The sequence below is a fragment of the Myotis nattereri genome (genome assembly GCF_964212035.1).
Source record: "Myotis nattereri genome assembly, chromosome: 10".
In the NCBI taxonomy this organism is placed as follows: Eukaryota; Metazoa; Chordata; class Mammalia; order Chiroptera; family Vespertilionidae; genus Myotis; species Myotis nattereri.
The window spans coordinates 69,497,772-69,568,924 of NC_138085.1; the positions used below are offsets into that span (position 1 = coordinate 69,497,772).

The 71,153-nt window shown below is 47.7% G+C and overlaps 3 protein-coding genes across 3 annotated transcripts in view; 2 read left to right on the forward strand and 1 right to left on the reverse strand.

Moving 5' to 3' along the window:
- Positions 1-15,023, reverse strand: part of EHD3 (EH domain containing 3) — a 26,146-nt gene extending 11,123 nt beyond the window's left edge. Inside the window, exons 1-3 of the mRNA XM_081100920.1 lie at positions 14,285-15,023; positions 4,302-4,478; positions 317-414 (exon numbers count right to left, since the gene is read on the reverse strand). Of these exons, the coding sequence (XP_080957046.1) occupies positions 317-414; positions 4,302-4,478; positions 14,285-14,511 (502 nt within the window). The 5' untranslated portion in view covers positions 14,512-15,023. The remainder of the gene's footprint in view (positions 1-316; positions 415-4,301; positions 4,479-14,284) is intronic.
- A 15,019-nt stretch (positions 15,024-30,042) lies between these two features.
- Positions 30,043-47,602, forward strand: CAPN14 (calpain 14; the record flags this gene model as incomplete). The annotated part of the gene is made up of 13 exons (XM_081100792.1): positions 30,043-30,314; positions 31,623-31,692; positions 32,842-32,960; positions 33,097-33,233; positions 33,646-33,820; positions 34,632-34,694; positions 36,272-36,357; positions 37,552-37,626; positions 38,916-39,079; positions 40,355-40,524; positions 41,033-41,041; positions 44,225-44,282; positions 47,496-47,602. The coding sequence occupies exons 1-13, from the start codon at positions 30,090-30,092 to the stop codon at positions 47,600-47,602; spliced, it is 1,458 nt and encodes a 485-aa protein (XP_080956918.1). The 5' UTR covers positions 30,043-30,089.
- A 1,001-nt stretch (positions 47,603-48,603) lies between these two features.
- Positions 48,604-51,624, forward strand: LOC308525919 (calpain-14-like; the record flags this gene model as incomplete). Its single annotated transcript, XM_081100793.1, has 6 exons — positions 48,604-48,690; positions 48,864-48,932; positions 49,788-49,866; positions 50,474-50,590; positions 50,929-50,984; positions 51,499-51,624. The coding sequence occupies 6 exons, from the start codon at positions 48,604-48,606 to the stop codon at positions 51,622-51,624; spliced, it is 534 nt and encodes a 177-aa protein (XP_080956919.1).
- Between the last annotated feature and the right edge of the window lie 19,529 nt (positions 51,625-71,153).

A 71,153-nucleotide genomic window follows, 5' to 3' on the forward strand; every position in this document is an offset into this window, starting at 1 on the left:
AAACAACCTATCCGGTAGATAGAATTATTTCTCCCTACTTTACAGCTGAACCAACCAGAGCAAACAGACCTGCCCCAGTTCACGCCGCCAGGAGGTGGCAGAGGCAGGCTTGGAACCCTGGCAGTCTGGCTCGAGTTCCAGCTCCTAACCACTCTGGGGGCGGCTCCCTCATGAGCGGTTACCCCCTTTCTGTCTGGAGCGAGCAGTTTTCAAAGTGCTCTCACATCCCAGCTCCCATTCCCAGGCCGCCTCGCTCCTGGTATGGAAGCGAGAGAACATACCAGGAAGAACAGAGCACAGAGCCAGCCGACCCTACCTCGGCTGATCCTCTGCTTTTCCCCAGAGAGGATGCCCGGCGTGTCGATGATGCTGATGCTCTCCAGCACGGGGTTGGGCAGCTGGGCACACACGAACCTGCAAGGACGACAGGAGTCCGGGGTGAGCCACTGTCCTCTCATTGCCTCTCACTCACCCTTGTTTCAGCCGCATGCCCACCTTCCCTGCCCGGGGGCAGAGGTTCAGAAACCTGGCTGCCTTTCCCATGCAGACGCCCAGCTCCAGGTCAGACTTAGCCCCAATGCTGGGCCCAAGACCTGCATGCTGAGGAAGCTCCCGGGGGATCCTGGGCAGCCAGGGCCCTACACTGTGACCCCTGCTGTCAGGGACACCAAGATGTTCAGAACTTGAGCCCTGCTCCCAGGGAACCCAGTCTGGTGAGGAGACGAGGCATGCACGTGGCCAACCCAAGGGAGGCCAAGCGAAGGGTTGGGGAGATCCAAGGTGGAGAGATGGAGTCCAGGACAGATTCCTGGAGGAGGCGGCACTGGAACTGGCCTTGATGAAGGTGTCACACCACCCAGAAACATTTGTTTATGCCTCAAAGGGCCATCCAAATATCAATCTTTGCTATTAGGATAGCTGTCAAGCCTTATTCAAGGAAACATTTATAGTGTTACATCCTGGAGTCTCAACATACACGCTGGTAAACCTAACTTAGATCCTTCTTACTTCAGCCTTCTCTCTCATATGCCATTTTTGGTGGAAGCTAAAAAGGTGTCTAACTCTCCCACGTATATTATGTGATATGGCAGAGATGCAGGACACATGGGAAAAAAAGGGGGGGAGGGCTTCACAGAGGAGGCTGAACTTGAACTAAGACTTCAAAAGATAATCAGCATTTGCCAGGCAGATAAGAGTGCAGGCAGGACTCTGTGTGTGTGTGTGTGTGTGTGTGTGTGTGTGTGTGTGTGTGTGTGTATCAGTGGATGGGTAGTGGAGAGAAGACAGTACTCCAGACTGAGATAAGGGGTAACAGTGAAAGAGCAGTGTTATGGGTTGAATTTTGTCCCCCAAGGAAATCTGTTGAAGTCCTAACCCCCAGGGGGTCTAGAATGTGGCCTTATTTGGAATTGGGTCTCTGTAGATGTAACTAGTTAAGTGAGATCATATTAGAGTAGCATAGGCCCCTAATCCAATAAAACTGGTGTCCTTTTTAAAATTAAGTTAGGGTAACGCTGGTTAATAACATTATGTAAATCTCAGGTATAAAATTCTATAAAACAACACTCTATAAGATAAGAGAACACATGTGAAGACAGACATGCACAGAGGGAAGACGCAGAGGTTGGAATCATGCTTCTACTAACAGGAACACCTGGGCAACCAGGAGAGGGAAGAAGCAAGAGAGGATGCTCCTCTAGAATCTTCTGAGGGAGCATGGCCCTGCCATACCTTGGTTTCAGCTCTGGCCTCCAGAACTATGAGATAACACATTTCTGTTGCTTTAAGGCACCGAGTAGCAGCCCCAGGTAACTAATAGAAGTAGGTGCAAACGCAGCACAGAAATGAGAGAGAGTGTGCACCATTCCTGTGGGTACACATCACTGAGGCGAGGACAGGAAGGCTGGAGGGGCCAGAGATGAAGCTAGACAGGGAGGAGGCAGGAGGCCAGATCACAAAGGGCCTTACATTAAAATTTTGGATTTTATACTGAAGGCAGCAGAAACCCATTGGGATGCTTTAAGCCAAAGAATGACATGATCAGATATGATGGTTGTCAGCATGTCCAGTTCAGTTCCACAAATATTTATGGAGTGCCTGCTCCATGCCTGGCACTATCCCAGATAAGGGGGGTAGAACAGGAAGTGGCACAGCCCCTGTCCTGTCAAAGCCCATGTTGTCCATTACACCTGAGACCCAGCCACATTCTGCTCCTAGGGTTCTATGGCACACCCCAGTGTTCTGCAATACATCCCCCATCTTGCTGAAGCTAGTTTGAGCTGGGTTTCTGTCATTTGGTATTTGGGGCCAGGACTGTGGCTGAGGCTAAATCCAGGCCAAGCATATGGAGCAAGAAGGGCAGGGGGGTGATGATGGGCCAACTAAGGGTGACAGCAAGTCATCAGGGCCAGAGAAAAAGGGGACACAGAGGAGACTGGATGCAGAGGGCCTGGCCAGGGAGGCAGGAGGAGCGGGGATGGTGGTCAAGAGAGACAAATACCAAAGAGGTAATGTAAGGGTGGAAAGAGGCCCTGCTTATGATCACTAAGAGGTCACGGTGACCTTCACACAAGCAGCTGTGGTAGGGTGAAGCTACATTCCACAGGCTGGGGGACAGGAAGACACGAGGAGATGAAGCCAAGACACTTGGCTGTGAGAAGAGAGAGAGAGAGAGAGAGAGAGAGAGAGAGAGAGAGAGAGAGAGAGAGACCGACCTGCTGTAGGGTTTTCAAGAGGAGATTTTCGTGTGAAGGGAAGGAGCCAAGGCAGGGTGAAGTGGTCAGAAGGAGAAGCAGTCACTGATGGGGAGGGTCCCTGAGAAGATGTCCCGTAGCCCAGGGCGTGATGTGGCAGGAGTTAGACCTTGTGAGGACAAGAGAAGCCATCTACGCCCCGGGTGGAGGAAGTGAGGACAAAGGCAGATGAACTTGTTTATGGGTAGACTCAACAAACAACAAGATGGATCTGTGTACACATCACTGGTTCCCATTCTCTCTAGAAGGGAAGGGAGGCCAAATGCTATAAGAAGGAGGTGAGGTGATTGGAGAAGGGCCGGGATTTGATGAGGGACAAGGTGTAGGCTGCTGTAGGCTGGCTGAGGGGCACAGAGATGGGCACCCGAGGTCTGGGGTGCAGCCTCCTGTGAGTAGCTGCATTGAAGCTGCCCCCCTCTCCTGTTGCCCTTGCCATGGACATGCCTGGCAGATCCCCAGCCCATGGTCAGAAAAGCACGAAGCTTCTCCAGTTCTGGTCACAGGGCTCCTGCACTAAGCCACATTCTTTCATTCCCCTCTGGGTGGAATGTTGTTTGCCTGGAATGTTGGTTTTTTTTTGTTGTTGTTGTTTTTTTTGGTTTTTTTTATACTTTCAGTGTCACCTCGCTCATCTTTGACCACCCATGTCAAATGCCAACTTCCCACAAGACCATCTCAGTGCTCTTGCCTCGAAGGAGGGTATGAGTACTATCCTATTTCACAGACGAGAAAAGTGAGATACAGAGAAGTTAGGTAATTTGTCTGAGATCCACGGTGCTACTTGGTAGGATTTGAACCCAGGTCTGTCTGAAGCCAAAGCCTATAGCCTTTCCCTCTCCTCTAAATACCTCCAATTAGGGAAAGTAGTTAAAAAATTTCCAGTGCAATACTCATGCCAACATGTGGTGTGGGTTTATAGAAAAAGTGCAATCAGGGGATCAGGTTAAGCAGAGACAGGAAGACCTGGACCAGCCTACCAAGCATTCCCTAGAGCTTTTTCACTCAAATCATCACAACAACTCTGGTGTCTGTGGGCTTTTACCTGTGACCTGTCCAAGGCCACACAATGAGGTTAGGAGGAAAGTCAGTGCTCAAACTCAGGACTTCCACCTTAAATCCAGGGCTCGTTCCACCAAGGGAAAACAATGTCCAGGAACAGAGAAAAACCTTCCTCTGCCTCCTTCCACGTGGATGCACATCCCTTTGGCAGCACAGGCAAAGGCTGGGAGTGCTCTCTGCTCTTACTGGCAGGAGGTGCAGATATGGGGAGGGGGTGGGGTGTGTGTGTGTGTGTGTGTGTGTGTGTGTGATTCACCTTGCGGTACCCTTCCCTGCTCCTTGACCAGGAGGAGGCAGTCTATCGTTTGCAGCTCCCACATCCCTACTCTATAGGGACTGGCTCAGTTACATTCTGAGCAAGGAAGGAACAATCAAGAGAGCCTTTAGGTATGGGAAAGGCACCACGCCTCCCAAGACCCGGCCCTGTGCTTTCCCTTCTCATACTCCAAGAAGAAGAAAAGTCAGTGTGTATAGCCCCTCTGCACTCACCTGTTCAAGAAGGCATTGCCAAAGGCGTTGAGTTTCCGGAAGGGTTTCTTAGGATCCACCACCAGAGCGTTCCCAGGGATGACCCCCTCCACCTCACCCTGCATCACTGCAATGAAGGAGTCGGTGGTCGGCTCGGGCCCAATCCTCATGCCTGGAAAATCCTGTTCCAGCAGGTACCTGGCAGAGGGAGCACAGCCATAAAGCAGGGATGCTGCTGGTAGATCAACACTGAACATCTACCACCAGGCAGGACGGAAGGGCAACATCCAGAGCCACGAGATTTCTCGGCAGGGAGATGACTGCCGGGCAGGGTTTCAAAGACGTGGGGGAGGAGGTGGGATTACAACTGAACTTAAAATACCAAATCTGTTCTGGGTTCTTACCTTTTCCTCTCCCTGAGTCAGTAGGGAAAAAATGCAAGGTTTGGGCTCGGGGCTGGAGCACGGGCGGACAGTGATTGCTGCACAGAGCATGGCAGACTTTACAACTGAAGGTAACCTGCTGGCGGATCTGCATAAAGACTTGGTTAGAATTAGAGCATCCATGGACTCTGCCAGCTTTCCACGGGTCATTATTTATTTATCTGGTTAGTCAGTCCTTTAATAGAAAACTACCTCATACATGAGACAAAAATACAGCCAGTCTGCCTGACCGGCGTGGCTCAGCGCTTGAGCATCGACCTATGAACCAGGAGGTCGCTGTTCAATTCCTGGTTCAGGGCACATGCCCAGGTTACGGGCTCGATCCCCGGTGGGGGGGCGTGCAGGAGGAAGCCGATCAATGACTCTCTCTCATCATCGATGCTTCTCTCTCTCCCTCTCCTTTCCTCTCTGCAATCAGTAAAAATAAAAAAATACAGCCAGTGTGACAGCTACATTATGAAAAGTGGGTCTCCATTCCCTCTGGACTTTTGGTCCACTCTCTAGGTGCCAGGCCCCTTCCTTCGCTCTTCTCCTGGCCAGAGCAGTGACAGCCCAAGGCCATGCCCCTCTAAACAGCCCCCTTTAGAAGTCAAAAGCAAAGGTACACGATGAGCCAGAGAACGAAGAGCACAGCTCCTAAAGACAACCAAGTCCTTCAGAAGAAGCTCAGAACAGCTTTGGGCCCAAATAGCATGAGGCTGGATTCAGGGGAGGAGCCCAGAACTGCCTCTGGTTGGGACTGACCAGAGGAGAGTCCCAGGGGCATCTTCCAAGACCATGATGGACGAGGAGCTATGGGTGTATGACCAACAGACACAGACTCTGGGGGAGCCTTCACTGTGCTGAGAACCTCCTGAACTTCGAGGGCCCCCAGGAGAAGAGAGGTAGAACCAGAGACTGTTAGTTGGGAGGGGAACATGGAGACCTCCTGGACCAGTGGTCCTCACCCCGGCTTCACAGCTGAGCTACCTCGGAGCTCTAGCTAAGGTGCCTGGTCCCCACCCCCGGAGGTTCTAACCCGTTCACTCAGAGGTGGGGCCCTAGCCACTGGTGCTTTTAGGAGCTCCCCAGGCGACCCTAATGTGCAGCTGGGGTTGACAGCACTCCCATTTTACTGATAAGGCCACTGACACTCCATGGCATTTCCACATGCCAGGCATCACACCAATCATTTTGGGAACATTATCTCCTTTGGGTCTCACAGCAGCCCTCTAGGTAGGTATTGAAGAAATGGAGGCCTGGGAGGGGTATGCGACTTTCTCCAAGTTAAATAGCTAATAGTAAGAGCTGAAACCCAGACCGAAATCAACCTAACACCAAATCCTTTGCTCTTCAACTGCCTTCTACCCTGAGGAAGTCACTGCAGAGAGAGCTGATCCAGGCCCCACCGAAGGTCAGGCAGAGCTGGGACCAGAGGCCATGTCTCCACGGCCCAAGTGCTCTGCCCATCCCATGCCTCCCCAGGTGGGCCTGCAGCAGTGGTCCTGCTCTGCTCACAGGGTGGTGGCCAGGGAGACACGCTGGGGTTTCTTCCGGCTCATGGGTCCCCTACCAGTGCCTCCGAGAAGGGTTCGGAGCTGTTACATGACTCTGTGGTTCAGGCAGTTTAAGTTGGTTGCTATGGGTCCTCCCCAGGGAGCCAGCAGAGAAGCTGGTGCCCAGAAGGCTCCCCTTCCACCCGCTGCCGGCACACACCGGAGGGTTTAGGTGGCCTGGGGAAGCCCTTCGTCTCCCTCCAGCATCCCAGGCCGACAATCTGGGTGTGAAGCAGGATTTCCTCCATCAGAGGACCATTGTGAAATCTGGCACTGCGGCTATGAATGAGGAGACTTCCAACAGCTGCACACTGGGAGAGTGCTTCCTGCTTTCTCAATGTGCCTCCTCCTCCAGGCCCTCACAGGAGAGGCAGGGAATCTCAGCAGCCCGGGGCCAGCAGGCCTGGTTTTTGAACCAGGAGGGACATGCCTTTCAGAAGGCACTGGGCCTCTATGAACCTCAGTACCTCCCTCTATAACACGGGACGTAATAGTTCCAATGTATCAAGCACCTGTGATGTGCCAAGCACTGTTCTAGATTTTCTATGGATTATCTCATTTCATCTTTACATCTACTCTGAGGTGAGTACCATGACCCTCATGGTCACATAGGCCTAATAAGAAAGCCCACCCCATAGGGTGTTCTGAGGGTTAAACTAGTTACAGTCCTTCAGCACTTAACCCAGTGCCTGGCACCCAGATTTATCATTCCATTTTAAAGAGCGGGAGACAGAGGTTAGACAGTTTGCCTCAGGTCATGCCACCGGTAAATAGCTGAGCTCGGATTTGAACCTGTCACTTGGATTTGAGAATTTATGTTCCTAACCACCACCGTTACTATCTCCTTTCCTGCCATAGGTCTCCTCTTGACCAGGAAATGCAAAAAGGCTGAGCCCCACATGGGACTAGAATGAGGAAGGGGACAAGAAGGCCACGAAGGGATATGGCTTGGCAGGAGGCTGTCCAGGGCCCAGGCCATGGGAGAAAGGTAGGCTCTGGGTCCCACAAACCCAGCGATGTACTCACCTCCATACACGCCTGCCCTAGGGGTTCTCAGCGAGGCCTCCATGAGTGACGCATGGCAGGCAAAAGTTGTTGCTATCAAGTGACCAGAGCAGGCCCCAGGCCCCCTGGCTCTCAAAGGACATTCTTGGGACTTAAAAATAGTAAAGCCAGATTTCCCTGGGAAGACGTTTCATGAGAACCAACACCATGCCAGGGGAACCCCATCCATTCTGTCTGTGTGCCAGGAGCCCCTGCCCCGCGAGCACGTGGGTGAGAAGCCCTAAGCGGAGCCCAGTAGTGGGGTGGCAGGTGTGAGTTCTGAGGCAGGAGGGGGTGGTGGGTGACCAAAGACTCGAGGGAAAGCCGACATAGACAGAAGTGGGAAGAAGCAATTCTGAGGCAGCTTTGAGAACACTCAGACTGAACAGGGCCAAATGGCAGTGATGGAGGATCCTGCTGACCCAGGCGGCTCAGGTTCCATCCCTGGGAGACGTGCTGTGAGATCAGATGATCAAAGGGTGACTTCCCAGCACGACAGGGCCACTTCCCGGGATGAGCCGGAGCCCCGGCCTGAGTCTGTCTGAGCCAAACACAGGAGGCTGGGCCGGCTGTCCTGCCCTTGTGGCTAAACCCACATGAGCCCAAACTTGCTGACCACACAAGGGCCTGAAGGAACACAGCGTCCAGAAAAGTCACCAGCACATCCAGGGACACAGTGGGGCCGGGCAGAGAACCGGAGCTGGGTAAATTCTCAGGAACATTTGGGTATGGCTTGCAGCACCGAGAGCCCCCTTCACAAAGCCTCCACTGTGTCTGGAAAGGACAACCTATTGAGCGATCTCATCACTGCTGCTCTGTGGGAAGTGATACAAATCGCCTCTGTTGCCAGGCGCAACCATTCCCACGGCAGCAGACACAAAGCCAAGTGAATTCAAGCCTGGGTGGGAACGGCGGAGAGCAGGACGTGCAAGGGTAAGGAGGGGCTGCTGAGGGGCAGGTGCTGTTCTGGGACCTTTACCCAAATTATTCCACTGAATCGACCCTACAAGCACTGTGGGGTGGCAGCATTATTTCAGTTTTGCAGTGGAGTCAATTGAGATATAGGTTGCCCAAGTTCATGGCCAAAGGAAAATATTTAGCAATGGTAAGAGCTACGATGTTGGTGCGCTGTGCCCTCCCCCACCCCTTCCATGCCATCCCCCGCCATCGAATGAAAAACAAGTAAATACTAAAACCATAACATAGGTGGATGGAAGTCCTACACAAGGCTGATTTTTTTCTATGAGAACCACTTTTCTGTACGTTTTGATTCAGTAAATTATTTCATGGCATTTTCCTCATTTGTGTGTGTGTGTGTGTGTGTGTGTGTGTGTGTGTCTCCTGCTTGCCTGGCACTCTAAGCATGCGGTCTGCTTTAGTGGTGACCTAAGCACCCAGGGAGAGGCGTGGAGCCAAGACTCTTAACGCAGTCTGTGTCCAAAGTACCCCTCTCCAGAGCAGTGGGCCAGACCTGGGCTGGGCTGCCGCTGGGCCGGCACCAGGGCGGGAACAGAGGGACGGGCTCCGCAAACATGCTGCCGAGGGCTGGGCCCTCTGCCTCAGCTCAGCCCAGAAGGCACCTTCCTGGGTGGCTCCTCCATCATAGATAGGACCTTAGACACATCACCCAACAGCCCAGTGGCTCAGTTTCCCTGGTTTATAAAAAAGGGGATAATCCTTGGTTTCTCACTCGCCAAAGGGACGGCTTGAAGGTTTTGATAGGACACCCAGGAGTTTGGGAAAAACAAAGGCTACCCCAGACATTTGCTCACATTGCAAGAGACAATAATTAGAGGAAACAAATGCCTCATTGATGCCTCTAAGTACTCAGCGCATTTCCACAGCGTCTCCAAATCCAGTCCCGATGCCGCCTCGGCGAGGCCTTAACTGATTCATGCCGTCATCCCAACCCTGACTTACACTCTTCCCAGAAAATCACATAGCTGTTAATTTGCATATCTTTAGTAGACTCTGAAGGCACATATCACTTTCTGCCTTGTACCATAGGTGTTTGTGTTATAGATCTGAATCTTTGGTCTGTCTTACCTATGGACACAGACAATAGGATGGTGAAGGCCTGGGATGGGGTGGGAACCAGGTGGAAGGGGCAATGGGGGGAGAAAGGGGGCACATCTATAATACTCTCAAACATTTTAAAGATTTTTTAAAAAATTAAAACGAAAAATAAAATTAAACGGAGTCCCAACAATCATACTTGCCCTGTCAGCCTCAGGGGTTTTTAGGGAGACTGTAAAGCACCCCAGAGACACAAAATGAGGGAGTAGGTGGGGGAGACCCCTGATGGTGCAGTTGAGGTCTGAGTCAGCTCTGTGCTCCTCAGAGCAGAGCAGTCACCACTATCCCTGGGGCACAGCAGCCTTTGCCACTGGATGAGGTGACCCCAGCACAAAGACAGGTGGCCACACTGCCAAGCCTCCTGCTCCCCTCCCCTTGCCCACCCACTGCCCAGCACTGTGGCTCAGGCCCCTCTTCCAGCTCTTCCTGCACACCCCCCCTCCCATCCTGGCTGTGGGAGGGGCCAACAAGGGCTTCCCCCACCTCCTGAGGGCCAGCCTCTAAGCCGCTGGTTAGAGAATCTGCTAGAAGGAGGAGAGGGAATGATAAAGCCCCAAGCAGAGTGCCTGCAAAGGAATGAGCTACATTGGTCCTTTCCCCCTTCTAACCCAGAGCAACCCTCGCAGGCAGCTGTTACGATTCACACGATAGAGGTGAGGAAACAGGAGGGATCGATCTTGCTAACAAGGCCTCTTGTTGGCGTCCGCTGGAGCCCAGGTTCTGCTGAGCAGGCCGTGTTCTACCCATGGTCTGGCCTCCTTGCCAATGCTGACGGGGTGGAGCCCCTTCTCCAGGGTCCTCCTCCTCCCAGGCAGCGCTCCTCCTGATGCCGTCCACACACCTGACTTCCAAGACGGATCTTCAACGACCTGGGGCAGGCGGACCCTGCCTCGCTTAGGGCCCAGCAGATCCGAGCCCTGACAGGAAAAGGATGTCCACTGAGCTCAGGGTGGGCAGGACAGAGGTGTTGCAGGGACTGTGCCTGGTGGGATAGACCTGGCAGCGGTCAGTGGGTCTACCTGGAAGGGGGTGGGACGGTGATGCTATAATGTACTGGGTGAGGCCTAGGCGGTGGGGATGGAGCAGCCACAGGTAAAGGCTGAGTCACTTTTGAGGAGGATTCAAACATCCCCCTGAAGAAGTGGGAGAGGTTGAAAGGGTCAGTTAGCAGCTCCCACTGCGTGCTCATACTTCAGAGTCCAAGTCATGCTGTAGAAGGGCCACCTGAGCCTTGAGATCAGCCCAGACCTCCCTGTGCAGACACAGGCAGCTTGGCTCTGGGAGCCCTAGGCCTGACCCCCGACCCCCAATCCTCTATTTGGCCTCCCTTATGGCCCCTGAGAGCGCTGGGCTTTCCCGCAGCCCTTGGACCAGCCGGCTAGTCACCTCTGTGACCAGGGGGCCAGATGGGGCAAGGGAGGAGGGATTCGAGGCTGCCTGCCAGGGGAAGGAAGAGCAAAGGGAGAAAAACAGCAGAGGCAGGGAAAGGCTGCCAGGCCCGAGGGACACAGAGCTACTGTACTCCGAGGAGGCAGCCTGTGTTGGAGGGAGCAGCCACCAGGCCAATTTATTGTTTATTTTATTACTCTGGGTTGCCGGGCCATAGGCCAGAGAAGTTATTTCAGGCAGAGATCATAGCCCATTAATTAGTTGTTAGAAGAATGCCCTTTTCTGCGTGTTCTTCCTGAGAAAAGAAATAAACCCTGCGGCAAGTACATATAACTGAAAGCGGGTGGGCACTCCGGCGGCAAAGGCCCGGGGCTGGGAATGAAGAGGCAAGTCTCTATTCTGGAGAGAAAGGTCCCTCACAGGCTCAGCCTGGGATGGAGGGGAGAAGCGTGGTGTCCAAGGCAGGAAGCAGGGATGGGGAAGGACGGAGAGGCCAGGGCACCCTGAGAATCTACGCCCCGCGCACCTTCCTACCCCAGTGCAGCCTGGGAGAGGGGTGCTGTACCAACTTACCCTCTTGGAGAGCAATTCAGCAATAGGACTCTGAATAGCAAAATTGAAAGTAACAGAATAAGTAAATAAAATAAATAAACAGAAACAACGCTGCACAACCTTTGGCCTAGTGACTTCGCTTCTGGGAATCTCCGAGAAAACAGTCAGTGTGTGGAAAAATATTACCCACAACGATATTCAGAGTGATACTGCAATAGCAGAAAAATCAAAAACATCCTAAGACATTCAAAAGAAGTAGACTGGAGCCGTGAATAATTGCATACACATACAGCGAAATAGCACGAGGCTCTCAAAAAGAATGCTTACAAAGATTTTTAAACTTACATGAGAAAAGCTCGTGCCATAAGCAAAACAAATCAGAATACAAAATTACATTATGAGTGATCTTAACCGTGTGATAAAATAGCTAACCATACTGGAAATATGTATATATTTATATACACGTGAATGATATCTAAAATGGTTTCCCTGGAGTTGTGGGATTATGGGTGATCTTTCTTCTTCTTCCGTACATCCATTCTCTGCATTTTCCAATTTAAAGAAAATAACTGTTCAGTGGATTTAATGACAAGGAAGGAAAACATGCAATTTGGTTTGGGAAGGCGTCCCTGTGCTGTAAGCCCTCCTTCCTGCCCTGCTGGCCCACTCTCCCCCAAGGGGAGGCGGCTTTTGATGCATGAGCTAAATTCAGTTACTGACATGAGTGGGGAGAGAGAACTCTTGTACTTGGAGGATAAGAAAGCGGAGGGATCTGCCCCTCCCGGCCTTCCTGTTTCCCTCAGATAATGAATAATCTATGGTAGCTCGACCCTGCCACTTTCTTAGACCCAGTTAACAGCCAGCATGACTCAGGCAAAACCAGGAGAGAGTCTCAGACAGAGGCCCTTAAACCTATCTGCTGCTTAGAGATCCAGCACCCTAGGGACACCTGCCTTTCCCCACTTTCCCTCCCATTCTGCAAACATATACAGGGAACCTACCGTGGCGGAGACCCCAGGAGAGGCCCAGGAGCTAAGGCACGGCTGTGTGTGCTGCTGTTACGGGAAAGAGAAGCTCTAAAGAACCAAGGTGTGTCCAGAGGGCCAGAGAAAGCTCTGCAAAGGCAGGAGCCATCTATAAACGGCCAGGACTTCCCGTGGGGGCATAATACAGGCCAGAGAAAGGACACAGGTTAAAAGGAATTGTGCACAGAACCCAGGTACCTCTCGAGTGTTTTTGGCAGCAATGGGTATGTAATAAAGTAAAGGAAATGGGTTAGATCAAAACCCTCGCCCTGAAGTCTACGGTGGTCCTCGGGCCCGCAAGATTATGTATACATTTGTGATGTATGTGTATTTTTTTCTAAAGATAAGTGCAGCTTTCATCAGATTTTCAAAGGAGGAACTAACTTTTAAAAAGTCAAGAAGCAATGGGTTCAATTCATAGCGAAGGGTCCTTGTAGTTCCAACAATATAAGATCCAAAAGCCAACTGGCCCACCCACCTCTCCCCCTCCCCCACCTGGGTACCAAACTTGTTCAGAAATCACTCAGTCTCTCCAAGCTGCTGGGCCCAAGGCTATCCACCTACCCAAGGGCGAACTTGATCTGGTGGTCTATTCAGACACAACTTGTTAGTGTGGGGCACGCGCAGCTTACAGAAAGCGTGTGTTATGGAAGTTTACTGTTAAGAGAACATTTGTATCTGGAGAATCAGTAACCAGACTGTTCTCGTTGCTGCTTTTCTTGCCAATCAAAGACTAGAGCTGAATGTTGCAGGTGCTCAGTTAAGGAAACAAGAGCACCCGCTTTAAACCCGGCAGAGATGAGCACCGCTGACTTTCGGAGGCCACGGGACCCAGCGCTACGCTGTAGGAGCCTGCCTCTCAACACAGAGGACCAGAAACTCCAAGAGCGTGGCCAGGGCTGTAGATGAGGCCAAGGAAAATGGCTGGCCTTGAAGGATGTGGGGCCTGAGGACTGGAGAGAAGCCTGTTGTCTAAAGATAAGAAGGATTCTCATCCCTCTAGTGGCCCATATGCGGACCTCTCTGAATGCAAGGTGGACACGTTGACTTCTGGTGGATCTCTCCAGCCCAAGGACTCAGTAATTCAAGAGTATGGATGACTCACCCTCAAAGTCACAGGCATTTGGCCAAGCATCTCCTTCCATGGGTCCAGGACCAGCACCCTACCTTGGCCTCCCCCCAGGGAGATGCCTCTGGACAGTGCATCACCTCTCCATGCCTCAGTTACCTCACCCGCTAAGCTGGATGAGACAATCGTCAATATCCCTTCCTCCTCTAAAAGACTTTAATATTATTACCGAGCCATTAAGACCAAACAAGGGAAAAGATTTTCAAACACAACATGCTCTTTCTGGATACTGCTTCTGTCCAGTCTCCAAGAGATACATGTCGGAGCTCTGCTCCACGAAGGAAAACGATAAGAGGACAGGCGGTGCTGCGAGGCAGGGGAGCCACAGGGTCCCCAGCCCACCTCTTCAGATGTCACTGTAAAGCCCCTACGTGAATGGCTGAAGCCTTTAAAAGGCAAGGGAAATGGAAGTGGCCATAAAGGGCATGTCCCTAAAAAGTGAGGGTGTAAGATACTCCCACACGGGACTCTTGGGATAAGGGATTTCTCACTCGTGCCTCCTGGGCCTTGGTTTCACCATCCATAAAATGGGAAGAACAAGATGGCTCTGGTTTTTAACATTTCAAACTGACCGCTTGAGCCAGGGCTCTAAGTACAGTGGAGAGGCATGAGGTAGGATGGGGTGGGGGACCAGCAGTGAAATGGTGGGGTAGGCTTTGGACACATGTGCATGCAAAGATTTCTTCCGAGTCCTGGAGAGAAGACAGTGCTCAGCCTGGAGGGGGCACCAGGAGTGAATGGAAGGCCTAAGCGCTGGGGGCAGGGTGGGGCTGCCGGGGGTGGGGGGGTGGGGGGTCCTGGGCTGGCTCACCTGATGAAAGTGGTCTTCCCAGTGGAGTACTGGCCCACCAGTAAGACCATGGGCTTGTTGTCAAAATCGGCATCCTCCAGGGCGGGCGAGTGAAACTCGTGGAAGCGGTAATGCTCTTCCAGGGGCAGCAGCTTGCTCTTGTAGAGTTTCTTGAGCCCCTCGCTCACCGTCTGGAAGACCTCGGGGTCCTTCCTCCGGCGGTCGTCGGTACCCAGCCAGCTGAACATCGCGGCGGCTGCTCACCTCCTGCGCGCAGCCCAGCGGGAGGGCGCGGAGCCCCGCGTCCGGTGCCCTTGGCTCCTCGGGGGAAAATGCCTCGCAGGGCGGGCCCGCTGGGCTCGGAACCGCGCCGCCGCCTCACCCGAGCGCGGGGCTCAGCCGCACCATGACCGCGGCGCGCGGCTCGGAGGTCCCCGGAGCAACGCCGCGGGGCGGAGAACGCGCTCTTTCCAAGCTCCTGGGACCAAGCCCAGCGCCAGCTTCATCCAGCGACCAAGGCCGGAGGGCGGGAGGGAGAGAAGAAAGATCAGGGCTGGGCGGGAGGGTCGCGATCTTGGATATTAAAGTCAAACCTGTAATTGAACTGCCAGATCCCGGGGTCCGGGGTCTCCCCCCAGACCGCTCCTGCTCGGACCCGGGCGCAGCTAGGGGATGCTTCGGCTGCGCTCCTGCCCAGCCCAGTCGCTGGGGGGGGATGCGGCGGCGCTCCGGCCCGCGGTCAGCTCGGCGTCCGCAGCCCCAGGCGCCGGTTTAAATGCCAGCGGTGCAGGAAGCGGGCTCCCGGAGGAAGTCCCCGAGTACTGGCAAGGCCGGCCCGGCCGGCGGGTGCCGGCGAGGAGAAGCTGAGCTGGGCGCAGCCATGTTTGTGGGCAGATGCTCCGCTGGGGACCCGCGGCTGCTGCCTGGGAAGCCAGGGATGCTGAATCCTGTGGGAAGGCGCCGGTATTTCAGTCCAGGCCTCGGAGGGTTCATTTGGGAACAGCGCCCTCTCAGGGACAGCTGCGAAGACAGAGCTGACCTGCTCATCACTCTCCCTGCTTTGAAAAGGGCTTTCCTTAGGTACTGAGTTCCATTCCTTAAGAAGGCAGGTACCCTAGTAGGGAATATTTTTCTTGGAGCATGGAAAGAAGAGTCCAATACCAGGTTATGCAAAAGGACCCAAACTGTAGCTACCCAAAGTTTTTGCTAGGTCTAGTCTAGAATGAAGTCAAAACCATTCACATTCATTCATTCATTCATTCATTCATTCTAATAAAACGAGCTAAATCCCTGTCAGTACTGAGACGGTTGTATGGGCTCACCAATTTCGGTGACTGGATTCAAAGCTGACGAGCACGTACAGACTCTCCCTTCTGGGAGCTCCAGTCCCGGCAGGCTGTAGAGAGGAGAAATGAGCGGCGAGCCATGGGCTCACAGGAGGGAGGAGGTATTCCTTTTGTCTGGATCATTTGAGGAAGGCTTCACAGAAAGCATGACTGTGACCTGGATCTTAAATGATGAATCTGCAGAGAAGAGGGAAGACATCCAGCCAGCGTAAAGGGCATTTGCAAAGGCCTGGAAACACGGAAGAACTTGGTTTGGTGAAGGCAGAATAAACAGTTTTGCTAGAGTAGAGGGTGCAGGAGGGTGGAAGGTAGTATCTGAGGCCAGAAAGGCTTTGCTTGCCCGAACAGGAATCATACAGGGGATAAGGAACCCAAAATAATGTTTTTACTAATCATCGTTAACAGTAACTAAGTGCTCACCCTGTGCAGGGGCCTGGGCTAAGTTCTCAGTGAGCACTGTTGCATTGACTTCCATGGAAGCTCTGCGAGACAGATCATATTATCAAAGAGAAGGGAGGTGGGTGGGTGGGAACAGTTGTAGGCCAGGTGTAGGCAAAAGGAGTGACTTGTCTATAGAGCATTTCAATGCAATAATAAAAACAACGCGAAGTCAATCTGCTTTATATGAGCTCCATTCTCACCCTCCTCCATGCCAAGGCAGATGGCTCCCCCACGGTCCCCTTCACAGATGAAGAAACAGAGTAGGCTAATGGGCCAGGTGGGACTGCTAATGCTGGTAGCAGTGTGGGGGAGGGACTGGAGGAGCAAAGAGGCTGGAGGCCAAAAGACAGGCCAGGAAACTATTCAAAAATTTAGGAGACAGCAGTAATCGGGATTGGGGAAAAGGTCATATTCAAGAGATTTTTTTATGGTATAGAAATGACAGATCTTGGTAAGCAATAATAGAGAGGAAATGAGGATAGGTCGGAGTCTCAGATGATTCTGAATTTTCTACTGTAAGGGAGAGATGGTTGGAGACACTCTTCCACCAATAAGGGGAGTCAGGAGGAGAACAGATTTAGCTTTTAAAGATGATGTGTTCAGCCTGAAGCATGTGTGGTTGAGGTGCCTGTGGGAGCTCCAAGTGGAAGAGTAGACTTGGGGAAGCTGAAGGGATTTGGGCAGGAATTATCAGAGGTGGGTGCTAGCTAGAATCTCTTTAGTTACAGCTCAGATTTCCTGCTTCCTCCTTGAACCCCAGAGCTGATCATCTCCTTCTGAGCTCTCTGCACCTCTGAGTAAGAAACCACTTAGAGCCCTAGTCGGTTTGGTTCCGTGGATGGAGCATTTTCTGCGGACTGAAGGGTACCAAGTTTGATTCCATTCAAGGGCACATGCTCAAGTTGCAGGCTTGGTCCCCAGTAGGGGGCATGCAGGAAGTAGCCGTCAATGATTCTGTCTCATCATTGAGGTTTCTATCTCTTTCTCCCTTCCTTTAGGAAATCAATACATATATTTTAAAAAAGAAGCTACTTGGATTAATAACTTACCCTTGGTTTTATGTTAGCATTGGAATATAAGCATGAGATAACATTAAAAATATTTAATAACTCACATGGATAGGAATAGAACGATCATAACAGACACCTACCTTTCCAGTGGAACAGGGCTTGAGGCCCCAGCTGAGCTAGGTGTAGAAGTACAAAAGAGAGTGAAAACATATTGCAATGCATAAAACCAACAAAAGAGCTTCTAAAATATATAATTAATGCCTATACATTAATAAGAAAAAACATTCCAACAGAAAAAAATTCGGCAAAGACAAAAAAAAATGCTTATATAAAAGATGCTGCATGGATGTCCTATAAACATAAGAAAAGATATTAAACCTCATTACTAGTGTCTGGAACTAGGGAGGTGTGGGTCAGTCTGGAGGGAAAGTCCAGGATGGCCAAGGTACCAGATGGAAAGAAAGAGGGTTCCACTGTAGAAATGTTAGCTACATTCTACAGTAATATTTTAGTAACCAGTACAGCCATGATATTGTACACCACTGAACATCAGCCCTGAATATCTAATTTATTGAGGGCCTGTTGACACACCGAGCTCTCGATCCTGTGGAGTTGGAAATCTATCTTTTAAAAAAAGGAACCAAGTAATAACACAGCATTTCTGTATACTAGCAATAAAGAATTAGATAAATATTTAAATAATATTTTTTATTTTTCAATAATTGTTGACATAAAATATTATATTAGTTTTAGGTGTACAACCCAGTGATTAGACATGAATATCACTTACTGTAATCACCATGATAAATCTAGCACCGATCTGACACCATATATAATTATTACAATCTTGTTGACTATATATATTCCCTATGCAGTACTTTACATCCCCATGACTATTCTGTAACTACCAATTTATACTTCTTAATTCCTTCATGTTTTTCACTCCTTCCCCCAAGACCCTCCCCTCTGGCAACCGTCAAAATGCTCTCTGTATCTGCTTGATTGTTTATTTTGTTTTTTAGATTTCATATATAAATGAAATAATATGGTATTTTCTGTCTTATTTCACTCAGCACAAAACCTTCTACATCCATTCATGTAGTTGCAGATGACAATATTTCATTCATTTTTTAAAAATTTTGATGGCTGGATCATATTCCGTTGTATATATGCACCACTTCTTTATCCATTTATGAACACTGCTTTTGTATCTCGGCTTGTGAAGTAATGCTGCAATAAACATATGGATGTATATGTCTTTTTGATTTAGTGTTTTGAGTTTCTTCAGATAAATACACAGAAGTGGAATTGCTGGGTCCTTTGTTGTCTCTTGTTATAGCCTTTGTTTTAAAGTCTACTTTGTCTGCTCTCAGTATTGCTACTCAGCTTTTTTTTCTTCTCATTTCCATTTTCATGAAATATCTTTATTCATCCCTGTGTGTGTCTTTCAATCTGAAGTGAGTCTCTTGTAGACAGCATATGTATGGGTCTTGTTTTCTTATCCATTCAACCTCCATATGCCTTTTGGTTGGAGCATTTAATCCATTTCATTTAAAGTAATTGTTGATAGCTATGTATTCCACATATGAGTGAGATCATGTTCTTAAAAAATCAGGTGCCTATATTTGTATATGAGGCTTTCTGGTACCAAGAATTAACCAATCAGATGCAACCTTATTATGTGATGTGACCAATAAGATGCAAGTCTATTACATGACATATTTATGATTCAAGACAGGACATTCACACAGGACGAATTGTTGTGTTGATTGCTGTCATTGTTTTAATTTGAAAATCTAAGAGAAAAGAGGTCAGTGTCCCTGACTAAATAGTCAGGTAGTGCATGTTTTAAAAATTCTTGTGGCACAGCAGTTGAAAATTGCTTCCTTTACAGGATGGGACAGAATTCACATCTTAAAGAGACATGAGATCTAATATTCAGCAAACTCAATGTGAGTCAGCACTGAGATGTAGTTGCCCCAAATAATTATGAGGTACCAGCTGCATGAGGACAGCATGGGAAATGACGACTGTCAACGCTGGCTGAGAGCTTGTTATATGGGAGGCATTACGCTGGGTATCTCACATAGATTACTCATTTCATTTTCACAGCAACAGTGCAAAGTGCCATTATCCTCCCAGATAGAGAAACTGAAGCTTAGTAGCAAAAATGAGGCAGAGTGGGGGATGGATGACCATTTTTATGAAGTGTAAGGTCTTGTACTGATTCATATTCCCCAGATGTGGCTTGATGTGGCATTGGACAACAGTCATTATGTTGTGTTGCGAATAATTAAAGGAACTAAAATCTTCAAAGTTATATTTGAAGGGCTGTCACATGGAAGGGCGAAAACTATGGATATAGAATGAGCCAAAAGCAATCAATCTATTACTCACTCACCCTATATCTACTGTGACATTATCCATGTACAAGATTTCAATTACCATCCTCTGGTCCATAATCTTAAACCTTCCTGTCTTCGGGCTATCATTATAAAATAATCATTATTATTCTTTTAACAAAATGAGTATTGAGTGCTCATTATGTACCATCTACTGGACTAAATGTTTTGTATTCATTACAATAGTTGAACCCTTCCACTAATCTTGAGAAGTAGCTATGACTCCTATATTGTAGATATTAAAAAATGAGGGCCTTGGAGGTACATTAATGACTCAAGGCTCTCCAACAAGTACATGGTGAAGTTGGGTTCAAATCTCAGGTTTATCTGGCTCTAAAGGTAAGCTCTTTCTAGAACACAAACACACTCAATTCCAGAAAGGGCCAATCAAGGCAAAACCCACCGTGCACTTGGGAGGCCAGATATGGGGTCCTCTCAGTGACTAATGCTTTCAGAGCTGCTATTTCATTCCTGAGAGCCGAGATCCAAAAGCTTGTCAGACCTTATGCTTTCAGTTAAAGGGATATTCAATCTTTTACGTTTTTAAAGGCACTCACAGCCCTTCCACAGAACTGTAGCAAGAAAGCATGTTTCAGCATGAATCTGTCATCTTCCTGTTGAAAGCTTTAGCCCACACAACTTCTCATGAAAACCTGTTGTTATTTGGATATAGAGAAGTGCCTTATGTGAGGAGAATGCAAGGTGAGGATGGCTGGTAGATGTGATTGTTAATATGAGGGATTCCTTTGATTGTGACCTTGACAGAGATATCATGTTAGATGGTTTTGCATGAGTCAACTCAGGAACAGGAGCTATTACTGGAGTCAGCATCCTAAGCTGACTTAGGATGCTATTCAGATCCTTGCATGATCTTTGAGGTATCAGGCACCATGGCTTTCTTATTTTTGTACCCCTGGGATTATTCATGGTTTACTTACCACCAGAACTTCTTTCCTTTCTTTCTTTCCTTTTTTTTCTTTTTTGTTGGGACTTCTTTCCTAACAGAAATCTTGCCATCACCTCTTAGAAGGAAACAAGGAAACCACGCTGTTCTTCCCAGCAGTCACCTTTCCCTGTCACGAGTATCATGATGGCGAACTTTCTGCCAAGAAAGACAGGTCAGGTCACAAGGTAAACAAACCAACAAAAAAGCCAAAACAGACAGATAAATAGAGGTAGAACCGTAAGACACTCAGGGGAAAATGATGTCAGAGACAAAGGAAGGGTCAGGAAGAGGAATGGTGACAAATACATTTTGGAATCGCATATTGATTTGAACAAGTTTAATAATGCCAAGAACACAATTAAGAATAGAGGCCAAAAACAAGAGATGTACACTATGAGACTTTGAAAGGAAGAAAAAAAACCCACACGTCTAGACAACATGTTTATCTGTCAGGGAACCAGACTAGGAACTAAAAAAGAAACAAAAAAACCAAACCCTACTGTAGACCTTTTTTTGTTTTCTCACTTTGGACAGTCTTTGTGTGAGGGAATAGTCCGTAACTTCATAATTATGTGATTTCTGGGCATACCAGAAGGCTCATCCTGCCAGGAGGATCTCCCCCGCCCAACCCTGTGGCTTATTGTTAATCAATGAAATTCTATACTTCCAGGTCCATAGTTTGTAATTGAATCAATGGCATTTGACAATTAAACTGTTATTAATCTTTTCGTATATGCGGTGATCAGATACTTTCCAATGATCATGGGAGAAAGGAGGTTAAAATAAGGGGTGATGAGAGTGCCAGATTAATGGACATTTCATGTACCTGCTAGAGAAATACCGAAATGTGCCACTCCCCTAACTGACGAGTTATGCACCTGTGATGTGTAAGTGTGTCCCAGGGATTGCCTCAGCAGAACTCCAAGTGCTGTACAAACCTGCTCCCCTGGCCAAGAGACCAGAGAAGACAACAACCAGGAGGAAGGGTGATGGAGGGAGGCCCTGCTCTGCTTCCATTCAACTTTCTCCAACCAAGATTTAGGGAGCAAGTCTGGGGAAATATCCAGGACCCAATTTAAGTAGTTTATGAGCCCTTGACATCTGTTTCAATAAGTTTGCTCTTTACTTGTTTGTTTTCTATGACCAAGCAATTACCTTGCATCCTAACACCTCTACGGGCTCCTTTTCTATGAGGCTGAGGTCAGCCCTACCTCTTCCACTTTTCCAGGAATCCAGATATGTGGTTTTGGACCCTCTCTGATGCTGCCTGCATGCCTGCCTGAAGCTTGATCTTGGTGTATTTTCTGCATTTTTCACATTCATCCAGACCACCGTGTCCTGAGGCCTGCCCTGTGTTCATGATCGGTGTGGCTTCCACTGGATCCCTGAGCCCTTCTCAGATATAACATAGTGTGTCAATATGACTTCACTTGGGTTATGCGTTAGAAATAAATGTCCTTGAATTCTAATTAGCTCTCTGATAACAGGAAAACATTCTCCTGTGGAAAAAATATCTTCTTTGTTTATAGCTCCAAACTTCATAGTGAATTTCTTTCTTTTTTAAATATATTTTTATTGACTTCAGAGAGGAAGGGAGAGGGAGAGAGAGAGGTAGAAACATCAATGATGAGTGAGAATCATTGATTGGCTGCCTCCTGCATGCCCCCTTCTGGGGATCGAGCCCACAACCCAGGCATGCGCCCTTGACCCGAATCAAACTTGGGACCTTCAGTCCGCAGGCTGAAGCTTTATCCACTGAGCCAAACCAGCTAGGGCCATAGTGAATTTCTTAATGATTATTTTTCTCATAACACTGAGGAAATATTTTGAATATGAAGGAATTAATAGCTTAGGTCTTAGAATTTACTTTGGAACCTTGGAAGTGACTTTTATTATGAGCTAGCCCACAGAGCCTTTTTTTATTATCTTGGTTTGAGGATCAATTTTTAATGCTTGAAAGTTATATATGGAACCATCAATTTTTTTCTTTCATTCAGCTGAACTTGGTGTTATCCTTTCTCCCATTCACAAATCAAATCCCTTCTCTTTACCTTGTTGAATCCTAGTTTTGAAAACATACAGTCAACTGAACAAAAATCAAGTGGGGACAAAACATCAGAGAAGAGTAGAACCTGCCAATGGGTTTTATGAGCTTCGGTGCTGCCATAGCCACCAGGACTACAAATCCCTACCTATAGAGTGGCCAGAGGTAGCCCTTGCCAGAGCTATAATATCTAATGATTTTCTTGTTTAGTCTTGTATCTGCAAAACATGGAATCAATGCATGAAGTATTCAGAGCTTACCCACAGTATTTCAGTAGTTTTCCCCATTTACAGTTGGGTTGGACACATAACAGCTTTAGTTTATTTTTATTGTGAGTCTAATGAAATAACACAGAGGACCCATGTGAGCGTAAATGGACACTTGCGAGCAGTTATTACTTAATATACTGGGTCCCTAACGTATTTCTCAACTGGACTTTTTCACTTACTGTTTCACCGCCTGAAATTTCAATAATCAGGGATTCATTTGGGTGAGTCTTATTTTAAAAAGTGCAAATACTTATGCTAAGGTTAGGGATTTGTGAGCAAATCACACATCCTTGAGAATTAGTTCAAATTGCTTTTCAGTGCCCTGAGGAATGAGAATTGTGATTGGAGGAAAAGAAAGGAGATATTTAGTGAGTGACCTAGGTTTGTGGGGAGGGCAGGCTTAAGTAGGGCACTTGGACTCTGAAAGTTATGAACCAGGAAGTGGGACACTTGTCCATCCCAGAAGTGGGTCAAGAAGCCAGAAACAAACTGGACCTTCAAATGTTTGCTCAAGGCAGGTCCCAAACGGAGTCATAGAATGTCATAACAGAAAGCTGAAGATGACTAACTCTTTTTTGTTAAGGCATTACTGGCACAAGCTCTGTTTGGCAATTATTCTAAGGAAATCATTAGATTTGTATGATGCCATCACAAAGCCCCAGGTCTCCCCTCCCTTCCAGAGAACACACAGTAGGAAGGAACCAAAGCTCTGGAGGTGGGAACTCAGACTCTTGGCCAGGCCCTTGTGCAGAGAAGGACCATATATATAAGGGTAGTCTGGGGCAGTGTGCTTCTGACTGCATTGCGACTAGAGCCTGTCCAGTTGCTTAAAGAAACAAGATCACCTGTGCAGGTAAATTTCTTTAGCTCTGAGGGTGTGTCCAATGCAGCCCAGAGCTCCCAGGGGGCTCTGCAGAATCTGGGTTCAGGAGGTGAGAGAAAGGTAGTTGCTGCTCCTGGTTTGAACTTTGCAGGTCAGAGTACTTCTGGAAAGAGCCCTGGTATCTGGAGATGATACTTTTGTTCTCAGCTTCGCTATTGCTCACCAGTGTGATCTGAAGGGATGGACTTTAGGCCTTTGGGCTCAGTCTTCTCAGTAAACAAGGGAGGATGGTGGCGGTGGCCTAAGTGATTCTTGAGGCCCTGTCAGTTCTGATTTCTATTAAATGGTAATTTGTTGGAGTTACTGATACTGCCAGGTATTGTCATTTCCTAGAGCTCAGACCCTGCCAGGAGTCTTCTGAGCCTCCTCAATTTTGGAAGGGGTCTGGCAGTGGCCTGGGCCTTGTAGGATCCTAATATTCCAGGAGAAAGGTTGCTCTTTGAGTGTTAATGGGCAGTGAGGCTGGTTTGACTTCCTCTGTGAAATCAGATGTGAAGATGACAATGATGAGAAGTTGAGAGCGAAATGGTCCCTCACATAATACTTATCATTGTGGGGCTGGAGGCTGGAGGGGCCCTCGCTTAGATGAGAAAGCTAGAAATCACTCTGGTTTGAGCAGTTTGCTGGCCTCTGGGCAACTAAAATCACTAATTGAAGCTGCAGATGACGCTGGAGGAAGCAGTCTGCTCAGCTTAGAACCAATCCTCTCCTGGAGCTAGAGGGAGGCATTGTTTGTTTAGGTGGGATTCAGCCTAGATATATGTTCAACATTTCTGTTCCAGAAAAGTCAAATATAGTCAGATATGTGAGCTCGGGCTGGAACTGTATTCGTAGTTGAGCTAGTGGGTGGACCTAGGTATTGGGGTCTGGGGAGATCTCCCAGAATCAACAGAGTGAGAGTATCTTTGACTTTCCAGTCCACTCTAGAAAAGTCTAGAAAGGATTCTTGGATGGGTTGAGAACCAGCCATTCAACAGAGTGTGCACATGGCCATGAAGAGAAGAGGGCTCTCTCTAGAGTGAGAGTCCAGCTATTGGCCTGTGACTCTCGAAGGCAGAAATTCTAGTTCATCATGTACCTTTCCCTCTAGAGCAGCACCTGGCCCATGGGGAGCTCTCAACAAAGCCCTGTTCAAATGAACTGGATCTACCAGTTCCCTTCTAAACCTCTCTCCTGACCATCAAAACAATCAATAGAGAATAATAGAATTGATTTAACTGTTAGTGGTATAATCGGTTGTGTGATAAATCTGTCCACCCCAAGGGTCATCCTGAGCTGATTTCTAACACAGTTTTGCTTTTCTTTGAAAATTATGTAAAGAGAATCATAGAGTTTCTGTGTCTAGACTTTTTCACTCAGTACTATGTTTGTGAATTCCATCCATATTGTAGCATGTAGTTCTTGTTTATTCATTCTTGATGCTGTAGAGTATTCTATTGTGTGACTGTACCCCAATATATAATCCATGTTCATGGGCTGTGAGTAATTTTCAGTTTGGGGCTATTTTGAATAATGCTATTATAAATATTCTTGTACATGTCTTTTGGTGCATAAATTTAAGCATTTCTATTAGGTAATACCCAGTAATGAAATTATTATGTCATAGGGTATATATATATATATATATATATATATATATATATATTCAGATGTGATATATATATATATATATATATATATATATATATATATTTAGCTTTAATATTTACTACCAAATAGTTTTTCCTAAAAGATGTTTTTGATTGACTCACTTTTTGAAAAGTCTTGCCTGGGTTTCTAACTGCATAGGTTGATATCTTGGAGTAGCATAAATCATAGCCTAAGATGCAAAGCCATCCATTCCTCAAGTCCTGGACTGAGCTTTGGGGGTGGAGGGGGGTCAGTGGAGGGTGCACTGTTACCTCGCACCTTCTCCCTAGTTCACGCACTTGAACAAAGGGCAAGTGCTAAGTCATCACTGATTCAGGATTGCTCTTTCGTGGCAGCTGGGTTCTATCTCTCTGATTGTCACACAAGCTCAGAGGTCCTTGGAATACCTTTTTTGAGATGCAAACATCTGTATATCAGTAAGATACCTTGGCTGTGAGGAGAAAAGAAAGTGGGCTGGAGAGCCAGAGAAGGCTCTGGGGAGGAGAAATTTGAACTGAGCTCTGAAGGATGGATGTAATTCAAACCAGAGGGAGCAAGAAATGTCTTGTTTGTGTTGCAGGTAAAAGGGACCTCAGGTGAGAGCTGTAGGTTGTTTATACAGAAAGGGGCCAGAACACTGTGACCCTAACCATTTGGGTTTGAGGCCATGAGCTATGGGATCTGAGGGGACTGATGTGACAGAGCCACTCAGATGGTAAGTTCAGGAACAGGGGGAAAGCTCCCTCAGTCTGACTAGTAATGCAGCTCAATGTCTGACCCTTTAAGATGCAAATACTCCTGAAAAACAAGAGGAATGGATTTACATCTGTTTTAAAACTCTTTCCTATTCAAATGTGTTTTGAAATGTTTAGAAAGGAGAAAAATCAAAAGGGTTGGTCTTTTAAAAGTGTGGAAGATGATGGAGAAATAAAGGTAGGAAATGACCTAATTCTAGGGGGCTGGTGTCTCCTGGGTGGGGACGACTGTAAGACAGAAGCAGGCTTGAGGGGAAGGAGTGACCCCGCTGAGGTGCTGCTCGAGGAGCCAGTAAGAAAGAAAAGAAGAGGATATGCCTAAGAGAGGCCCAGGCTCACCTTGGTCATGCTCAGCCGGCCACGAGCCCACTGGGCCTGCACAGAGGTCTTCCCTGTACAGAGGGCACTGAATGCAGTGACCATCAGGTTCCTTCTAGCCTGATCTGAGGTTTACCTGCAAGGAGGGACGCCAGGTCTGGCTTCCACCCAAGGCCAAGTGAATGTTCCTAAGCTCAAGGCAAGCTGCCTCCACAAGGTGACAACTCAAGGTGCACACAGGCTCTGGGAGTGTCAAGGTGTATGCGCTTCTATAGAGATTTGTGGCTGCGCAGTGTCTCATGGAGTCGGATGGAGGATGGGGCAGTTAAGAGTGCGTAGGGAGCTCCCCCAGCCAAGGTTTTACATCTTCAAATATGCATGCAGTCAGCTCGGAGGATCCCCCAGCATCACCCGCCAAGGCAGGGGGCTTCCTGCCTCTTCTCTTCCCAGTCTATTCCCCAGGAACATGTTCTCTTTGGAGAGTCCCTCCTTGAAGGCTGACCTTGATTTTACTTTTTTCCTCAGGCTCTTTGCCTTGGACCCCACAGAACTTCCTCTCCCAGAAAGGAGCCCCAAAACAAGTCCGGACCAGAAGGGGGTCGGGATGTTAAGGAGGCCTCTGAACACAAGCCTCAACCTAAATCAATGCTCAGGGACACAATCAGAACAATAGAGAGCCGCCAAATGGTGGACATCTTTTATCTCATTTCAGCTTCGTGTCAGGAGGGGCGGGGAGGGCAGGCTTTATCATTCTTCACATTTCACAAATGACGAAACACCCATCTATTTATTTGTTCAGTCAGCCAGTCAGCAAACATTTATCAAGCATCTGTTTAATTCATGATACGGTGCCAGGCTCTGAGAATCCGGAAAAAAAATCAACGAAAAATATTCTTGCCTTCGGTAGCTCATGGTCGGGCCACATTCTTCATTGTTTCCTGAAAGGCAAATGTCTGTTCTAACAAATGAGGATCAGTGATTTGGGTCTTCTGTGAAAAATTAAATCAAATGTCGACAAATATTTAAATAGTAAAAGTTTTCAAGGTCCCTTTAAACCATTAATTTGGCAAAATCATTTCCTCTTTTATGAACCAGTATGGTCTGTACTTAGAGATGGGGGTGGGGGGAGGGGTGGTTCCTATTCATAATCGGCAGCCATGAAACCACTGAAAAGCTGCCCAGGAATGTCTGCTGTCATCACATCTAAAAAATGAAGGAGAGACTGTAGTAGAGAGAAAAAGCAGCCCCCACCTTCAAGACTATTTGTGACACAAAAATAACGTGGGAATGTGAAGCATCTGTAAAAAAAAACACACAATAAAAATCAATGAATCAATTAGAGATAAAATTCTGTTGCAATAAAATAAGTTCTTAATGATGGCTGCCGTTAACCACATTTTGTTTTGTGCATTCCTACCTAGAGCTTACCCCTGTGCCTAGATCCGTGCGACAGCCATCTACCTAAGTTAGAGAGTGCTTTTAGCAAACTGGTCTGTAAAGGGCCGGCCAGTAAATATTTAGGCTTATGGGCCATGACCTCTGTTGCATCTTCCCAACTTTGCTGCTGTGTATTGCAAAAGCAGCCATAGGTATCACATGAACAGGTAACTATGGCTGTGTTTCAATAGCATTTTATTTATGAAATCCAGGGGTGGGCCAGATTTGGCCCAGGGACCATAGTTTGCCAATTCTGCTTTAAAGTTTTTGCAAATCACTTTGTATTGTTATCTCCTTTGAGTCCTGAGAGTAGGCACAGTATGTGTCATCTTCATTTTACAGGTAAGGGAACCAGCATAGAGAGGGTAAAGGGCCTGCTTTACAGGTTTGCCAGGTAAAACGTGGCAAACCTGACCGTCTCCTGGGCTTCCTAGTTCTAACTCTAGCATTCCATGACCACCGAGCACCATCTATTACACAGAAGACGTGCCATCTGTAACCAAGATAAAGCAGGCAGGGCCCATCGTTAGTCTTGTTCTTTTGTTCCAACTGTCAAGAAGGTGGAATTGATCACATTTTCTATCCAATGCTTTTTATCATGCAGACAGAGCCATTGTGCTAGGAGTCTAGGTTTCTATTCCAGTTTCACCTCAGACAACTTAGTGGTGTGTGGCAGGATACTAGAATTCTCTGGAAACCAGCCATCCCTAGGAGAATGCTACATGTTCATAGACCCTGTGAGCAAGGACATGGTTTTCATCTTTTGTTTCCTTTCCACACTCTATCCTTATTAGGTGGACCAAGGGCCAGACGTATGTGTCTAGCATGGACACATAGTGGGTGCTCAGTAAATATCTGACTGAACCGAACATCAGGGCAAGGACTCAAGGCCGGGAACAGACTCAGGCGCCTTACCAGCTGGTTAGCACTCAAAGGCTTCCTCTGGATCATGAGTACCAGGGATACCCTCTTTTCACAGCATCCCAAAGCTCTCCCTGGCACCTAACACTGTACACAAGACAAGCATAGCCAATACAGAAAAAGTGAAGATTGAGTCTCTGCCCTGCTCTTTGCTCAGTGCAAATGGATCCTGATGGGAAGAACATGACCGAGGAGTCTTCACACCCTTGGGGGGCCAAGGAAAGAACTCTTCGGCACAGGCAGCATGCCTTTAGGCAACACACTCTAATATCTTGTGCCCCAGTTAGCTTTCCCCTGTTCATTTGCATAGTCTTATTTTATGGGCCTGCTCCAACACGGTTCACTTATAACAGTTCAAATGAATTTCCAAGTATGACCAAGAGCCATGTGGTCCTTCGTAGAGAGCGGTGGCCATCTGGGAGTGTGCCAATTTCACCCCCAGCTTGTAACATACAGAAGACTGGTAAGAACTATCAACTGTCCACACCTGGGTCTAGACCAGTGCTAGCGAACCTTTTGAGCTTGGCGTGTCAGCATTTCGAAAAACCCTAACGCTGGTGCTGTGTCACATATCGAAATTTTTTGGTATTTGCAACCGTAGTAAAACGAAGATTTATATTTTTGATATATTTTTTATATATTTAAATGCCATTTAACAAAGAAAAATCTACCAAAAAAATGAGTTTGCGTGTCACCTCTGACACGCGTGTCATAGGTTCGCCATCACTGGCCTAGACCCTCCTTAAGGTGACTTAGGAATACTTCTAAAAGGAAGATATGTGTGTGTGTGGCCTCATTCTGAAATTTGATCTTGTGATGAGCCCCACAAGGCACCAAGGCTTGTCATGAGATGCAGTAAGTTTACTTCTGTTGAATCTGATGTTTTTAAAATAAGGAGGGCTTATATACCTTTTATAAATTTAATTTTTCTATGAATTCATTTTCATTAAATTTATGTGACAAATTGGAAATAAAAGAACACAGGCCCTTCACTAGTGATAATTTGAGAAGCACTTTAGAGGGCAGTATTCTATGGGGTAAATTGTGAGTCAATAGACAGTCAGAATAAGGGGGACTCAGTGAAGGCCAGGCATACAAGGAAGGCTTCCTGGAGGAGGCGCTCAACATGGGGTTTGGAGGCTAAGCAAGATCTTGATAAGTGGATAGGACCGTTGGGTCACCCCTACAATGGATAGGAGTACGTCTTGGTACAGACATGCTTGCAGGCTGCTTCTAGTGCATCCACTTTTTGTTTCTTCCTCACAGGCTAATTTCTCTTTTTCTCATTCTCTCCATATTCCTCCTCCTCTCTGTGGGGATGACAAAGCATTAACAGGAAGTGAGTAAATGGAACATCTGCTTTCTGTTTCAGGAGCAACCGAGACCACCCAGGAAGACCCTTTAGGTTCCTATTCACACCTGGCTATGCCTCTGTGGTCATCTTTCCAAAGGATCTGGAAGCGAGGGCAGAAGGACTTGGTGGGGGCCTCTCCACAGCTCCCCAGACAGGATTATGAGGCGCTGCAGGAAAGGTGCCTGAGGGACGGCTGCCTCTTTGAAGACGACACCTTCCCAGCCACCCTGAGCTCCATCGGCAGTGGCCACCTGCTGCAGAAGCTGCCAGGGCACCTGCAGTGGAGGAGGCCGACGGTAAGGGCTGGGGAGGGGGCTGCCGAACAAACACACAAAATGTGTCAACTCAGACCTTCCTCCCGAGGGCTCAGGGCTTTCAGATACCCAGTCCTACAGTCTTGATCCCCATGAAACAGGAACTGGGTAAGTCCTCACACACCCATTTTCCAGGAAAAAACAGGAGTGATCTTGGGAGGGGTCTAAGATGTAGCTCCCCCTCAGGCCAGAAAAGGAAGAGCAACTGCAGCCAAATACAGTAAGGTACTGGTTAGCTTCCTCTGAGATGGCAAGGCATCCTGAGTCACAGCCAGTGCCATCTGCCAGAGTGACACATTTTAACATTTCACACGCCATTCCCCCCAAATCAGGCTCGTGAGATATGCAAATTAAAGCCCATGGACATGGACAATAGTGGGGTGAAGGCCTGGGGGGAGGGCCATGAGAGTGAGCAGGGTAGTCAATGGGGAGAAAAGGGAACATCTGTAATACTTTAAACAATAAAGATAAAATTAGAAAAGAAGAAAGAAGCAATTAATCACTACAAAAGTATTCTTCACTTTATAATCCATCAACAATTTCTTTACAAGGCAACTTTTCAATGTGTTCAAAGCAGTTAATCTCCCACAAACTTGATTTACATGTAAGTCCCAGAACACATTTAGTGAAATCAATTCTCCTCCTTTCTCTTCCCTAATCAGCCATCGCCATCAAGGCCAGACTTATTAAGTCCCTACTATGTGTAAGATTCCCAGTGCATCTCCCAGGGGGCAGTCATGATTCTACTTCTCCCAGAAAATCTTGGGAACTGCTGATAGAGAGTTTGTCATGCATCTGAGTGGGTTGTGCCCACAAAGACTGAGGGATTTAGTGCAGGTCCTGGAGCACTAAATCTCTCACCCCATCCCAGGCCACATCTCAGCACAGAAAGGCCACTATTTGGGGGGTTAGGGGCAGGAAGAAATAGGAAAATAAGAATGGGAAGACCTCTAGGAAAGCAGAATACCCCCTCTAAGAGGTACTCCCATTTTTAATAGAAACTCCAAGAAAAGGCATTTTCGGTACAAGTGCTATTTCTCAATATCCACACAGAGTTCTCCAGGACCTGAGTTACATGAGCTTTAAGAAGGAATAAGAGGTACAATGGACAGAATCTGAATGCCAGACTTTCTGGGACAGCCCTGAATATATATATATATATATATATATATATATATATATATATATATATATTCCATATTGATGTCTAGTTTGAGCATATGGGACCCAATGGTCACTGTGGCTCCAATAACCTTTTGGTCAGAAGGACAATTCCATCTGTCTCTGCAGGAACTGCACATCAACCCCCACTTCTATTCTGCTGAGGCCAAAAGGCTGGATCTGTGCCAGGGCTTGTTAGGTGAGTCTGCACAGCCTTGAAGACACACACATGGCAGTTGGGAGTCTGGCCTGGCTAAGGGGAAGAGGAGGATCAAGAGATTCCAATGGGGGAAATGGCCACCTGAACTCTACCTTGACATCTGTGTCCTTTGCTGGGAAAATGGTAACAACTGGTCCTACCAGGATGCATGGGGATGCCAAAACCTGCCTAATCATAGCCCTAGCTGGTTTGGCTCAGTGGCTAGAGTGTTGGCCTGCACACTGAAGGGTCCAGAGTTCAAGTCCCATCAAGGGCAAGTACCTTGGTTGCAGGCTTGATCCTCGGCCCTGGTAGGGGCGTGTGTGGGAGGCAGCCAGTAAGTGTCTCTCTCTCACATCGACGTTTCTCTCTCTGTCTCTCCCCTCCCTCCCACTCTCTAAAAATCAATGGAAAAAATATCATTGAATGAGGATTAAAACAACAACAACAACAACAACAAAAACCCAAACACACAAAAACCCTACCAGATGATAATCTTCATTACGAGTTTACAGGTCTAAAGTCTTATCTTGGGAAGATGTGCTCAGTCTACTTTAGTCCCTGCAATGATTCCTTCTTGGCACACCTGTCACTAGATGCCCCAGAATAGGGTCCAGGAAGACCTGTTCTGAAGCCAAGATTCTTTTTAGAGTAATAGAAACAACCCTTGGCCATGAGAGAAGGCACATATGTAGTGATACCCATGTTACAGACAGGGAAATGGAGTCCAGAGGGTTGAGGCTTTCCCAGAAGAATATAAATCAGTTACAGAGACAGGAATTTAGAACGTTTGGTTGTGCTTGGGTTCGTGTTCCTGAGGATGGAACATTTGAGAATCTAAAAGCTGGTCCAGGAACATGGCTCAATTTTTGTTGTCAAGGCTAAATTCCAGCCAATGTCCCCCACTGCACCACACTTTCTCAATCACCCTCTTCCTCCCCAGTATATAATTCCCTTCTAAGTTAGGCTACAAGTCCAGAAAGGATAGCAATTGGGACCAGGCATTTCTTGCATGTAATAAATCCTCAGTAGATTCATGCAGACACCTGTAGCATATACATGCATGTGCAGTACAACTATGCAGACACCTGGAGAGTGTGCATGCCTGTGCAGTGCATCTATGCAGATACTGTGTGCTGTCTGGCTTAGGTGACTGCTGGTTCTTGGCTGCTTTGCAAGCTCTGACTTTGCACCAGGACATCCTGAGCCAGGTCGTCCCCCTGAATCAGAGTTTCACCAAGAACTATGCTGGCATCTTTCAGTTCCGGGTGAGTGTCCTCCTGGTGCCCCAGTCCAGGGTGGGACATAGGAAAGAAGGTTCTTGGAAAAGTCGTGTCCTTGTCTCCTGGGCCGACCATGTTCCACCATAATCTTCCTTCACCAGTGGGCAGTCTCTCCTTCTAGTTCTGGCACTTTGGGAAGTGGGTTCCTGTGGTGATAGATGACCGACTACCCGTGAATGAAGCTGGCCAGCTGGTCTTTGTCTCTTCCACCTTCAAGAATTTGTTCTGGGGAGCGCTTCTGGAAAAGGCCTATGCTAAGTAAGACAACCATGAGAAATCTTTTCCCTTCCCTTCCTTTCCTTTGTCTTCCCTTCCCTTCCCCTCTCCCTCTCTCTGTCTCTCTCATCAATGTTGAGGGAAGGCAAGAGGAGACAGGTAACATTTATCAAGTGAGATACTTGACTCAGTGAATATATGTGACATATCCAGAGCCTTTTATGTAGGGGTCACCCCATCTGAACAAGTGTTCAGGAATTTGCCTTCACTAATGGATGGAGTTGCTCACAGGATAAGAACTCTGAGCATATATTTCCTCCTTTGCCCTGGGGTTGGGGGAAGGGTTAGCAGACACATGTCCAGGGAATAACCAAGCGAGGTTCCTTTGGACTATCCCAGGCTGCAGTATAAATGCCCCTTCCCTTCTCTGACTATGTTTTCTCCTCCCGGACAGGCTCTGTGGCTCCTATGAGGACTTGCAGCGTGGACAAGTGTCTGACGCCCTTTTGGACTTCACCGGTGGGGTGACAGTGACCATCAAACTGGCAGAAGCCCCTGGAAACCTCTGGGACATCCTGACCCAAGCCACCTATGGCAGAACCCTCATTGGCTGCCAGACCCACTCAGGGGTGAGACTGGGCTGTGAGCCAGCAGGGTGTCCTCCTTCTCTGCTGCCACCCTCTTCAGCCACCCATTGCTGTTCTCACCTCGGTGGGAGCCCCAAGACTTCCGCCAACTCCTGCACCTACTGTCCTGCTGTTCAACTTGAGCACCTCAGGGCAGGCAAGGCTACCATAGAGCACAGATAGTGTGCAGAGAAGGGAGCTGACAGTTAAGCTTCGACTACATGTGAGGTATTCTACTAGCACAGCTGGTTCTTACTGTCTAATTTAATAACCACCAAGAACATGGAAGTGGGGCAGGGATCCCTGGGTTTAGCTGTGCCTCCACCAGCGACCGTGTGTCACCTTACGCCAGTGGTTCTCAACCTTCTGGTCCTTTAGACACAGTTCCTCATGTTGTGACCCAACCACAAAATTATTTTCGTTGCTACTTCATAACTGTAATGTTGCTACTGTTATGAGTCGTAATGTAAATATCTGATATGCAGGATGGTCTTAGGCGACCCCTGTGAAAGGGTCGTTCGACTGCCAAAGGGGTCGCGACCCACAGGTTGAGAACCTCTGCCTTACGCACTAAGTTAGTGGCTCTGAATCTGAGCTCATCCTATGTAAAGTGGTTACAATCCCAAAAAGTGTGGTACCCTGACTTACAGGCTCGGACGAGATTGTGGGTCCTGAAGAGCTATGAAAACTGTAAGGTAACAGGACAGCGTGGGTCTCTCCCACCCCCTCCTCCCAACCCCTTGCTCTAGCCAAACAGGTCCCTGGGTAAGCCGTACCCAGCAGGACTGACGGTGCTCTCTTCTCTCTATAGAACGAGAGGGTGCTGGAGAACGGGCTAGTGGACGGTCATGCCTACACTGTCATAGGAATCAGGAAGGTGGGTAGAACCATGCACCCCACCCCCCGTTTCCCTTCAGCACCCCCTTCTCTCCTACGGCTTCTTACCAAAACCTGGGGTCATCTTATTATCTGTATCTAATCTGGGGTGAATTCTCTGGTGGGTCCTCCAGTGCCTGCTAAAGCCAATGGGATTCCCCATACCTCTGTACCTATTTTCTGGGGTCAAGTGGTAGGTCCAGCCTTTGCCACCATCACTGCACCATCCCAATCTCCCATTCCACAGGGAAGCCCCAGCCGGTTGGCCATCCACCCTGCTGTGCCTCACAACCCTCCTTGAACTTCACTTCGCTCCAGATTCCTGCTTCTTTCCTACTTGCTCCTTTTCAGCAGGCTCCCAGTTTCCTTCCATTGCTATCTACCTTTTAGTTCTACTAAGCATTGAAGGAGGAATCAGATAGGGACTCTGCATATAAAGAGCTTACAGTCAAGTATGGAGACAAACCATATCTGAAAATGTTAAGGAAGAACATGGAAACTGAGAGCAGAAAGCATAGGTGAAAGGCTTTAGGGGTGAAGAGCTAGGAGAGAAGACTTTCAAAGGCTTTCTAGAGGAAGTGACACTGAGTTGGTCCCAGAAAGATGGTGGATTTGTATGAGGAGCAAAGGGTATTCCTGGCCGAGGGAACAGCATGTGCAAAGTGTGGAGATAAGAAATCAGTAGGTTCAATCTTAAAGAACCTCTGATATTCTGTAGAAAGCCTCACTTACCAAAAGTCCCCCAATTCCCTTTAATTCTGTTTCAATTTCTCAAACTCAACTCATGCCTGAATTCTCTTCCTCCTAGATACCCACCAATTATTTGTGTGCGTGTGTACCAAGAACTTGACATTTATTTTCATTTTTATTTAGCAAAATTTATTTTTTGCTAACATTTGTATGTTTATTTTAATATTTTGGTTTTAGATTTATTTAACAATATTTGACAAAACTTAGCACTTACTATGTGCTAAATACTGTTCCAACTGCTTCACAAAGGTTAATTCACTCAATCTTCACAACAGCCCTGTGAGTAGGTGCGTTAGTGTCCCAGGGCTGCCATAACTAATTACCACAAAGAATACATTGCTGTTGTTGTAAGCCCCCCACTGGGGATTGAGCCCACAACCCGGGCATGTGCCCTCGACTGGAATCGAACCTGGGACCTTTCAGTTCTCAGGCCGATGATCTATCCACTGAGCCAACCTGGCTAGGGCAATGATTTAATACCAAGAATCTTAACTTAATTGCACTTGCAAAGGCCTTTTTTACATATAGGTCACATTGGTAGGTTCTGGATAGATACCTTTTTCGGGGGCCACCATTCAATCTTTTATAGCAGATGTGGCTCTTAGCTTCATTTTACAGATCAGGAAACAGCCATGGAGAGGTTAAGTAACTTACCCTATGCCTCATAGCCAGTAAGTAGCAGAGCCATTGTCTCCTCTGCCAACTCTCAGGGGCCTTTGACCTTCCATTTCAAAGTCTCCTGTGCAGGTGTGAATCTCACCCAGATATCTGTAGCACTTGCCCTTGGTGCTTGGCCCAGCCCACTAAACCACTTCTCATTTTGTGCAGGTGACCTGCCACCACAAGCCTGAATATCTAGTCAAGCTGAGGAACCCTTGGGGGAAGGTGGAATGGAAAGGAGACTGGAGTGACAGGTGAAGTTCTGAGATGGGCTAGGGGGGTGAGGAAGGGGTAGGTGACGCCTGCAGAGGAAGTTGCCATCTGCACACAAATTCCAAGGTGTTCTTCCATTGGATCAGAAAAGGTTTCAGATTGTGAAGGTCCATCTCTCACATTTATAAAAGGTTTAATGATATCTAGATTGCTTTCTCATTCTTATAGTAATTAAGGTGAAATGTTTATCAAGAACTGGCCAGCACTGTGCTAAGTCCTTTGAATTTTTATCTCATTTAATCCTCCAAATAATGCTATTATAAGGCAGGTGTTTTTAGCTGCATTTTACCGATGAAGGAACTGATGCTTAGACTAAGTGAATTATTTAAGGTCTCAGAGCATGACTCAACCAAGGTCTTTGCTGTCTAGCTCAGTGTTCTCCTGGCATGGTTCAATGCAATACTGGGCTTGCTGAGTCAGAGACGGACATATCCGAATTGGGCCCTACGTTCTGGTCCTATTTAGCGACCTTAGGTTGTTTCTGCCTAAAGACAACCCTACAAGGATGGGGGCTTTACAGACTACAGACTGGCTGTAGGGCACAGGCAGAAAGGGAGACCAGTGGTAAAGTCCTTCCCCCTCTTGCTATGAAGATTTTTAATCCCATCCAGTGTATATTTTCATTTGAGATATTGCATTTTCTAATTCTAGAGATTCCATTTGAGAATATCTCCCACTTCTCTCATCATTATGTCCATAGTTCCCATTATAACCTGGAAGATATGGAATGTGTTTTAATGACTTTATTTGCTAATTCCATCATCTCTCTCATTTCTAGGTCTGTTTGTTCTGTGTTATCCCTGGTCATGGATCACATTTTCTGCTTTTTTTATATGCCTATTAATTTTTTACTGGATGCTGGACATAGTACATTTAAGTTTCTGAGTGTTGAATTTTGTTGCATTCCTTTAAAGCAGTGGTTCTCAACCTTGGCTGCACATTAGAATCACCTGGGAATCTTTTTATAATCCCGATTTCCGGGCCTCATCCTCTGGAAATTCTGTTTCTTTGTTACTAATGTTGTGGCCCCATCCCATAACAAAGAAACAGAATGGCAGCATGAAGATGAGAATAAATGACAACCCTTCAGTAAATAGAACATTTACTGAAGAATGTCTCACATGTCCTCCAGAATCCTTTCGTTCCCCATGAAAACATTTCTTTTCTGTTTTCAGCTCAAGAACATGGGAACTACTGAGCCCCAAGGAGAAGATTGTGCTGCTGAGAAAGAAAGATGATGGAGAATTTTGGTATTTGACTCGAGGACCAGGGACAAATGCCCTGGCTGACATTTGGTGACCCATCCTGCAAATATTTGTGGGGCACCCCATGTATGCCAGGCATCTCCTATACTAGTGACGGCGAACCTTTTGAGCTCGGCGTGTCAGCATTTTGAAAAACCCTAACTTAACTCTGGTGCCATGTCACATATAGAAATTTTTTGATATTTGAAACCATAGTAAAACAAAGATTTGTATTTTTGATATTTATTTTATATATTTAAATGCCATTTAACAAAGAAAAATCAACCAAAAAAATGAGTGTCATAGGTTCACCATCACTGTCCTATCAGAGACTAAGGTCATTGTGGGGTTCACTGTCTAGCAGGGCAAACAGCCCCTGCAAACAAAGTCCCAGTCTCTGACAAGAGCAGTGACCACTGGCCCGGAGCTCAGCGGGTGCTCGGAGCAGGGTGTGGGGGTGGCCACCTCCTCCCCAACTTCCGCTCTGCTCTTGTGTCACTCAGTACACTCCATCCGAAGGTTGTGCCTTTCCTGGCCTAGAAAGGAAATGAGAAAGGAAGGGACTGCAAAGTCTTGCCAAACTATACGCCGCCTCATCTGTGCCCTCCAGAGCCAAATTGCACTACTCCCACGGACACCTCTTATTGTGAAGGGTCACCCAAACTCCCTGAGCTGATGCTGCTTCGGGATGTCTGACATGAGACCCTTCTGTTCCTCTTTGCCTTTGCTTTTCACCCTTACTATTAACATCCACTCTGTTCCCAGGAGTCCTCTTCTCCATTGCGCATCCTTTCCAGTTCTCTCTTTTGAAGTAGTCACTGAACTCAAGATCCCTGCAAATACTGTTATTTCCAATTCCAGACAAGTGAACTTAGCATCAGGTAGCTCAATTAGCATGCCTTGATTGCAAAGTCAGTGAGTAGGAACAACGATTTTTATCCATTAATGATTGAGAACAGGTTGCTGAACATTTATAAGTCAATTGACTGGTTATAAATGCCTCAATTCAGCTTTATCAGTGCAACCAGCAAAACAGCAACACTCCACTCTGGGAGCCGTCGTATGAGGCTGTTTCCAGCTACAGGAAGGGGTTTCTTAGTAGCTCCAGCAACCTGTGATGGACCCTCAACTAGTCTAGCCAGCCCCACTCCCTTGTCCAAGGCCTGCTGGGCTCTGCACAGGGGCGTGGAGGATGGGAGAGGGCTGGGATGCTGCTGCTTTGTTCCAGCCTCCCCGTTGGTCCTGATAATAGGCAACATCTCATGTATCTCTGTACGGTTCCCTCTCCTCTCCAGGATGACACTTCAGGACTTCAAGGCACACTTCAGGCTCCTGGTCATCTGTAAACTGACCCCAGGCCTGCTGAGTCATGACTTGGGCCAGACATGGTCATACACCTCTCAGGAGGGGAGATGGGAGAAGGGAACCACAGCTGGGGGCCCCATAAAGTTGCATCAAGGTGAGTGTGTGCACAGGAGCAGGCCAGGGCTCTTGGGTCTAAAGTGGTAGCTTTTCCAGGCAAGGGTGGGAGGCGGGCAGAGCCACTGTGGACATCTGTGCAGCTTGTGCTCTGCAGAGGGCTTCTGGTTGAGGCATGAGGGGTTCTGCTGGCCAAGATGACTGCTCTGGCCCTGGGCTGTGTCCCTGGGAAGATGGGGAACCTTTGATCCTAATTTGCACAAAGGCGTGGAAATCTCAGTCAAGCTGCCAGCCTGTAGGGGCTGCGTTTCCAGAGGGGCCTTTTCCTAATTAGTGCCAGGAGGCCACAGGCACACACGCATGGGAAAAGGGTGGGCTGTATCTTTTTTTTTTTTTTAAAGGGGAGAATGATGATTTTTATTTTTTAAAATATATTTTATTGATTTTTTTACAGAGAGGAAGGGAGAGGGACAGAGAGTCAGAAACATCGATGAGAGAGAAACATCGATCAGCTGCCTCTTGCACACTCCCTACTGGGGATGTGCCTGCAACCAAGGTACATGCCCTTGACTGCACTCGAACCTGGGACCCTTGAGTCCGCAGGCTGACGCTCTATCCACTGAGCCAAACCAGTTAGGGCAGGGTGGGCTGTATCTTGTTTTGGTTTTAGGACAAGGTGATTGATGGGTTGAAGTAACCACTCTTAACAGGACGGGTGGGACTAGTAACTATGTCATATGTATCTGGCCCACCTGACCTAGAACTTGGTAGGGATCAAGAATTTCTAGGTCCTCAATGACAGGAGACAAGCACATCTAAATTCTCAAAATGGAAGCTTTGGGGACCCATGTCCCTTTCTCCCCAACGGAGGTGGTGAGTGATCCCTTTGGAAGGAAGGACCTGTAGGGTATGACCTCAGTAGGCTGTGGTGGCCTGATCTGGTGTCCCCCTCCCACCAGAGTGGTCCCCAAGCTGAAGCTGCCCTCAAGCTAAGGCTTGGTTCCCTTAAAATGCAGATGCCCTGGGGGCCGTGGGCACTTCTCCCCAGTTAGTTGAAGAGTCACTTACTCAGGCAGCAGATGCTTATGGGTCAGGAAGCCTGCGCCTGGCACGGTGAGAGGAACTTTCAGCCCGTGTGTCTGCAGAAGAACTGGGTGGTAGAGGTGAGATGGGAGGGTGGAGAGAGCTGAGGCTGAGGAGACCCGTCTCTATCCAGATGAACCTCTGGGTGGGAATCCTGTGGCCATGCACCTCTCAGTGTTGGGGGAGCCACGTGCTGGCGGAGCTGAGGACTTGTCTCACTTGCTGTTTCCAGCCCGAGACACATTTTGGAGGAACCCGCAGTTCCTGCTGTCCGTCTGGAGGCCCCAGGAGGGCAGGATGTTCCCGATGCCCTGCAGCGTGTTGGTGTCCCTGCTCCAGAAGCCCAGGCACAGGCACCGCAACCGGAAGCCTCACCTCGCCATCGGCTTCTACCTCTTCAGGGTAGGTGGGATGCTGGGGCACGCGGCCTCGCGTGGGGTCTCCGGCGGTTGTCCTTTCTTTCTGCTTCCTGTCCTCCTCACCATTCGTGTCTGTCTACCCACAGACCTGGGTGCACATCCTGGCTCTGTCCCTTAGCAAGGACTATGTGATCCAGGACAAGCCATCTTCTTGCCCTGAGCATCAGTTTCTTCATCTGTAAAATGGGGACAATGGTATTTATGCAAAGAGCAGAATTAAAAGACCACGTGGCAGGGCTGCTCCTTGTGTCCGGCACATAGTTTACAATCGATACTGGTTTCCTTTTTCTCTCTGAAAAAGACAGGGTTGCCTTCCCGCAGCCTTTTCCAGAATTCCCGATGGGGGACTCAAATGTCATTGGAACAGAAGGTCTCGTGGGAGGGAAGGGGTCTCTGGCTAGAGTCTTCTTATCTATCAGCTTCCATTCGAGTCTGTGCTGGCGAAGAGCTGGATTCACTGACAAACGAGGTCTCCTTTGTTTGTTTTTCAGATGAACAGGGTGAGTTCCACACTTGACCAGCTGGCCCTGGTTTGGAGTGATGCCACCTGTGGCCCAGCCACTGTGAGGTTCGGTTTGACGGGAGCAGCCTTTTCCAAGGAGCTCTGAGAATGTCTGACAAGGATGGCAACTGCCTCTGTGTTGGGGTGGGGGAAGGTGGGGGGGGGGGCGGTAATGAGCTTCTGCTGTTCTTTCCTATCCAAGGGCCCCAAGAACTCCTTATGCCTCTACAGGGAGGTCTCTGAGCCTGGTGCAGAACCCATAAATCTTAGAATTTATTAAATCCCTACACAAATACCCAGGGCCAATATCGAAGACTGTCACAGCATAGGAAGGCTGATAAATCACAGCCTTGCCTGAGTTATGAAACCCACAGTAAAACAGATCTGTAACATATGAGACATGAGGAGACCATGCGGCCCACCTCCTTGGGGACAGGGGACAAAGGATTGGGAAAAGGGACAGAAATGTGAGCGGGGGACAACAACTCTGCATTTCAGGTGCAGTGACAGCCTAGCGGGCTCCGTGAAGGAGGCAGGGCCATCCCTCCCAGCCTCTGCAGGGTGGCAGCTATTATTTTAGTCCCCAGAGAACACAGGAGTGAAAAACGTAATTTTCTCAGACTGGACTAAACAATATAAAGGATTTTTATAAAGAAACCATTTTGCATTGGGTGTCTTGGGTCGGTTTTGTTTTTTTCCTCCTGTGGGAACACTGAGTGATCCCTAAGTTGCCTATTAATTTAAAAAGAAAAAACATGTTTCTATCAGGACTATTTCTAAACAGAATTTGGGTCAACGACAATAAAACTGTAAAGAGAACAAAACTGTGAGCCACTTAAAAACTTACTAAGGCAAGAAAAAAAGTAATAAATAAATGAAGGATAAGTAAGCAGTTGATTCTACCAAGAAAACTAAATGTAGGACAGCTAGTATGGCTAATTATAAAATTAAGTTCTGCGATTCCTAGCAGCCAAGGCTAAGATGGCAACAGGATGATTCTGTAGTTCTCATTGTCTGATAAAAGGAAGCGTATGTCATCAGGAGATACATTTGTTTCCCCAGCCCTGAGTGGAATCTGTGAAATACGTCTTTGCTTGGATGGATAGTGTCTTTGTTAACAGCTGTATATACACTGGCAAAAAGATCCCCATGTGGCCCTCTCTTCCTCCACAGCCCTGAGTGGGAGCAAAGGAAAGTGGGAGCAAGAAAGGAAAAATAGAGAAAAAGGGAGAAATAAAGGAGGGAGGATGGAGAAGAGCGAGAGAGAGGGAGAGAGAGAGAGAGAGAGAGAGAGAGAGAGAGAGAGAGAGAAGAGAATATGAATATAAGATAAAACAAAACACACATCCAGGCAATATCGGAACCTGATTCAGGTCTTGTGAGTTCCTATCTAGTCCTCCTTCCCCTTTAGGAGGCTGTTTTCCCTGAGATGATGTGGAAGTCCAGTGTATTTGTATATAGCTGTTATGATGGTGGGGAGATGGTAGGTGATGCATCTACGTCTGTGACCATAACCAACCTTGAACTTGCATCACATGCACGAATGCAGTCTCAGGAAGTATACAGAACATGGGCATTGGGACTGTTACCAGCTGGGTGGCTTTGGCCAGAAAGTGCAGGCGCAGTGACGTTGCTCACTTTATTTTGTGTAGGATGTTGTTTTCACTGTTATGGCAAATCGATTGGTAGGTGTTCATTCCGCCCCACAGAGGGTTCCAGCAAAGGTGCCCACTCCTAATACGTTCGGTCTTCATCTCCAAGCTCCTCACTCTTTCATCCCATCCTAGGCCAGTGTGGCTCAGTTGGTTGAGCGTTGTCCCATATACCAAGAGGTTGCTGGTTCTGTTCCCCAGTTGTAGGAGAAAATGGAATATAGCAGAGTCAGAACTCAGTAGTGGGGGTGGGGAGGCGGGGCAATGACAAGCCCTGGGGGCCTGAGGAGGGACATTAAGGGAAGCCCAGAGAGAAAGATCTCTTGGGTGGTCTTTTGGAAAGGGGCTGGGCCTGGTAAGAGGATCTTGTGAAGGTGGAGGGCCCAGGGCTACACACCTGATCTCCTTGAGTTTTCTCCCTGGGCTGATCCGGATCCAGAGGAAGCAGGAAGTGTGGAAGGCTCTAGAGGCCTGTCTGTCCCTAACCTGCAGGACACTAAATCTATTTGGAAATGGGGCGAGAAAGACATTGGACATCTGGGGTCTGACATCTGCACGATTTCATTAAAAATGGAAGAGCATGTTAGTAACACTGTGGCTTTAATTAATATCTTTCCTGCCCTCCTATCTTCTCTCACATTCATTCATGGTGCTTTGCCTAATGTAGCCAGAGGCGATATGTCAAAATTTAACATGTGTTGTTCATAAAAGTTTTTCTCTACACCAGGCGTTTCCAAATATTTTCTGCTGCTGCCCTTTTATGTAATGAAATCTCATCAAGAATACCAATATATCTAAAATGGATTAAAGTTGTATATTATTGCCTAGGCCAGTGTGGCTCAGTTGGTTGAGCGTTGTCCCATATACCAAGAGGTTGCTGGTTCTGTTCCCCAGTTGCGAAGCTTGGTCCCCAGTAGGGGGTGTGCAGAAGGCAGCCAACTGATGTTTCTCTCGCCCCCTCTCCCTTCCTCTCTCTCTAAAATCAATAAGAACATACTTTAAAAATTTTTTAAATTGTATACTATGAATATGTATCCATTTGATAAGTTTAAATTTGTGATCTTTGTATTTTGTTAACATAATTTCAAGTTAAATGTTAAAGTAAAGAATTGCTTCTGACGAATCTAAAATTAAAATACCTTGGCTGAAGATATTTTATTAGGAGTGAAATTTAAACCAAATTGTTTGCTCAGCTCATAAAGCATCTCTATAGAACCCAGATGGGAAGCCATTGCTCTCTTAGGCTATTTCTTAAGAGTCCTGCCCAGTTGGGGTGCTCTGGGCTTGGCACCCAGTTAAAAATGATTGTAAAAGTTCTTACGAAATTCCAGATTTAATTCCATGACTAGTCACATTCCTTATGTGCAACATCATGGTGTCACTTATCCTGCCCAGAAATGGCATCTGTGCCACTCTAAGCGGATGCTGGAGAGGATGTACTGAGCTCCACCCTGTGAGCTGGGCCCCTCTGCATCTAGCGAGCCTCCCATAATGACGATTTTTCTCCTGTCCCTCCGCTTTCATTCCAGTGTCCGGAAATAAATGCAGCTCAACTGCAGAGGATCCTGAACCAGCTGACCTGGTCAGGTGAGTACTTTGGGGTCGTGCATCCTGCAGGACTCAGGGACACCATTCTGAACTCTGGGTCTGTTCCCTCCCCACTGGTGGGATGTGGGAACTGCTGTGTGCGGGTCCCCTGAGCAGCTGGGTCTTACACCAGGGTGGGTGCTGTGGTCTGAGAGAGCAGTAAATGAATTTATGCAGCTTGGAAACTAGTTTTCTTTTTTGTTTGTTTTGCTGAGTGTGAGTGAGGAGACAGATGGTAGTGAAAATGAAGATGTCTGCTGTGCTCCTAGTTTGAGAAGAATAGCTGAGTACTTCCTTCTTGGCATATAAATTCCACATGGAAAAACTATAACCACTTCCTCAACAGGGAAAATAAATATTAAATATTGACTAGTCCACTAGGGAGCGCTCTGATGAATTCATATTTAAGTGGATCAACCTGTAACAATCTGGAAGGAGGGAGCACATCACCTTGGAGGGCTATAAATGGGTGGTGAGGAGGCTGTTAGATGAAGCCTGGGATACATCATTAGGAAAGCTTAAAGTTCACATAAAAACAATTTATAAGTATAGCTTGAGTGAGACTAACATGAATTCTCCAGGAAGGAAAATAAACTTCAAAATGAAAAAAGGAAGCCAAAAAATTAAAAGTTATTTTCTACCTCGCATATGTGATTGCTTCTTCTTTATATGAAAACAAGACTTCAAACCCAAACAAGTTACAGGCCAGGGTATTGTATAACTCAGGGCTTGAAATAACTTCCAGATGGTTTCTCAAAGTGTACTTAGGGTACAAGAGCCAGGAGAGACGCTAGAAATGATAGGATACAAGAGTTCTCCCTCTCCTCCACTTGGAAAAAAAAATTCCAGGGAAATTACCTAGAACAGTGGTTCTCAACCTTCCTAATGCTGCAACCCTTTAATACAGTTCCTCATGGTGTGGTGACCCCCAACCATAAAATTATTTTTGTTGCTACTTCATAACTGTAATTTTGCTACTGTTATGAATCATAATGTAAATATCTGATATGCGGGATGTATTTAGGCGACCCCTGTGAAAGGGTCGTTTGACCCCCAAAGGGGTTGCAGCCCACAGGTTGAGAATCACTGATCTAGAAGAATGCACTTTAAAAATGATTCAAATGTTGCCGTAGCTGGTTTGGCTCAGTGGATAGAGTGTTGGCCTGCGGACTGAAGGGTCCCAGGTTCAATTCTGGTCAAGGGCGCATGCCTGAGTTGCGAGCTCGATCCCCAAGAAGGGGTGTGCAGGAGGCAGCCGATCAATGATTCTCTCTCATCTTTGATGTTTCTATCTTTCTCTCCCTCTTCCTTCCTCTCTGAAATCAATTATTTTAAAAAATGGTTCAAATGCCTTGATCACAAGTATGCAAATTGATTTTCCAAGGGATATACAGACAGATTGCTTCCATTCATTCCTCTGAGAGGGTTCTGGTTTGATAGGTCAGGGAACTACTGTGAACTTCAGTGGAGAATTTGGTAAAGTCTCACCCAATAAAGGATGACATGTGGCTTTGAAAGGAGCAATATGAGATGTATTCACAAGTTTTATCACCATTCCCCAAAGTTATCTATAATAATAAAAGCATAATATGCTAATTAGACCGGATGGCCAAACAGTGGAAAGACTGTCTGGACAACCTTCTGGACGAAGCCGGGGCTGCGAGGGCTGAGGCAGGCAGCCACCAGGGCTACGAGGGCTGAGACCCTTGCACGAATTTTGTGCATCAGGCCTCTAGTATAAATATAAAACCAGAGGGATCATTCTCTGTTACAGCTGAGTATCTAGATGTTTAGAGGAAAGTCTTTGGATTCTGTCCCTCCCCTCCCCCTCGACCCCCTCCCCTCCACCCCCCACTTTCACTTCCTCAACTTTTATCAGTGGTTGGGAAGCAGACGTGAAAGGCAGGTGGACCAGATGTGCAGATGGCACAGTGCTGGGAGGAATTATTATCTTAGACAGCAGAACTGAAATTCAGAACATTCACTACAAGCTGTGCCCAAACCCAAAAGATGAAATGAAGTCAGGATGATCATTCAAAATGACCATTTTGTTAGTTTTAAAAAAATGTTTGCACACATTCCTCACAGAAGAGACCTCATTTTGTGGCAATTGATGGGAACGATATCTGGCTAATTTAGGTGACCTCGAGCTTAACATGAGCTGATAGTTTTAAATTGTTGCTATTAAATGTGCTAATTCAGAGTTAGGCTGTACCTAATGGAAGCATTAGATTTGTGTGTTTGAAATTGTGCTCCAAGAAATATTAGAAACCAAGAGGTTTTAGTAAGTGTTCCATGAAATAGAAGGGATTAGGTTCTGTGGTCAATTACACTTAGGAAATTCTGTGTCAATCAAAATTTCAGTGTTGGCCCCTCAGTTCGTATCATGTACTAAGGTGTCTGGTGAATGGAGAAAAGCACCTATTTCAAATTTGTTTGAACTCAAAGCTCTTTATGTGCAGAAAATCTTCCTTGGAAACATAATTTGGAAAATGCAGACTGAAAAATTTGCAAGTGAAAGACCCATTTTCATATATACTCTACTTAACCAAGTTGCATCTGAAGGATGCGATCCAGGCTTGGTACTTTAGAGAGATGCTGGCCTTTTCTGAGGAAAGGCCTCCATTCACTAGGTCTTGAAGAAGGTGATGAGAGTTTAGAAACCATATGGTCTGGGGAACCGTTGGAGAAATGTTGAAAGGAGACAAATACCCATTTATATTTCCTGGAGGCAGAATGAGGACTAGTGAATGGAATTTATAGGAGCTTCCTTTGGAATTAACTTAGGAGGTGTCTCCTGAATGGAACTAGCCATCCATAAGAGCACCTATAATTGACTGACCATCGTCAAGACATCTGAGGAAAGCATCCCTAATTTAGGTGGGAGCTTGAACAAGTTGATCTCTCAGATCTCTCTCTATAGCTCTCTGATGCTGGCCCTTGCTGGATACATGGGGTGAGTTCTTCTGCCCCACTGTGTAAGCAACGCCAGGCTACGATTGGGGTTCTCCACAGGAATTTAATGCAACTTGAGTGCAGAGATCACCATCAAGATTCCCCTCTCTCCATGGCTCTCTGTCTTTTCCCTTCTCACATAAATGATGGTTACTGGAACCTGTGGCTGGCCTAGGCAGCACTGTTTGGTCCCATTAGAAAAGGGCCATGTCGTGCCATCCTGGGCCAGCCCCCACGTGCTCTTCCTGTTCCTTCCAGGTCTGGGGAGCGCACAGCCCCTCTTCAGCCTCGATGCCTGCCAGGGTATCCTGGCCCTACTGGATGTATCCTTTCTGATCTGTGGGAAGATGCATGCTGCTGGTTGAGAGCTCTACCCTGACTTTCTAAAGCCAGACTGCCTGGGTGTAAATCCCAACCCCAGTGTGTACCAGCTGGGTCATCTTGGGCAAGTCACTCAGCCTCATGGTGCCTGCAGGTCCACATCTACAGCCTGAGATGAATTCAAGCCTGGTTGCTGGATCAGTGTGAGAATGCAAATGGGACAAGCTATGTAAAGTGCTTGGGGCAGGTCTGTCCTCAGAAAAGTGATCAATATAAACTATTGATAACAATAGACGGATAGTGCTGATGAGGCAGCTGCAGGGTGGTGGTTAGTTTCTAGATTTACAGTGTTGGCCCCTCAGTATCCTAAGTTCAGGATCCAAGTTCAGGATCCTAAGTTTTCTGTTTGGTGACTAGGCAGGGGCTGCCCCATTTACAGGTCAGGAACATGGAGCTCAGGAAGTTCAACAACTTGCTGGAACGCCTTTCCTGGTTCTCAGCCCTGCGGTTTCCTAACAAACCTTCTGCCTATCTAAGTGGACGCTTTGATTAAAAAGATAGGCACATAGGATGGATGTGTGTGTGGGTGGTGGTGGGGGGGAGACATTGCAAATACAAAACACAGTCTCTTCAGAAACTTTGCAGAGGGCGTGGACAGCATGGGATGGAGGTCAAGTGTCCTAGCATTGGAACAGGTCCCAGCCTTGCCTCCAGCTGCATGAACTTGGATGCAATCAGACGCTCTGAGCCCTCATTTCATCATCCATAATGGGCCAGCTGACACCTGTCTCACCTACCAGTTGAAAAAGGAGTCACACCGATAAAGGAGCCTGTCTCCCTAATGCAAGGGTATCAGGACACAATTACATGGCCAACCACTAAGCTGTTAACTTTTCATAAAATGACTGAGTATAAGAAGCATCCTGAACCACCTAATTCCTTCCATAACTTGCTTTTAGCAATAATGAAAAAATGTTACTGTGTGCTTTTTAAATTTAAATCACCTCAAATTGGCCAAGTCAAAATATCCTGCTTCACTAACTACATGGTAGCTGTTGTCATTGCCACCGTTGCCACCACCATCAGCACTTCTCCCCATGCTGCTGTGTTTCAGCTCCTTCTGTCCTTCCTAGCAAGGGCCAGGAGCCCTGGGCTGGACTCTCTGGCAAGGGGAGGCCACTACAGATAGCTGACCTTGAACGGGGCTGTCCATACATTGCACACTGCTGTGCAGAGGGCCAATCCCTGCTTCTAGAGGCATAGGTGAAACTCCCCTTGCAGCTTTGACCTTAACCCTGCTACCAGCTTAATGCATCAGGCACCGTGAGCATCCAGGAATTCAGGGACCTGTGGAAGCAGCTGATGCTCTATCAGGTAGGAACACATCTTGACCACACCTCCTGGCAGGATGCTGCAGAAAAGGCAATCCTGCAAAGTCTATAACAGGGGTGGGCAAACTTTTTGACTCGAGGGCCACAATGGGTTCTTAAACTGGACCGGAGGGACGGAACAAAAGCATGGATGGAGTGTTTGTGTGAACTAATATAAATTCAAAGTAAACATCATTACAGAAAAGGGTATGTTTTTTTTTAGTTTTTTTTTTTTTTTTAGTTTTATTCATTTCAAACGGGCCAGATCCGGCCCACGGGCCGTAGTTTGCCCACGGCTGGTCTATAAGGTACTTACTTCTCTCCCTTTCAGCCCTTTACACCCAACTCTCACCCGATCTTCTTGACTCTGTCTCCAGTGAGACCTCCTTCTCTCCCTGGCAATCACAGAGAGCCTATGGCACTAGTGCCCTGACTCTCTAAAGCCCACATGAGGTCATATCACTTCCCATGGCCCTCAGAGGAAGTCCACACTCCTTAGCGTGCCATCAAAGTCCTTCATAAACTGGCTCCTTTCTACTTTTCCAATCATTGCTCACAACTCTCCCCCTTGTCTCCTGAGTCATAAAATCGGAAGACCCTCGAAGTTTGGATACTGGGCTGATATTTAAACACCTTTACACATACCCAGACTGTCTATCCCCCATGACCAAAAGACCGCTCCCTTTCTCAGAGCCTTAAGAAGAGATGGGAGAGGTGGTGGGATCCTGGATCAACCCTCCACCGTGTTCTATCCTGGCAGCAGGCCCTGCCGATGGAGCCTACATTCCCAACTGTGGGCAGGGGGGCTCTCGGGTGATCTTGGAAATGCCTGGCTCCCTTAACGTTTGGGTCTTCGTAGGCGGTTTTCCACAAGCAAGACAGTAACCGGTCAGGATGCCTGAACTGGTCCCAGCTGCGGGCTGCCATGAAGGATGCAGGTAGGCCTGAGGGCACCTGGTGCTGGAGGGCACACACAGGTGGGGTGGGGGGAGTACATGGCATTCTGGAATAATTCTAATGCACAGTTACTCCCTGAGTTCAGAGATCCAAACACGTGGACCTACTAACAGCAGAAACATTTATTACCATCACTATGATCACGGCTAACAATTATTGAGGGGTGCCCATCCACACTCTCATTTAATCTTCAACAATGCCCTGTTCTCCCCCCACTTTACAGAGGAAAAACAGTGAAGCTTAGGGAAGTTAGGTAGCCTGGGGTTTAACTCTAAGACCACTAGGCACCAGAGCAGAGGGTCTTGACCCTGACAGACTGCCCCCCGCCCTGAAGGCCAGGGACCCTCTGGATGAAAAGATCCTCATGCTGGTTGCCCAAGGGGAGCAGAAATGGGGAGTGGAGATGAAATAAAATGAATGCACTAAATAATGAAACAATTCACTATGAAGCCCATAAAGGAAGATCCCCATGCTTTCTGGATTCAGGGCCCAGGAGAGAAGGGACCATTTAAATAAAGAGTCTCAAATGGGAGGGGAGCTGGATGTGAGGTCCCCGGCACCGAGGGCAGGAGTCCGTGTTCACTGCAGGAATTGTGCTCAGCGATGACATCTGCCTGCTGATGCTTATCCGCTATGGCGGCCCCAAGCTCCAGATGGACTTTGTCAGCTTCGTCCTCTTGATGCTGCGAGCGGAGAAGACTGAGAGTGAGTTGCTGGGAAGCAGGGAGGGCGGGGCTTCCTCTGCACTGCTCCTGGATTGCCCCCCTGCCCCCAGTTCAGGCAGGATCCCGGGAGAACAGCTGCTAGTGCAGAAATGGCAGGAACGCTGGCTATGTGCCTGCGAGCCCCGGCTGCATCTACCCACACTCACGTGCTCCCTGCCTTCTCCAGAGGCAGAGGTTTGAGGCAGCTCACTTATAATAAGTGTGGCCACATGTGGCTCCACAATTGGGTTCCCAGGTGAGAGGACCTATGGGGGGGGAACGAGTTCATAATATTTTCAAAACATATTAGCTGTGTTTCTTTTGTCTGCATTTTCACAGGTGTCTTCCAAAACTTAACCCAAGATGGCAAAGGGATATACCTCCAGAAGCCAGAGGTAAGACTTTCTTCATGGGGTTGAATCACATCATCTAAGGTAGAAAGGCCACTGTAGGGCCAGGCTCCTGTGAAGGAAAAAGGTTTGGGGTAGGGGAGGGGGAGCTTTATTCTACTGAGTTCAGGATGTGGCACTGAATTCACTTCGTTCATTCATTCATTCATTCATCAGATATGTACTGAACACCCACTCTGTGCTTCACACATATGAAGGGAACAAGAGACTGACTCAGTGTACCCAATGACTATGATCATGATCATGCCATGTGACCAATCCATACAACTTTAGTGGTGATGACAGCACGTATTTAGCTCCCCAGTTCCATGCTGGGAGTCAGTGGGACTCAGCTGTCTGGCTAGTGATTGTGGGTGAGCCGGGGGCTTTTCTGGCACCTTTGCTGAGGAAGGCTTGCCTTTTTCAGGACAATGACAGTAGCAAAAGTGAGTGAGTTGAAATATGCAAGGTCTCCACACCTGGGGACAATGTGCCTTGCAACTCATTCTGTTGTCCAAAGCAAGTCACGTGGCCAAGCCCGCTTCCAAAAGATGGGGAACTGGCCTTCTCCTCTGTCATGGGAGGAACTTCAAAGTCACTTGCAGAGGGCATGGACCCAGAGGGTGAAGACCTGGGCCAGCAATGAGCTTGAGCACAGACAGTCATAGGAGAGATGGTGTAGGTAGCATGTTACACAAAGGCCTTTCAGGCAGAGGTGGCACTGAAGTTGAAACCTGGCTCTTTCTCAAAGATGAGAAAGCCAGGCAGCCAGAGTGGAGAGCAGGAAAGGCCCAGGCCAGAAGGAACAGCAAGTACAATCCTGGCTAGAGTGTAGAGCACGAGGAACCTGTGAGTCTGGAACGATCAGGACATACAAGCCAGAAGCAAACCTCATTCCAGGAGTTGGTTTAGCCTTCCCCATATGGGAAGAGATTCTAACTTAGTCTCTGAGCCTTTAGTCTCGAATCTTATACAGTGCTTTGCACATAGTAGGTACTTGACAAATGTTTGTTGAGTGAATGAGGTGATATGCTGAGGAGAAGACACATCTGTGCCAGACACTGATTGTCTTCCTTGATCATTCAAACTGCGTGGGTTTATTGAGCACCAGCTATGTGCCAGCTGTGGGGATAGGTGGTGTTTGCTGCACAGACATTGCAGTCTGGAGTCTGCTCTTTCTTTCTAAAATATATCCTCTGTTTGGGCTGCTTAGGAAGGGCCTACTAAAAGCTGGGGTTTCTTCTTTGACCTCAAATGTCCAGTTTGTGGAATATCTTTTCAGGATATAGGGACCCTCAGCATGCGTTTCCCCTCAATCACTCCCATATTCAAGTGTGAAGGTGGGATTCAGCTGAGGGGCAATGGTTAGACTCCTAGGAGCCCGTCCCCACCTAAGCTCTGCAAGGTCACCTCCTGATCCCAAGCAGTGCTTCCACAGTGCAGGCTCTGAGCTGGGAGAACGGGACAGCATGAACGGGCCATTGAAACAGCCCACAGCCTGAGCAGACTAGCAATGCAAGGTGCTACAGTGAAAGGAAGACTGGACGGAGACCTGGTTGAACTCCCAGCACCCTTGTAACTAGCAAATCATGTTAACTCTCTGGGCCTCTGCTTCCCTGTGTGAGTAAGGAGTGGGCGAGGCTAGGTGCTCCCTAAGAACCTCTCTGGCTCTGCCCATTTCTGGTTTCATGAGGAGGAGATCCTCAGGGCCATCCAAGGAGTCCTCCAGGGAGTGGCAGCCAGCTGATTGGAATTTCACTCTGGGGTTTTCTTTGACATCATTGGTAACTTGCTTCACCATCATCATCATCACCAGCAGCAGCATTATCATCCGGATGTAATTGGCCTGCAGAGTGGTTTCTCCAGAAGTCCCCTCTATGTGAATTAGAGGCGCCATTCATCACACCTACATAAAGCTGTCAGACAAATGGGCCTATAAATGTAAACATGTAGAATGTGCTCTAATGGATTTCTGCTACCCGGTCGGTCCACACACCTGCACACACAGCTGTCGCGAGCATGCCAAATTGAGTTCATCGGGGTGGGATGCGGGAGGGGGGCGGGGAAGGCATTGTGAACTGAATACAGAATCAGCCTGTATCTCGGCTGTCATCATTCACAGGCACCATGAGAAGTCAAGGTTGATTATGTTTCAGGTTGATTTATACTTATTACCAGATGGTGTGGTCCCTCTGGCTAAACCATTCATTAATGTCCTGTCTCCACGGCTTCTCACGAGTGAGGGGGAAGGAAGCCCAAGTTCTATGTCAGGCTGAGAAACGAAGCACCTTGAACGGAAGGTCAGAGGCCGGGTTGCACTGAACATAATTTGCTTTCCCATCATGTCCAGTGGCAGATGATGACTCTGTACTGCTGAGAAGGCTGGAGCGTCCCCTGCCCTCACTGAGGACTCTCCACGTGGCCCACGGGAGACAACACCGATGCTCTACTCGCTTTCTGTTCTTCCGGACCATGGCTCCATGGCGAAGACTTCTCTTCTGTAGATCTCCCCTTCGGATGGCCAGGGTGCAGAAAGGGAAGGGAGGTAGCAAAGACTGCCTTGGACTTGTAAAGACCAGCTCTTGTTTCCTATGGCTCCAACCTTGTCACATGCAGAGATGTTACCTGATGTGGCCTAAGCAACGTGACTCCAGAGTTGGTGTCTTAACCTCTACACAATACTGCCCCCGTGGCTGTCCAATTTAAATGACCTTAGAAGTGTCATCACATTTGGGGTAATAGTCTAGGTTTCAAGATCTGAAGAGCAAATGCTATGTCCTTAGACAAACTGTACCAGCATTTACAGATTGGTGGAGGCACGGGCTAACGTTTCAACTGTTTGGGTATGGGATGGGGATATGTTGAGCTTTCAAGAACACAGAAAATAACCAGATTGGCAGGGTCCAGGTGGAATGGGCTGGCTCTGGAATCTCAGGTCACTGGGTGGTCTTCTGACAATATCTCCAGATGACTGGATTTGGGGGTAGCAGGGAAAGACCGGGGATTTAAAACACCTGAATTCTCAAGGGTCTTCCTGTATGTGACAGGTGTCAGTCTGTTTACCTGACCTCTGGACTATCAGATCCATTTCAAATAAGTCCAGAAATCCTTCGTGTAGCTACTTCAACGAAGAACACAAATCTATGCCACACCATAGGGTTAATCAGCGGGTGGCTGATGTATCTGATTTTTTAAACTACAGAGACACCTTACTTTCATAGCATCCCTACCAATCCAGAACCCCAGTGGAAAACCAGATCAAAGGCCATTTCCCAAAGCCCATGCATTTTACTCATAGGTGAGCACCTCCCAGCCATTCTTTAAATTTTCTTAGCCTACAAACTATCCTAACAAACATGGCTATCTGGTTCCCAAGTCCTTAGCAGACTAAAGGAAAAGGCTGAAGAATGGGATAAAATGTGTCCATTGGCAGAACTAAAGCAAATTTCATAGCCTGGTAGATGGCCACTGTAGGAGAAGGAGGGAGCACGTTCCAGACCTGGCTAAGGAGATAGAAAAGTATTTTGTTTAGAGAAATCTTTCTTTCTTCCAAATGATAAAATGCAAAATGGTTTGCCATCAAGTGTCAGATACATGAGATATTACTGATTTTATAAATGATAATCATGTATAGTCTTTAAAAGATTCTTATGCCCATTTATTTATTGGTGTCTCTGTTTTTAGATTCTGCCATTGTAAATGGTTGTTTTCATTAAATAGTTACTACTTCGATCCATGAAGGCAATCTTGGATTTTTTGGGGGGTGGGAGTATTGGAGAGGTGGGAACATTAGCCCATTCATGATACTTGGACTACAGTGTGGTGGTTTTGCTAGGTGCAGATGGAATCTGTATCCAAATCTGACTTCTTGGTGGTCTGAACTGCCCTCCTGTGCCACTCGTGTGGCACCCTGAGTCTATGCATCACTGTGGCAACTCAGGAACCTCCACCCACGATTCCCTCCAACACTCTTTACACTGAGTCCTGGTGAGCAGGGGCAAAGCCATTCCCCACCCAAATATACCTTTCCCATCTTTGTCACTCCAAGGCATGGCCGGGGGGCTTGGGGCAGGGGGAGGCGGGCAAGAAAATTCCTGGGACAGGATAGAAGGGTAGAAGGGTCAGGGTCAGGATGAAGTCGTGCTTAAGGTCTGAGTGCTGGACATCAGCAATTCCCGGAAGTGGAAAGCCAAGTTTATCATGACCAAGACAAGTGGGAAGTGCGCATGCCAGAAGCCCAGTGAAGGAGGAGCGAGGATCAGCCCTCAGGCACCGACACAAGCGAGGTCAGGGTGTCCAGGAGGCTGGGTTGACCACAGTCCAGCCCAACAGGCAGAGCACAGCAGGGCGAGCTCTGTCCTAGGCTTTCCAAAGCTCAGGGGGAAAGAATCCTCAGAGGGGCTAAAATACCTGTCCTTCCTTCAGCCCGGTTTTAATGTTTTTCTTCTTCTTCCCTGTTTTGTATAAAAAGTCAGTCACCAAAAGAGAACCTTCCAGATTCTAGGTGGGGCCCGGGGCAGGGCAGTCAGCCGCTGACTGCCAATGGCCCCACTTTCCTGCCGCTGTCACGCTGGGTTAGAGAAATGATTTTAGCCTCCGGGGTATTCAATCCGATGTTTCCCCAACGAAATAGATGTGTTTATATTTATAATTGGAAAAAGGAGGGAGTGAGTTTGGGGAGTTATGGGCAGGTAACCACGGGCCAGCTCAGCCTGGCTTGCAGCAACCGTGTGTCCAGCTCCGTGAGCTCTGGGAAGATGGCCCTCAGGGTCTCTGGCCCAGGCCTGAGTTACCACCTCTTTTCCAGGGTCCAGAGGACAGAGGGGTTACAAAACCCAACAGGAATGAAAGCGAGGAGAGTTGGGAAGGAACATCCTAGCCGTGTGACATTGGACCGCAGTTTACCCATTTGTAAAATGGAGCCCACATCACTGGGTCACTGTGAAGGTTAAATAATGCCAACACATTGCAGGCACTCAGTTGGGCAGCGTAGTATTTTTTAAACAACTCTTCTTACTTACTTTGGTTTTAAAGAGTACGGTCACTCCTAGGAAATGCATTTCTGGAACACACATGGTTTCATACTCTGTTTTTTTGTTTTTTGAATTGACTTTTTTTTTTTCTTTATTGATTAAGGCATTACATATGTGTCCTTATCCCCCATTGCCTCCCTCTCCCCGCCGCCACTCATGCCCTCACCCCCTGATGTCTGTGTCCATCGGTTATGCTTACTAGTATACGCATGCATACAAGTCCTTTGGTTGATCTCTCCCCTTTACCCCCACCCTCCCCTACCTTCCCTCTGAGGTTTGAGCATCCGATCGATGCTTCTCTGTCTCTGGATCTGTTTTTGTTCATCAGTTTATCTTGTTCATTATATTCCACAAATGAGTGAGATCATGTGATATTTATCTTTCTCTGACTGGCTTATTTCGCTTAGCATCATGCTCTCCAGTTCCATCCATGCTGTTGCAAATGGTAGCAGTTACTTCCTTTTTACAGCAGCGCAGTCATACTCCGTTTTGACTTCCCTCTTCTTCCTACACGTCTCCTCTCTGAACGAGCCACTCCTTGAAGTGTGACCCCAGGAGAGCTGTCCTGGTCTCCAGGGTCAGGGACCCAGCTCCAGGGACCTCTGAGAAACTGACCATCTTGTTAATAAAGCTCCTCTTCAGTCAAACAGACAAGGGACCTTGCCCTTTGCTCACTCGAACCTCAGAAGCAGCAGAAGGTTTACTCATCAGAGCCCCAGGGTGGTCGTGAGGGTGAATAGTGAGGACAGTACTGCCCTCACAAGGGGAGCATCAGATGACAACACAGCATTTCATTCTGGCATTTGGCAGTGTACTCAATGAGTGCACCTTCCTTTCGGTATTTGTGGCATGTGCTGAGGCTGTGCCACCACCAGGTGGTGCTCTGGCCCCACAGAAGGGCTCCTCCCAGGGGGCTGGGCTCAGGATGACAGCTTCAGCCCCCAGGCTGGTGAACCTGGGCTGATTGGTGTCCTGCCAGCCCCACTCAGCTCAAAGGCCAGCTTCAGCCCCACACAGACTCACTTTCCTTGCCTCTTTTATTCTGCTTAGTTTTAAATTGATGCGCTGTTCTTTATATTATGCAGTGTATTTGTTTCTAAAGCCCCGTTTTGAATGCACCTCCTTGAGGGATACATCTGCACCCAGCCCACTCACTCTTGTACCCCAGCGCCTAGCTTAGCGCCTCACTCACAGATGGGATTTATTGAATGAATGAACGGTGAAGCCTGTCATTTGAAAAGTCAGTATCTGTTTGCGTTGCTAAGTGAAAGCATTACAGAGACATGGGACTTCCCGTTACAAACAAATCATCTGACGTTGCAGAAGCCACGGTTTCCCCATGAAACCACCACTGGAAAGCTCACCAGACTCTCTCTGAATGGGCTTCCTATCCTGACATTCCAGGGACCTGGGCATCATTTTCTCCGACAGAGTCAGGATTCTTTCTCCCAGAAGGATTAACCAGTTGGATCAAGATGTTGCTTTCAGGTTGTGACAGTGAAAGCTCTGTGAGCAGTGGCGGGTGGCTCATCCTGGGGCAGACCCAGACCGAGGTGGGGGCTGTTTGTTAAGTCCTCGTGCCCCTCCTGAGCCTCAGCGTGCACAGCTCCTCCTGCTTGTACAAGACAATGAGGCACAGCTCCTGCTTGTACAAGACAATGAGGCACAGCTCCTCCTGCTTGTACAAGACAATGAGGCACAGCTCCTCCTGCCTGTATAAGACCATGAGGCCGGTCTGCAGCCCCATGAGGCAGCAGGTGGTGGAAGGAGCAGGCCTCGCCTTGCCAGGGAGCCTGGGTGTTTTCCCTTCTCCTGAAAAGCTGTTCATGGGCTCTCAGATCAGTTCCCTCACTTCTCAACTCAACTATTTAAGAAGGTTATGTGTGCAGTGGAGGAGATTGGACTGTAGAACTTATAAATCTGTCTCTGGCTGGAGATCAATTTGCCAGGAACACCGCGTGGCCTTAAAAAAAAAAAAAAGAAGCCTGCTTGAGTCCATTTAGGAGTGTAAGTCACCGTTGGCAAGTCTCCAATGTGCATGTCTGTGGTCCAGAGGACACTGTGCGGATCACGTGTGATCACACGCAAGCCGCTCCGCGCAGAGCCAGCTCCGCTGCGGCCTCTGTTCCCTGGGACGGCCGTGCGGACCCCCAGGAGGCCCACGCTGCACGGCCTGGACCTCCATCGGCGGAGAAGCAGGTGGCGTCCGAACCAGAGCCAACCAGAGGCCATAGGGCTCTGTTGCCTGAAACCCACGTTTCACTTCTGTTTGGAAAACATCTATTTTAGGGCTTTGGTACAAAGGACTCATTTCCCAGACTCATTTTCATTCTGGCTGAATAAAATGATCAAAATGATCATTGTCTTTGTTTTGACTTCCCATTGGCCACACACCAAGTCTCCCCCCAGGGGGCGCTTCACCGCGCTTGGCATTCCGCTCGCCCAGCGCAGACCGATTTGTTCAACAGCAGTAACGGGAGAGGCCGCCCGCCGAGGCCTCACCGCCGCGGGCAGTAGCACGTGCTCCGGCGGAGCCCGAGGACTGGGCTGTGGGCCCCCAGACCACCTTTCCACTCTGTCACCCTCGGTAGGTATTGCGCACCCTCGAGGACCTGGGCCCGGTTCAGGCCCCGCTACAAGGCTGGCCTGTGAGCTGAGCCTCCCTCCCGTGTCTGTGACCGGGGTTCCCTGGGTGCAGTTCTGGGTGACACAGAACATTCTTTTCCTGGTCTCTGGCTGCTTTGAGAAGGGAGAAGTCAGAGGTTGTTAGAGGGGCCTTAGCCTTGGTGGTGGGGGTGGGGTGGGGGTGGGGAGTGGGGAGTGTTCAGCTGAAAGGATCTGGTGTCCCTGGGTCTCACACGGGTCTCCCCTGAAACCACCGCTGCCTCTGCTGGTGGATGAGCTTCTGGAGGGAGCGAGCTGCAGGGAGGCCTTCTGGGGACTCCATTAGGTGGTGAACATGCAGTGAGGTTTGAAGGTTTTGCCTAGAAATGGTCCTATGAGATTGTTCAGGCCGGCTCATTGCAGCATATCCTTTCTCTGTAGAATGTGTGCGTGTGTGCACGTGTCTCTGTGTGTGTGCGTGTGCGTGTGTGTGTGTGTGTGTGTGTGTGTGTGTCCGACACCCAGCCTTCCAGCGTGCGGGTTTCTTCAGGTCAGCTGTGCCGGGCAGTGAGGCGATGTCTGAATTCTGCAAGTTCTGCTGTGAGAGCTGCGGGTTTTAATAGGGTGAACCTGATCCAGGGGTGGCAGGCAAAATGGGAAACACATTTGACCGGAAGCTGGATGCCTTGAGCTTCCGGCCCCTCTGCCACCCACTGGCAATGTGATTGTGCGGCCGTGGGAAAGTCAGTGAACCTCTCCCCGTGTCGGTGTGTCCTCTTCTGATTGGGGATGGTGACTCCTGCCTCACAGGATGCTGGCCACGATTAAGTAAGATCATGAATGTGAAGGAGCTTTGCAAATTGCAAAGTGGGGGTCGCCGTTGGGGGTTACTGTTCTAGCAACAGACCTGACGTTATGTGCGTTTGCTGGATTATTTGAGAAAATATTGTTCTGCTCAGAAATAAGAGAAACAAATGAGTAAGGAGGATAGATAAAGTGAAGTGAAGCAAATGGCTTGAAAAATGTGAGACAGAGTGAACCATGTGTGTTAACATAGGAAGGGAGAGGTGCTGAGTGGGCACTGAATATTCATGACTCACACTAAATATGCATGAGCACGTGAAGCACCGAATAGGAGGCATCAAACACACGTGAGACCCATAAGGCTGTCCGTCTTCAATTAGCCACCCCGTGGTGATGCCTGTATGGCAGCGGTTCTCAACCTCCTGGCCCTTTAAATACAGGGCCTCATGTTGTGACCCAACCATAAAATTATTTTCGTTGCTACTTCATCACTGTAATGTTGCTACTGTTATGAATCATAATGTAAATATCTGATATGCAGGATGGTCTTAGGCGACCCCTGTGAAAGGGTCGTTCGACCGCCAAAGGGGTCGCGACCCACCGGTTGAGGCCTGCTGCTGTTTGGTCTCACTCTAACCCTGGAGTAGCAGATAAACAGCCCTGGCTTCAGCTGACTAATTGGTGAGCTACAGCTGTGCCAGCCATCCCTGCGGCAGGTCTCGCTGACCGAGCACCCGAGAGCCTGGGCCCCAGCACCTCTGTCTCCTAGGCTCCTTGCGGAAGCCTTCGCTCAGATGCTTGTGACCACACCATCAGTGATGTGGTGCCTCCCCCACTCCCCTCCCCCCCCCCACACACATATAATATTCTAAGTGTGTTTGCTACCCCGTCTCCCTCCTCAACCATGTGAGCTGAGCCTGGTGCTCTGTCTTCCAGATTGGAGATTGGAATAATTCGCTGGTAGTGTCACCTGGAAGCGACCGCTGCAGCAAGGTAATCTCCCCAGTGACACCTGGGGCCAGGACAGGGGATCTGGGGTGGGGGGAGTGGGGGCAATGGGTGGGGCTTGGGCAGGGTGACTGTGTGCGTCAAACCATTGAGCTTGGCTACCGAGATGTGGGTGCTACGTCCCCACAAGGCCCCATGTGTGGTGGACATAGGGGACCCTGTGTCTCCTCTGGTGGGGCCCCTCAGGCCCCACCAGCCCTTAGCAGGTGGCCCAGCTCCCTGCAGAACAGGCTGTCTGCGCTGCTGGCCCCCAGGAGGTAGAGGGGAGAGCTGAGCTGAACATGGTCAGTTATTCCTAAATCAGGGAAGTCTCTCAACCTTCATAAGACAGGGGAGGAACCCAGCCTGAGAACAGGGTTCTCAGCTGCTGACAGCCCTCACTTTCCATAGTTGAGATGCTATCCTTCCACCCCCAACCCCACCCGTACCCTAGGTCTACCTAGCCAAGGACAGTCTCCGTGGAGTCAATTCCCAGGATTTCTTGGATTTGCTCAGCACCCCTCATAATGCCTTTGCAACTTTGTACATCATAGATTAGAAGCAATCAGATGGTTTTTTAGGCAAATGAAACCTGTTGGAAGTTCCCTTATTAAGAGCAGTGGGTCCTAGCCGGTTTGGCTCAGTGGATAGAGCGTCAGCCTGTGGACTGAAGGGTCCCGGGTTCGATTCCAGCCAAGGGCACATGACAGGTTGTGGGCTTGATCCCCAGTAGTGGGTGTGCAGAAGGCAGCTGATCAATGATTCCCTCTCATCATTGATGTTTCCATCTCTCCCTCTCCCTCTCCCTCTCTCTCTCCCTTTCCCTCTCCCTCTCCCTCCCTATCTGAAATCAGTAAAAATATACTAGAAAAAACAAGAGCAGTGGGAGGAGGTAGAAGCAAGCAGGCTAGTGTTCCGGCCGGGCCTCCACGGGGCTGTACCTGATGGGACTGTCACTACTCAAGGCTGAGCTGGTCAGAAACCGCCCATGGCCGGGCGCCTGGAAATGACCAGTGTCTGGGAACTTGGGTTCCACCAGTCATGCTTATGTGCTTGTAATGTGTCCTGGGAATTCAATCCATCAGTTGTCATTGAAGAAGCCCCCTTTAGAGTGACCAGACGCTTAGGTCCGCCCTCTGAGAAGGGCCACTTCTAGGCTCCTGGAAAAGCAAACAAATCATTGGATGGCTAAACAGACATAAAGCCCAGGGCGTGAGCGGAGCCCGAGCCACTGCAGCACAGGCCTTGCTAGTGATTAAATATTTGCGCTGCCAGATGCACACTCCTTTGTCCCCTGGACGGCCTTCCCAACGTGTGAGCTCTGCGCCCCGATCAGCTGTCAGTTCCTTCCATCCATCTGCCTGCACTTGTGCGACGTCACCTTCTTCATTTGAACACATGGAGCTTTCGCGGGAAGGCCACGCTGTCCAAGTTCACAGATGGGTTTATGCTGATTGCATTTTTGAGTGGCTGCTTCCCTGAGTGTGCAGGGAGGGCCCGAAATTCACCAAGGGGCGGGCGCTCCCACAGTCACTCCCACAGCCCGGGCTCTTCCTGGGAAGATTCCCCGTTGGACACTTAGTCACCATCGGGAGTGTGGGTTCCCATTGGGCCTGATCAAAGAGACTCTGTGATTTGTCCTGCCCTTCCAGCACCACATGCATTGGTTTGTTGAACTAATAGCTGCTGCCTTTAATGTCACGAGGGGCTCATGGGAGTTTATATAAATATCTTTTAAGCAAAAACAATAGGAAGTGTGCAGGGGCTTTAAGCAGAGCCAACCTCTGAGTTGAAGAGTTTGGGGTGTTGAAACAAATATTTCCCTCCACTTACAAATATTTTTTTAAAGCAAGCAATTAAGTGTTTGTTGTTAAGAGGCATTGAAAAGCGACTTTTTAGAAGGAACAAAGACCTTAAAGGTAAACCCTTGGTATTTCTCTCAAGGGTGAATTTCACACCTTGGCACCCACATTAATGAAGTTTCATTTGAGGATTATCTATTTGTTCCCAGAAGCACGGGAAGAACTCCGCTTTAAAGCCCATTCCGAGGGAAAGTGAGCCAGTTTGCTTCAAAATGGAGGTTCTTAATTGTTTACTTGGTTTAAAAGAGTTGACTCTGGGGTTTGAGTGATGTTGTAGGTACCTGGAGCCTCCTTGGTGTGTCTGCCCAGTGGGACTTTAAATCAGGATCGCCAGGGAAGGTTTTAGACACCCAGCTTCCAGGGGCCCACAGATCACCTTCTCCATTTTAACACAGGGCTTGTTCATGGCATGTCACGCTCTCCAGGGCCACAGTTGATCTTGTGTTGGCTGCATTTCAGAGTGGTTGCTTCTCTGGGTATGCAGGGGAGCACCTCAATTCATCTCTTAAACCTGAAATTCTGGGGTCAAGACATGAAAATCCAGGATTTTCCAAGAGCTCACATGTTCACACAAAAATCAATAAGATGATTCTGATGTATGCACAGAACCATTGTTTCAGACCCTACCAACCTCTCTTGGTCACATTCCATCCCTCTCCAAGATGGGTCCTGTCGCAGGCTTCTAGGACACACTAGACTCATACAAGGTAGCCATCAGATGAGCACTGGCAACCCTGACTCCATGGCATGATGAAAAATGCCAGGGGGGTTGTACATTTCCACATCCTTCCCCCCGTGGCTGTTCTCTCAGACCCACACTTTTGCTAGAGCTCCCCAACCTAACGTGGATCTGAAAATGCTGAGTCTGACCTGTTGGCTACCACATTGGCTCAACGTGGGTGCCTTGTTGAGAAGAGAGGGAGGTTTGGCTGACTGGTGCTGGCGTACAACATGAACTTTAGGCTCTTCATCTGCTCTGGTAGATAAATCACAAACATTTCCATGAATAACTGAGGCTGTTATATAAATTGGTTTCTGTCTGCTGGTCTGTTGAGAATAATGTTCCATAATTACAGCAGTTATTTACTTATGGGCAAATAGCTTTCTCATCACCTTCTTCATTTGAGAGAGGCCTCCAACTGCTGCAGGAGCCCATGTGCCTGGAAGGGCCAGGGTCTGAGTTGGTTCCAGGACAGAGGAGGATCCAAAGACCATCAGCCAACATGAGGGGTTGGGCACCCTCCTGGCTTTTCTGCACTCGGATGTCTGGGGCACACTCCGCAAGGGTTTCACAGCTAGGAAACAAGTCACATGGAGCAAATGGAAGAGAATTAAGCCCTGAAATGTACGTTTCTGCTCAGGATCAATGCAATAAGTATTCAGCAAGGAGGGGATGGATGTGGCCTGAGGATTCTGAGTTAGTTTCCTGGAGGGAAACCTGCCCTGGGCTTGGGAAGATGGGGAGGATTCCTGGAGAGGTCTCAAATGGGAGGCACTCCAGATCCAGAGCAGAGGCTGGAGGCAGGATCCAATGTACCATGGGTGGTCTGGGTGCAGGGAGGTGGGCCTCTCAGCCTGGAAATAGCTGGCATGGACTAACTGAGCCACTAGTCTCTTGCCTCTGTCATGTCAGGTTGACTTAGCTGCCAGCAATAGTGAGGGAGGGGGGAGCATTTCCAGATAGGAAAGCTGAGGCAGGGAGAAGTTAAAGTAGATTACCTTAGATTAGAATACCAGAGAGGAGAGGTTGGAAAAGGAGGCAGTTCGGGAGACAACGGAAGTTCTAGGATTCCAGGGAACGTCACTGGGACATGACTCTCCTCTGTAGGATCTTGGACTGTGGTGAAGTGGCAGACAATGTTGGGCGGATGAATCAGATCAGAAGTGGGGGAGCTGGGATGGTGGCCATGCTTTCTTCTCTGGATCTTTCATCTTCTTTCCCCAAAATGTCTGTTTCATTTTGATTTTGTAAAGTAAACCCAATAAGAATATTATCCATATTTTCAGTTTTTACAGGTAAGAAAAATGATACCAAGAAAAAGTGTGTCACCAGCTATTTGATCTTTTTTTAATAGTTAGTCACAGAATGCTGGCTCTCTTGAATGGGGTCTTGTCACCCTTGGTTATAATTCATAATAATGTTGACTCCATCCCATACTTTTAGTACTTCCCAGAGTACCTGGTAGAATACAGTCCTCATCTTCAAACAGCTTCCATTCCAACATGAAAGTACTCAGTGTTTATGGGGCAGGGGTGTGGGACAGCTTCTGGTTGCATACAGAAGAGCCTCTTTATTTACCTGGCTGCCACCTTGGTGGGAAAGCGTCAGACATTTGAAAGACTGTCTGACTCAAAGAGTATGAACTCTACAAAGAGGCTGCTAACAGATAAAACAAAAATTCAAATTGGGTGAACTGCATATAGTATTTCCCCCTCACTATCTCTAGTGGGTGGAGGGCAGGACTGAGAAGGGAAGGGGAGGCTTGTGAGGAAGATCAGATCAGCTACGGAAAATAAAGGAGCAATACTTTCTCTGCATAGCACATATAACATCAGTAACTTTGTGGGCTGATCACATGAGCACAGGGACTTTTACAGAAGGAGCAATTTGTATTTCACTCATTCAAACACTTATTCCATGAGTGTTTATTGAGCACCTACTTCATGCCAAAAACTGTGCAAAGCTAGGTATTCAGAGATGAATAGACCCCGTCTTATTCTGCATGAATCACGGTCTAGTTAAAAAGACCCAAATACTCAGGGAATTGAAATCAGCATGGTGTTCTGATAAGGTGTAAGTGTAAGGGGCTATGCAAGTCCAAGGAGGGTCCATAATCCAAGATTAGGAAAGGCTTCCCGGCAGAGGTGACATCTACTCACGGGGCTCCAGCCGCACTGGTCTTAAAGGTACAGATTCTTCCTTACTCCGGGGTATTTTCACTCTCTGTTCCCTCAGCATCAAATGCTTTTCCTTCTCCTTTTGACTATCTACTCCCATTCATCTTCAGGTCTAGGCATAAATACCACTTTCTCAGAGAGGTTCCCCCTGACCCGACTCCCCCCAAGTCTAAATAATGACTCCTGTTATTTCTCTTTCCTACTACCCTATTCCTTTCCTTTATAACACAGATATATTTATATCTATGTAAATCTTTAGATAATTGTTTATCTTCCTCACTAGCATGTAAGCTTCTTAAGGTAGACTTGTGTGTGCAGTAGTGTCTGCCCCACAGAGGACCTGCAATAAATATTGGTGGGACACATGAATGAAATTACCCAACAAAGTCAAGTCAAGAAAGTCAGTTCAAGATTCCTTTGAATCTCAGTTTCCTCATCTGCAAAATGGGATTTACGTATCTACTTCATAGGGTTTCTATAGTGTGGTTGGCTGAGCAATGTCCCCAAAGATTTTCATGTGCTAATCTCTAGAACCTGTGAATATATTACCTTAAATGGCAAAAGGGACTTTGCAGATATGGTTGAATTGAATATCTTGAGATGGGAAAATTATCCTGGATTATCCAGATGGGCCAGATGTAATCACAGGTGTCCTTATAAGAGGAAGGAAAGAGATCAAAGGGACAGGAGGCAATGTGATAACAGAAGTAGAGAGTGACTTGAAGATGTTATGTGACTGGCCTTGAAGATGAAGGAAGGGGCCACAGGCCCAGGGCTGCAAGTTAGAAGAGACAAGAAACAGACTCTCCCCTGGAGCCTTCAGAAGGAACCACCCTTGCCGACGGCTTGACTTAGTCCTCCAAGACTCATACTGGACTTCTGACTTCCAGAACTGTAAGAGAAAACATTGTGCTATCTTAAGCCTCCGAATTTGTAGTAATTTGTTACAGCAGCAATAGGAAACGAATACTTGGGCTCAAATAAGATCATGTGTGGGAAGACTCTTGGAAAAACACAAGGCCAGGAATCGTTAGTTTATGACAGCTCACCCCTTGCTTATTCCATTTCTGTGCGGTGCTTTGTAACTTCCAGCTACCATAATGAGGAGAGATGCTTGAATAATAGCCCTGCCTCCCAAGGAAGGGTATTTTTTACGGGTTATAATTGCCATAGAGCTTGAAAATCTTCCAGGTCTTATAGTTCTTAATTATGCTCTTATGCATATGCATCAATTACCCACATGCTCCTTACCTAGCTTGCTATGGCAAAGATATTAAAAAAAAATATTTGGAACCATTTCCTCTGCATGCATCTCCCTCTGAAAATATCCTATGAAATATTTCACCTCTGCTGCAATAATCTGCTCCAGTTGGGCCGTGCTTGCCAATCTTGCCCTGCACGACGGAATTAAACCTCGCTCTCATCTGCTGTGGTCTCAGCGCCTGCTCATCCTACCTGGCAACGCTCTCCTCATTAACTCCCTGTGGCTTACTTGCAGATTCGGTTCTCTGGCTTTGTGTCTGCTTAGCTGGGTATGGTCTGCAATCCAGGAAGAAGCAGGGTGTGCCTGACCAGGAGGTTATGGTGAAATGGCAGTGGAGGGGGAAGGAAGACACAGTGTTGATGTCTTGGCTGGCTGTTTCTCCCTGTGAGAAGTGGCTTTGCAGGGTCTGTACTTCTGGCCCACTGAGTTGCCATTGAGTCTTAGTGCAACGGAGGCAGTTTTATCTGCAAATCAAGACTTGGCGAGTGACAGCCTGAGAATGTCCCAGGTAGCTCTTTGGTGATTTTCAGTCCCAACCAGCTCAGTTGACCAAACTACAAGTGGATTTTCTTCTTTCCTGGTCCCCCCACTGCCTTCTATTCCATCTCTCCCTGACTGCTCCCCTGTCCTAGCAATCCCACAGGAACTCCATCTGCTTGTTTCTGTTGGGAAAATCACAATAGAACTTCATGGGTGTTTTCATAAAAAAACGTGTCATTCTGTTGGTGAGCTAAAAGGTGGTGGTCTGCTTCAATTTTTAATTAAAAAAAATTTTTTTTATTGGCTTCAGAGAGGAGGAGGAGGAGGAGGAGGGGGAGGAGGAGGAGGAGGAGGAGAGAGAGAGAGAGAGAGAGAGAGAGAGAGAGAGAGAGAGAGAGAGAACATCAATGATGAGAGAGAATCATTAATTGGCTGCCTCCTGCATGTTCCCCACTGGGGATTGAGCCCAAAACCCAGGCATGTGCCCTGATGGGGAATTGAACCGTGATTACCTGGTTCATAGGTTGAACCCACAACCACTAAGCCATTCCCACTGTGCCTGCCTCCATTTTTTGACTGTTAGACTGAACTTAAAAATTTTGTTTTGTCACCTTTGGAGCCTCCATTTTATAAGGTGAGTGGTATCATTGGATAAATCCCTTAACCTCTCTGCATCTCAGTTTCCTTATCTGTCAAATGGAGATAATAACGTAAACATGGTAATGTCCTTGAGAGGATTAAAATGAATTAATGTGTAAAATGCTTGTCACATATGGAACACAGTCACTCAAAAAATACTCCTTCCACCCTCTGCCTCCTCACTTCGTTTTTACGCTAGAGATGCCTACACACCCCCTGGTGAGTCTGCTTTAAAGAAGGATTCTGGGATCTCAGTACAGAGTGTCAGACTCGGTTAGTCTTGGAGGAAGCCAGGGAATCCGCACTTCGAGCCAGCTGCCCAGGTGACATTGATGCAGACGGCCTTCAGACTCTGCTTTTAGAGACTGCTCCACGGGCTGTGAAGATGGTGAGCTTGGTGTGGCATCTTAAGGACAGCACCTGGGTGGTGTCAACTTGTGTGTAATCACAATGCCTGTCACAGCAGAGACACCCACTGCACATTGGCCAATGTTAAATGATTGCTTTTGTGCACTTTCAGTATTACCTGGTTAATTTTTTCAAGTTTTACTCCTCACTGAAAAATTAGAAGACTGTGTATAGAGTACACCAGTGCAAAAACCCATCACCTGAACCTTGAGACATATTCCTAGGGGTTGTCTGGAGTCCCCAGTCTCCCCCATTTTAGCATGTCCAAATCTAACCATCCTTCAATAGATCCAGTTCAGAACCATATGACACCTTTCCCAGTTAGAGCCAACACTACCCTCCTCGTCAAGCATTTTTCTATGTCATTGAAACCAGGTGAACTCCATGGTTTCTTATGTCTGAGTATTAGCTCTCTCAGCAGATTGCATGCTCTTAATGGTTTCCCCCACTATCTCTCAGATTCACCCCCTTCTCTCATCTGACATGTTGGCCCAGTCCCAGAGCCATCATCTTGCTTGTATTTACTTTGTTAGCTTCTTCTTTGGTCTGTCCACCCATTCTGGACCTTTCCAAATTGCTCTCATTTTTGTAGCTGAAGGAGACCTTTGAACACAAGGGTGCAATAAATCATCCCTCTGCAGCCCTTATTCACTAACCCTGTCATTTAGAATCCTGGCTCTGCTTCTCTGTGCTATTGGGATAAAACCCAAAGTTTTGAACATGACCTCCAAAGCTCTATGGGGCTGGCTATCCCCCTGCTTCTCCCATCTCCTCTTGTATTATTTTTCTCTCACTTGATCTTCTTGCAGTTCCTGAAATGCAACATGCTGCCTCTAGCCACTGGGCTTTTGCATATGAAGACCCCTCTGCCAGGAGTTCTCTTTTCATCTTTGCACATTGGTCTAGGTAACTTTGCTTTCAACATGGAGTACAATTCTCCCTTCTTTAAGAAAACCTCCAGTTGAGCCCTCAGTCTAAATAAATTTCCTCTGTTATATGATAGTCTCAAACTGTGTTCCTTTCCCTCATTGTCCTCATCTTAATTACATATCAGATAATTTATTAATGTTTGTCTCCACAAGAGCAAAAACAGACTTGTCTGTTTTGTTTACGTGTGTCTTCTTGGTCTTAGAGGGCAAGACTTGGCAATACCAGTATACATTTGGTGAATAAAAGAAGTAAATGCATGAATGAGGAATATGCAGATTTTACCTCCAATGGGGATTGTTGTTTTGAACTTACCCAGAAAGCACCTGGTTTCATTAAGTCCTAGGAATCAGAATGAAGGATTTGGCCTCTGAAAAATAAGTCAAAATTGAAAAATTTGTGAAAACTTGCTTCTGGCTTAACTTGAACTGAAGGCCTATGCTGATTGATCATGAGATGACTACATCAAATTCTCTAAGACAGCAGATTTTTCTGACTAAATGAGTTATAGAATAGACTTTGGTTCAACAGATAACTGAAGAGAACTATGACAATGTGAGTTTTGGAGATAAATGCTTTCCGTTGAGCATGGAGGTGACTGCTGTGATTAGATAAGTGGAGTGTGGTTGGATGAGAGTAGGGATGGAAGATGTGGAATCTCTGGATTGAGATCATATACCATCAAATACTCTCCATCCAAAATTGAACCTAGGAATATCATTCAAAAGTAGATAGATATAGCTAAGGGTAGATGATGGGAAAGTAAAGGCCATGGTCAGGAAAAGGTTGCTTATAAAACATGAAAAAAATGTAGAAGAACAAGATGTGTGGAATGAAGGGCAACAGGGCACAGAAACTATGGGAAATAAAAAGACTCAGGAGATTTTGATCATGGAAGCTGCAGCCACATAGCTTGTGGTTCCTGCCCCCGCCCAAAATTTCCTTCTCAGGCAATTGCTCCCAGCCCAGCTTGGCAAAGGCAGCCATGACAGTAGCATGCCACCTGCTCCCCCCATTAACTTCACATACAATTGTTTTTCTAGAGCGGTTTTCTGAGCAGAGCTGAGTCAATCAGACCCCCCTCTTGAAATTTGGAAGAAGAATAGAGAGGGACTGAGTTATTTGTCAGAACCGAGCCCAAAGCGCATAGAGATGGGGCCAGAGTCACTCCAGTGCAAGCCAAAACTGAAAATACGGGAACAGAAGCCATGAGTGAGGAGGCAAGTGTGCAGAGAAGGGAAGGCAGAGATGCGAGACGTTTTGTGTCAGAGAGCATCACAAAGAATAGCTGCTTGGTCCCTGCACCTTCCAATCATTTAGATCCTCTTTCTAAGAGGCCCGGATGGCACAGGTGACTGTGAGTTCTCTATTTTATCAATGAACCCTTGTTTAAGCACTAGCTTAAGTGGGTCTCTCTCCATTCTTTATATTCAAGAGAAATGTGGGAAGCCATCAGTGATTGAGTATAGAATGGAACAAATGGTTTCTATCTGAGTTTGAGATGTGCCTGGTAGGATTCAGCTTTCCTAAAGACGGGAGCCATGAACACAGCCTCAGCAGAAACAAGCTGGAAATATCATGCTTGTCTGGAAGCCAAAAGCTAGTTCTTGTGTTTATACAGTTGGCATTCTCTGTTACACTTGAGTGAGGGAGATGTTCCTCAGCGCTCATCTGACCTCGCTTGAGTTGGGCTTATGGCCGGCTACGGTGGAGCCCCTGAGACTGAGGCCTGGAGTGGAGTCTGCTGTGTTGCTTTGGGAGATGATAATGGAAATGACAGGCAGACAAAGAACTGGTCTAGCGTTTCCCTCTTTCCATAGTAGGCCGTCCCAGTAAAAGGCATGTAGTCCCTTCCCTGCTCTTCTAGATCATTTCTAAGGTGTTAGCACCATGCTGATGCTCTTTAAATCACACTGGCTGCTACTCCCCTGGGACGATGTCTCTGCCACCAGCTCTAAATGCCTTCAGATGTTCAAGTCAGCAGACTAAGCATCCTCCTCATTGCCTAGGTGTTGTCAGCTAGTCAGCAAGTGTTTACCGAGCATCCCCTGGGTGCCTCTGTCTGCACCAGGTGCTCTGTGCCCTTGGCTTACATGTGTGAAGAAAACAGTTAATTGACTGCCGTATGTGCTGTTCTGCTGGAAGGTTCTGATGCTTTGGTGAGCATTGCCAGGGCAACTGTACCAAGAGTCTGTTAATTAATAAATACTGCAGTGGTTGCACCCAACTCCAGCTACAGAGCGGAGGAAACTGGTTGGGATGATTTTCT